The sequence below is a fragment of the Rattus norvegicus genome, chromosome 3 (assembly GCF_021556685.1).
Source record: "Rattus norvegicus strain SHRSP/BbbUtx chromosome 3, alternate assembly SHRSP_T2T, whole genome shotgun sequence".
In the NCBI taxonomy this organism is placed as follows: domain Eukaryota; kingdom Metazoa; phylum Chordata; class Mammalia; order Rodentia; family Muridae; genus Rattus; species Rattus norvegicus.
In genome coordinates, this window is record NC_141536.1 from 120,190,327 (window position 1) to 120,262,415 (window position 72,089).

Genomic DNA, 72,089 nt, shown 5'->3' on the forward strand with positions numbered 1-72,089 from the left:
TATTTTGGCTTTTACAGTCTTTTCACCTCTTCTTTTGTGATGTCCTCTGAGCCTTGGAGAGTGTGATAAAGCTATCACAGGTAGACCTGAGCAACTCGCTCTCTGCATTAACAGCTGCCTGATGAAGTAAGAAACTTCCTAATGAGGATGAGGGTTCAATCTATAGGTATAAATATGGCCTTTCAGAAGGCAGATTGACAACACATTCCTTAGCATAATAGCGATAGTGGGGTTCCCACTACAAACTCCCCAGACGCAGCTCTCGACAAAGTTTACAGAATCAGACATGAGTTCCTTCCTATGAAGTCAATCTCAAATGCAAGCAGAGAGTGACAACAGCCATGCCACTATTACACTAGAAAGTACACACTGACCTGGCTGATAATTGTAGATGCAGGATGCAAACCTGGGTAAGACTGTTGTCCCCTTCTCCTCCAACCCCTCAGCAGCCTGCATAATGTATTCTTTTACTACGAAGGCCAGCCAGCAAAGCCTCCAGCATGTCTCTATATTAATTTCTTTACATTCAGCAACCAAAGTGGGAAGTATCTTAGAAACAGAATTTGACCCTGCAGTGCTGGTAGGCCATGAAAGCAAAGGTAACAGCCTATATTGTTTTGGAGAATTTTAGAGCCTTTATGAGCAGTAATTGCTAGGGAGATACCCCACATCTGACACTGGTGTTTTTATATAATAAACACATAGGTTATGAAGGGATTATTATTCATTCATGAAGAGTATCTCCATTCAAACTCTTTTTAGACTTTTTAATAAGTTTAAAATATTACATTTCCATATGTTTTTATTTATCTTTAGTTTTAGCTACCCCCTTTATTTCTCTCCTGAGTATACTTTTCTGCTCCCCATATTTGTCTCCTGCGTTTTCATATCTGATGCATTGAACACATCTGTGTTCTACTAACTCTCCTTACTTAAGGCCTTCCCCTCATTCCTCAAATGGTTTTCTATTTGCATCTTACTAGCACTAAACACAGTACTCTAAAATTTCATATTCAGAATCCTCATAGAAGAAAGAACAGGCAGCGTTTGTCTTCCTGGGATCTGATAACTTTAATATTCTCCAGTTTCACCCATTCTTGCATTTATTTTTACAACTGAAAAAACATTGTGTATATATATCACACTCTCCTTATCTGTCTATCAACTGATGGGCATCTAGGCTGCTTTTGCTTCCCCACTATTGTGAATAGAGTTTCAAGGAACATGGGTATGCAGAAATCTCTGTTGTGAGGTCTCAGGCCTTTGAGTACATGTCAAGAAGTGGTATAGCAGGTCATATAGCAATTGTAGTTTTATGATTTTGAGAAACATCCATACAGATTTCCACAGGAACAGTAGCAGTCTACACTTTCACAACAGTGAATAGAGGCTCTCCTTACCCTACCTACTCATCAGCACATGCCATGGGCTTTCTGGATAATAGCCATTCCGGCTAGAGTAAAGAGAAATTTCAAAGTAGTTTTAATATATATTTCCCTGATGGCTAAGGATATGGAACACATTTGGAAGCATTTATTAGCTACTTATGTTTATTCTTTCGAGGACTCTTAGTTTCGTTCTACTTAATTATTTGTTAATTTGGTTGTATGTTTTCTTGATGTTTGTTTGTTTATGTACTTTTGGTCTCTATATATTGTTGGAGTAACCCTCTATAGGGCTGGCAAAGATTTTTCTCCCATGTTGTAGATTACATCTTCACTTGCTTAGTAAGTGCTTTTTATTTTGTTTTGCTTGTCTGTTTGCTGTTGTTGTTTTGCTTTGTTTTTGAGTACCGAAGCCTTTGATTTTAATGAAGTCTCACTTGTCAGATGTTGGCTTTATTTCCCCAGTGGCTAGAATCCTACTCAGGAAGTTCTTATCCGTGCTATATTCTTAGCGACGCTCCCCACTTTATCCTCTAGTGCTTTCAGTGTTTTAGGTCTAACATTGAAAGTCCTGGATCAAGGGTTATAGTAGACTGTAAAGAGTGGGGTAAAGATATGCACTCAGATGATGTAGAACATGCCATCACTCATCTGTCAGAAGACGAGCCATGGAGACTGCATAGATTGGGAGAGCCTATGTGTTACTGGAGATGGTAAAGAAAGATGATAAGATATAGGAAAAAATGATGGATGAATAATGCGGTGGCATGTTCAGCTACCATGGTAATGGCCAATGTATGTCAAAGCTCTACATGGCAGAAGGACTGAGTGCAAACTGAGTGTAGAGTCAGATTCTTAGATGATTCCTTGACCTCAGAGGGAGACCTCATCAGAAGGACAGAGTCTCAATGTACCCTCAAATTTGAAGTGATGATGGGCATCTGTGACCAAGCCTCAAGACATAATGGAACCTGTAGCAAATACAATTATTTTGTGAGCTTTCACTGTGAACTTCCACTTAAATGTTCAGATCTTCAAATAATTGGAATTCTGTCTTTCCCCTACTTTTTGCCATTTCATGACACTTTGAGGCCACCAAAAGAAGAGCCCATAATTGGCAGAGCTGGCAAGATGTGGGTATTCATCAGAATTACTGAGTTCTTTCTGTATTCCTATTGAGCAAGTACATATTTATTGAACACCATATTGTAAGGGCTTGGGGTATATATGCTATGAGTAAAAAGATATAAAGGGGGCTGTGCTGTCATGTATGATGGGGCTTGTTAAATTAGGGATTATAATTTTTTTAATTAATCTTTAATATGCATATGAAAAGTAGGCTTTATTCTGACATTTTCAAAGATATATATCATATACTTCCATTATTTCTCTCCATCTCCAAAATAGCCCTCTTATACTTTCACATATACTTTTAAATACCTAGATTGTATATATGAAGGACAGCTTACAATGTCTGTCCTTCTGTATCTGTCTGAAGTCACTTACTATGATGATCTTCAGTTCTAACTATCAGTTTCCTGTATATTAGATAATTGTATTTTTTATGGCTGACTAATATTTCATTGTGTGTATCTATAACATTTTACCCTTTTTTCTAGTTAGAAACATTTTATATTAATATTCCAGGGATTATAATTTTTTACATGACTCTTTAAAATACTAAACTAGTTGAGATGTAAACATGAAACTCAGTTTAGAATAAAATATTCCACCTAGCTGTTATTCAGTCTATACTGGAGAACATAACTTTATGTGACAACCATCTCACTTCCTAATGATGCTCATCATCCCACCTAGGACACACAGGTACTCCTGCTTCTGGTAGTGAGGTAGGAAGGTTGCTAGAAGTAACTGACCCTCTCCTTTATGGGAGTATACCCTCCATGATCCTCTCTTCTCTGTGAAAGTGCAACCCCAATGAGCAGCTCTTCTATGTGGGAATGCACCCTCAATGGACCATTCTTCTGGGTGGGAGTACATTTTCACATAGAATATGTGTAGGGTGGTTCTAGAAGGAAGATTCCAGAAGAGATCAAAGATTATTCTATATCCCTGATGAGATAAATTAGTTTGTTTCCATTCAGAAAGCTCAGAGTGAAATAGGAGATTCTCTGTGATATTTATACCAACCAGGGGTCAATGACCTATCTGCTGAAGTAAAAATGTAGAGGTGGGAGAAAGAGAACATCTGAAAAAGAACTACTAGCAATAGACTACAATACTCCATTTGGATGGACATCAACCTAGAACTCTTGGTGTGTTCACAGTGACCAGTCAGAAAGTCTTGATCGCTTTGTGGACTTGACTATGTTCTGACCAACTCTTTTTCATGCCAGGTTGAGAGCATTTTAATGGGTGCGATATATAACATTCATGGGACCCCTCTGGAGGACTGAACTGATGAATTAATTCGAGAATGAAGTTAACATGTGGTTAAATTCCAGAGAAGAGCCCTCTCCTTTAGTGCTGTGCAGTGGGCAAAGGCTTCCCACTTCAGTCTGGGTGTACTCAGACTGGAGAATGCAGTGGTAAAGAAGGATGTTCAGAGTCCCTGGAGTAAAAATCTGGAAGTTACAGCTCTCGAAAACAAATTCACAGTTTTGGTCATTACAGAATTCATTTGTAGAAATTCTTATAACCTGTATCTACAGATCTTAAATTTTTGGATATTTTTGGAAGTTCACCGTTTTCATATTTTATCAAAAAGCGTAAGAAAGATTCAGGGAGAGTAAAAGCATATGGAAGAAATAGTCTTGATATTTGCTGCCTGTGTAGCCACACTAAACTCTCATCATGCAAAACTCCATATTGAGAACCGGTCTCTACAGACCACACTTGAAACTAATTTCACAAACCTTTCAAACTGTACTTGTCAGAAATTAGCTGCTCTTTGAGCCCATGTGATAAAAAGTAAGTCAGAGTTAGTAAAGTCCACAGAGTGATAGATTCTTTGAGCTGTCCCTGGGAACATGCCAAGAGTTATGGATGGCATTCTAAGAGAGCACACCTCATCCTCTGCTCTCTCTAGGGATGTCCCAGTATTCACATCTAAAAAAACAGTAGCAGATCCTTGTGCTTTCCTACACAAGGTTACCAATAGCAAACTTCTCTCTAGGCTGCCTTTGGTGTCACTTCTTCGATTTTTGTCATGCCTTTCCACCTCTCCTAAAAATCACCTGACTCACTGGAGATCAAAGTAATTAGAGAGGGTTGCCCAGTAGTGTTGGCATTCTAGCAAATATTTGTAAAAAAAAAGGAACAAACAAACAAACAAACAAAAATTCCAACTAGTCAGCCAACCAACCAACTAAACAATGACTAATCAACCAACCAGTCAATTAACCAATTAACCAACCAACAAACCAACCAACCAACCAACCACCTACAAACCAACAAACCAACCAATCAACAAACCAACCAATAAACCAACCAACCAACCAACCAACGGAACAAACAAACAAAGCTGGGAGTTCCTTGTTGAAGCCACAGCTCATTGACTAGTGTCTGTGGAATGGAATTTTCTCATAAGCTTTGGGAATTTAATTGCCTGGGGGTGATCAGTGCATTCACATTACTTGTATGTTCCATGATCTTATCCTAACATTACAAAAGCCAGCCATCCGAAAAGGCCAATCACAGATAGTTGCCATGGGAACTTGAAGGCAGCAAACCTGTTCCTGTGGGATGGGCTTTGCACTGAGTTGTCATTGTAGACACACCCAGTTCAGTCAAAACCTCACTACTTCACTGTTCTATTGGCAGCTAAATAGGTCCCTAAAATTGTATCTCCTGGACTAGTGAGCAGGATCCCCAGATATTCTCTAATGTCTGTGGCTATATGTGATATATTCACAAGATGTAATATAAATTTAGGTCACAAATATGCTCTTAGAATTCTTAGGATTTCTCCTTAGAATTTTTGTAAAACCCAGGTATAAAATCTGTAATATTCTTGTAGCAGAACACTAATATTTGGCGCCAAATAGTATTTGCTGAATTGTACTAGCCATCAATCTTCTTTCTAGATATTTTGTTTGCCTTCTTGTTAGGTTTCATAAGAATGTTATGATAAAGTGTTTGTATTTTGCTGACAAAGAAACAGACTTAATAGGGCTCAATGCCTAAGGACTTAGTTCCTTTGGGATCCCCTAACAGAATACCTGAGATTTTCGTGAGTTATAAAGGACACGAGATGGCTTCTGACTATGTTAGAGTCTGTGAAGTTCAAGGTCAAGGGCCTGCATCTGGTCATGGCCTTCAAGCTGTGCCGTTTTATGAGAGAAGGGAGAGGGAAGAGAACATGAACTTACATGAATGCAAGACCCTGAACGCATAGCATCACATTAATGATTGACATTAATCCTTTTATGCAGGCAGGTCTTACTAGGTACTTAGACTTTCTTGCATGGGCAGGGGTAGGGCTTAAGTTTCTGCATGAACTTTGGGAAACACATTTAAATCATATAAAATCGTATTAAATCATATAAAATGTGTTGGAATAAAGAACAGAAAACTCTTTGTTACTTCTATCCTTCCACATGAACAGAACAGAGCCAGTCATAGCTCATTCAGTATTTATTCCTTTTTAGATAGAAATATTAATTGTCAGTTTGTCCTTCTATTACCTTGAGTCGATGATGGAATTAGAAGTGTAAATGCTGAATGGGATTAGTGAGATTTCTTTACTCTGCAGCATTGTGGCATTCTCTGGACTTTGAAGAGGTTGCCACGTGAAGAGTCTGTCTGCTTGTCATCCCACCTGTTTATTAAAGCTTTATTACCCAACCCCCATAATTGAATGACATTTAGACTCTAGAGACGAAGGTCCTCTGATCATGTTCTCACTTTTCCTTCTCCAGTTCTCATCACTCCTCAGAGGTTGCTGCCTATTCTGAATGTGTAGAATTCCTATTTCCTCTGCAGAAACTCATCCTGATGGGTCCTCTCTGTCTACCTGTGTCATTTTTATAGTTACAGGTCCAATCCAAGTCGTGTTTACTATAGGAGCCCCCCTTATAGATGCTCCTTTTCAGGTGTGTGGTTTCCAAACACTGTCCCTAGGAATGTGGCCTAGAAACTATGAAGGGCAGGTAAAGGGGCAACAGCCAAACTTCTGAAAATGCTCCATTTCCCATCCTTATAGAATCAAAGGCAGCACTATCAATGGGACCTTTGAGTGTCAAGTTTTAGATGACTGTGCTGACTTAGGCCAAGAATGTTCCATAGGTGATTGAGCTATAGAAATCAAAATGATGATAATTTATTAGTTTAGTATGGGAAATGTAGCATCAAGTGGACTGGAATCCTGTGTCATAGGTTGGGAATCTTACTCTTTAAGACCAAGATAAACTATCTGGGAAAGAAAAATGTCTCCTGCATGTTTGGAGACCACCAATGCAGAAATAGTTATTCTAGACATAGTAGCACACCCGAGACAAAGTAAATCCATACACACTCGGATGGTGGCTCTCAAAACAGTAGAATACAATGATTGTCTTGATTTTGGACCTTATTCTCCTTCCTGGTGTGTGTGTGTGTGTGTGTGTGTGTGTGTGTGTGTGTGTGTGTGTGTGTGTGCGTGTTTGTGTATATGAGAAGTAAGAATTGCATTTCTAGGAAACTCTAAGATGTGTTGACACTGTTGGTTTTGAGTTATTTTTAGAGGACATCTGTTCTCTAACATTGTAGGAAACATAGATAGAGCTTGTAAAACCTAATATGGTGCCCCTTTCCCTGGGGAGTCTTGATGGGTGCTGCCAAGACGTACTAACCTGCAACTCTATTGCCTTTTTCCAAACCATTTACAGGAAACAGTATAATGGATGAGATTCTCAACTATGTTACAATCCCACTTTACAGCTGCCTCTGGAATTCTATTCCCAGGCCACTCATCTTTTAAGAGTGTTGCATCCTCAAACCACTTTGTCATGCACATGTTGCTCTTCTTTTCTTCTGCCACTAGCTCTGCTCAGGCATCTATTGCTTCAAGGTTAAATCTCACACTATATGCATATTTTTATCAATCTCAGTGGGAAACTGTATGTATGAGTTATTTTTCTGTTGCTGCAATGAAACACCATGACAGAAGCAACTTATAGAAGAGAGAACTTATTTGGGCTCTTAGTTCCAGAGGAAGAAGTGTCTATCTCTGCAGTCAGGGCAGCAGCAGCAGGAAGCTGAGAGTTCACCTCTGGAACTGCAAAGGCAGAGCATGGAGTAAGCAGGAAGTGGTGCATGGCTTTTGATCTTACAGTGCACTGTCTAAGTCAGTGTTCTAAGGCTGTGTAGAGAAACACCATGACCATTGCTTTTTTACTGTCATTGTGATATGCTATAGTAAGTGATTAGAATCCCTGCACCCTCAGTTTCTTGTTAGTAAACAAGTCACCAAAAATCAGAGGCGGCAGTCCGGTAGCATCACAACAATGTCTTAGTTAAGATGTCCTGTGTACTGACTCTTGCTTCAAACCTGGACAGTTAATTATTACCTATGTTTTTTTTCCAATAATTTATTTATTTATTCATTTTACATCCTGATCAAAGCCCCCTCCTTCCTTCCCTCCCAGTCCCATCCTTACAAATCCCTTTCCCCATTACCCTTACCCCTTCTCCTCAGAAAAGTGGCAGCTCCTTTTGGGTATCAGCCTACCTTGGGACATCTAGTCCCAGTAGGACTAAGCATATCCTCTGTCACTAAGACCCACACAGGCAGTCCAGTTAGGGGGAGGAGAGATAGCCTCTGCTCCAACTATCAGGAGACACACATAAAAACCAAGCTTCACATCTGCTACATGGGGAGGGGGGTGCAAGGTCCAGTCTATCTAGGTCCAGTCCCTGCATGCTCTTTGGTTGGTGCTTCAGTCTCTGTGAGCCCCCATGGCCCTAGGTTAGTTGACTCTTTAGGTCTTCTTTTTTTTTTTTTTTTTTTGCATTTTCCAAAGTGTTTATTATTGTACACGGATGATATAACAGGCTTCAGGATGACATTTCACTCAGGTAGAGAATGCATTTTGATAACATTCCCCATTACCCTCTCTGGTCCCCCTCTCTTCCATCTACAGCTTTTGCTGTTCTTGTGGAACCATTGTGGGCTCATTCGGATGCACCCATGCATGGATGTCACCTCTCACCCCAGCAGCTACTGATAAGTCCTCGTGTTGGGTGGGGACTGGTGAGCTCCTCTTATCATCCATGATGAAATGTTGGTGAACTCCCACTTCTGTAGGTCGTATATATTTGGTTGTGAGCCTAGCCTTTAACGGCTGAGCCATCTCTCCAGCCCACTTCTGTAGGTCTTAGCAGGCCATTGCAGCGGCTGCGTGTTCCAGAGAGCAATAGCTGTGATGTGCCCGGATGGCAGTGTCCACTCCACTCCTTCCAGCTCTTACTCTACCTCCCCTTCCAGTGCCTTGTGAGCCTTGGAAGGGTGGTGTCCAGGTTCCTTTAGGTGTGGGTATTTAGCCGTTACTTTTCTTTTTTTTTTTTCAGTTACTACTGTACTTTATTGTGTTCAACCAAATCACCATGTTACAAAAATAGCAAGCTGCCATAATAAAAAAATAAGGCTCCTCTATCCAGCACCAGATAGCATCATTTTACTTTCAAGCCTAGAAATTGCACACTTGTGTATAAACCAACTGAAGATGAGGATTGAGAGTTCATCTTGGTGGATTTTTCCTTTGATGAATATGAAGTGTCCTTCCTTATCTTTTTTGATGACTTTTAATTGAAAATTGATTTTATTTGATATTAGAATGGCTACTCCAGCTTGCTTCTTCTGACCATTTGCTTGGAAAGTTGTTTTCCAGCCTTTCACTCTGAGGTAGTGTCTGTCTTTGTCTCTGAGGTGTGTTTCCTGTAGGCAGCAGGATGCAGGGTCCTCGTTCCATATCCAGTTTGTTAATCTATGTCTTTTTATTGGAGAGTTGAGGCCATTGATGTTGAGAGATATTAAGGAATAGTGATTATTGCTTCCTGTTATATTCATATTTGGATGTGAGGTTATGTTTCTGTGCTTTTCTTCTCTTTGTTTTGTTGCCAAGACGATTAGTTTCTTGCTTCTTCTAGGGTATAGCTTGCCTCCTTATGTTGGGCTTTACCATTTATTATCCTTTGTAGTGCTGGATTTGTAGAAAGATATTGTGTAAATTTGGTTTTTTCATGGAATATCTTGGTTTCTCCATCTATGTTAATTGAGAGTTTTGCAGGATACAGTAACCTGGGCTGGCATTTGTGTTCTCTTGGGGTCTGTATGACATCTGTCCAGGATCTTCTGGCCTTCATAGTTTCTGGCGAAAAGTCTGGTGTGATTCTGATAGGTCTGCCTTTATATGTTACTTGACCTTTTTCCCTTACTGCTTTTAATATTCTTTCTTTATTTTGTTCGTTTGGTGTTTTGACTATTATGTGACGGGAGGTGTTTCTTTTCTGGTCCAATCTATTTGGAGTTCTGTAGGCTTCTTGTATGCCTATGGGTATCTCTTTTTTTAGGTTAGGGAAGTTTTCTTCTATGATTTTGTTGAAGATATTTACTGGTCCTTTGAGCTGGGAGTCTTCACTCTCTTCTATACCTATTATCCTTAGGTTTGATCTTCTCATTGAGTCCTGGATTTCCTGTATATTTCGGACCAGTAGCTTTTTCTGCTTTACATTATCTTTGACAGTTGAGTCAATGATTTCTATGGAATCTTCTGCTCCCGAGATTCTCTCTTCCATCTCTTGTATTCTGTTGGTGAAGCTTTTATCTACAGCTCCTTGTCTTTTCTTTTGATTTTCTATGTCCAGGGTTGTTTCCATGTGTTCTTTCTTGATTGCTTCTATTTCCATTTTTAATTCCTTCAACTGTTTGATTGTGTTTTCCTGGAATTCTTTCAGGGATTTTTGTGTCTCCTCTCTATGGGTTTCTACTTGTTTATTTATGTTTTCCTGGAATTCTTTCAGGCATTTTTGCGATTCCTCTCTGTAGGCTTCTACTTGTTCTCTAAGGGAGTTCTCCACGTCTTTCTTGAAGTCCTCCAGCATCATGATCAAATACGATTTTGAAACTAGATCTTGCTTTTCTGGTGTGTTTGGATATTCCATGTTTATTTTGGTGGGAGAATTGGGCTCCGATGATGCCATGTAGTCTTGGTTTCTGTTGCTTGGGTTCCTGCGCTTGCCTCTCGCCATCAGGTTATCTCTAGTGTTACTTTGTTCTGCTATTTCTGACAGTGGCTAGACTGTCCTATAAGCCTGTGTGTCAGGAGTGCTGTAGACCTGTTTTCCTGTTTTCTTTCAGCCAGTTATGGGGACAGAGTGTTCTGCTTTCGGGCGTGTAGTTTTTCCTCTCTACAGGTCTTCAGCTGTTCCTGTGGGCCTGTGTCTTGAGTTCACCAGGCAGGTTTCTTGCAGGGGAAAAGTTGGTCCTACCTGTGGTTCCAAGGCTCAAGTTTGCTCGTGGGGTACTGCCTAAGTCCTCTCCGTGGCGGCAGCAACTGGGAAGATCTGCGCCGCTCTTTCCGGGAGCCTCCGTGCACCAGGGTTCCAGATGACGTTTGGTGTTTTCCTCTGGCGTCTGGATGTGCACAGATTGCAGTCTCTTCTGGTTTCCCAGGCGTGTCTGCCTCTCTGAAGGTTTAGTTCTCCCTCCCACGGGATTTGGGTGCAGAGAACTGTTTATCCAGTCTGTTTCCTTCAGGTTCTGGCAGTGTCTCAGGCGCAGGGGTCCTGCCGCTCCTGGGCCCTCCCCTACGGGAACCCAGAGGCCTTATACAGTTGCCTCTTGGGCCAGGGATGTGGGCAGGGGTGGGCAGTGTTGGTGGTCTCCTCCGCTCTGCAGCCTCAGGAGTGCCCACCTGACCAGGCGGTGAGGTCTCTCTCCCACGGGGTTTGGGAGCAGAGAGCTGCTGCGGGCCGGGATCCGCGGGTGTGGGGTATTACCTATGTTTATCCAGTTCTTTCTTCATGTTGTTGGAGTCAAGGGTTATTTCTTTCTTCTTGTTACTGACTCTGTGGTGAGATTCCCTCCTTCTCTCTTCTCATTGCACTTCATCCCAGTTTTCCTTCTTTCTCTCCTGCCTATCATGGAGAAGACAGCCAAGTGAAGCTAACTTGGTGGGTAGCAGGTGGTCACTGGAAATGAAGTTAGGTTGGAGTTGCATTTGAGTTGCACCAAGTTCGCTGGGTTGGAACTGCAGTCCCCAAAGGTACCTTCCTTGTACAGGTGTGGTTAAAATGGAGCACTGGAGGTGTTTGGTGAAGGATCTAGGCTGTGCATGTGCCTTGGAGTCATCTGTGCGGTACCAGGTATCTAGCATACTTTTCATTACCTGCCAGTGGTTATTATCAAGTTCATTCTATTAACTGGTGCTATGACGATCATCTGCCTGGTCCTCCTTTATCTGATGCACTTCCTATGCCAGGTAAAAGTCTTGTTTCATGATGGAAATACCCAGCCAGATACCCAAATACCAAGGGTGAGATCTTTTTCAAAGTGAAAGCGTTTGGTTCCAATCTGTTGTTGAAAATTCTTAATTGACCTTGGAGGTTCCAGTGTGTCCTTTCGCTCCTCATTTCACAACCACACCCTCCTGGGACACTTCTGTCAGGCTGGCCTTCTGCTAGAAACCTCCTCACTAAACACAGAGGGTATAGCCTCAAATAGGCTCCAGAGCCTAGCATGTTATATAGGGTTGTTTCTATGACAAATCCTATTTAGCTAGAACCTAATTGGGAGAGTTTTCCCAAGTCTGGAAGGACCCTCCAAAAAATGAAAGACTATCCTGAAATTGTCTAATGGTCTGCTACTTAATGTGTTGGTTTTTCCCCCCATGTTGCCCCTCATCATTTTGTGTTACAGCTTGTCTGTTTGGGGTTAGATAGTTAAGGTTCTTTTGGGTTTTTTCTTTTCAAATGCATATTACCTTCTTTCAATGGAGGTTTTTGAGTGTTAAGGAGAGAATAGTTGTATTGAAGTAACCTCTTTTTATATTAGACTAGTATTCAGGTCACTAGATTCTATCCACAGAGCTCCACTGCAAAGTGAGTACTGTCTTCAATGACAGTCTTTATCCAGCAATAACCTACTGTGAAAACAGAGTGTCATTTGACTACAAACAGCCACTTGTTAAGTACCAATTACTTCATGGAGTAAAGGGACCTTGATAGCACTGTTGTGTGCTGATGTTGGCTATTGGGAGGATAAGGTAGAAGTAGAGGAGGGGACCTACCTAGAAAAAGGCATGGGCAAAAGCCTAAAGGAAAGTTGGGAGAGATGTGGGAGTTTTACTTAAAGGAAGAGAGGTACACAATCAGATAAGTTAGAACCATCTTATCTCTCAGGAGGTTAAACCACAGAGACCCTGCAAGCCAGCCAGATCAGCCTATTGGGGGTGGGAGGAGATGTAAAAGACAGAGAAAAGAGTAAATAGAAGACCATTTCAGAGTGGGCTGGACAACTTCAGAGATGTTATCTCACCTATAATTTTTGTAAATCTTAAGTGGCTGGTATTGCTATTGTTAAAATTCTACTTGTCATTAAAATGGCTGAGGTGCAGAGATCTACCTGACTTGCTGCAAGTCTTTTCCCTGTTTTAGCTGAGTAACAGACTTGAGCTGGCAATGCAGCCTCCTGAGATCAAAGCCCGCAGACATGACACTAAAGTACTGCAGTCTTCCTTGCTTATTCAACAGCACCCCGTTACAGACCACATGCTGCTTCGGAATGTGATTATCTGGGCATCCAACTGTGAGAGTTAAATACTGTCAACTTAATTGGATCTGGGATCAACTAAGAGACCTGCTTTCTAATCAAGGAGGAGGAAGACCTTCCTTGAGTTTAGGCAGCATGTTCAAGCAGCAGCCCTGGTCTCCCTGGTCAAGAGACCTGAGGAAAGCTAGCCTTTGCTCCTTGCTGGTGTGCCAGTTTACTCTGTTTATGCTACTGCTGTAACAAGTCTTTGTTGATGTTAGAATCCTGCTTCTTTGGCCTTCCAATCAGGACCAGACTCTTCCAGGTCTTTAGTGACAGATTGGGCTGCTGAGACACCCATCACTGTGGACCGAGGTACTGGATTCTCTATGATGTAGGAATCCACTGATAGGCTACTGAACCCATATTGTGTAAGCCAATCTAACAATCTCTTCTCCACAGTGATACGATAATCATTGTATCAACTCTGTTTCTCCATAGTCTTGACTAATATAACACCTAAATTAGGAATTGAATATGAAAAGACATGAAATATAGGTTCTTGTATTTGAATATTTAGTCACCAGGGGGTGACACTATTTAAGAAGGATTAGAAGGATTGGGAGGTATGGTCTTGTTGGAGGAAGATCACTGGGGATGGGCTATGAAATTTCAAAAGCCCTCACCAGGCCCAGGTTCTATCTCTGCTTGTGAATCAGGATGGAGCTCTCAGCTACATCAGTAGCCTCATTCATGCATGCTGTTCTTTGCCGTGATGACAATGAACTCCATGGAAATGCTTTCTTGTATGAGTTCCTTGATCATGGTGTTTCTTCACAGCAATGGAACCACTAAGACAGGTTGAAAAGGCAGAAGAGATTGAAATTTCTTGAAATTCCCTCTAGACATGGAGACATATAGACCCTAAGGATAGTCACTGAGAACCAAAAGATGCTGGACAGAGGAGTTCCTTGACATGGGTGAGATAACAGTCTCAGTGAGTGTCCATGAATGAGAAATAGGACTTCACAGTGACAAAAGAGCACAATGTCTGAGCAGAGGAAATGACACATGACCAGAAAGCAATGAAGGAATGCTGGAAAATGTTGAGAAAATGTAAGGGCATTAGATTCTGTTTGCACAGGCAGTAGGCATGTAAGCAATCATGGGCAGCTTCTCATCTAAACCCCAAGTCCATCCGAACAGGGTCTTCCATAGACTGGTGCACTTTATAGCCTTCAGGTAGTTGCTGCAGCTTTTCAGAACAGTGCGTGAATTAAGAAGTGGTAGGAGGTAAGAGTGGCATTACACACCTGTAATCCTAGTGCTACACACCTATAATCTCAGAGCTACACACCTATAATCCTAGTACAACACACCTGTAATCCTAGTGCTACGGAGGCCACAACAGGAAGACTGTCAGTTTGTTGGCCTATCTAAGGAGGCAAGGTGGAGATATGGCTCAGTGGGTAAGAGCACCGACTGCTTTCCCAGAGGTCCTGAGTTCAAATCCCAGCAATTACATGGTGGCTTACAACCATCTGTAATGAGATCTGATGACCTCCCCTGATGTGTCTGAAGACAGCTACAGTTGTACTTGTATATAATAAATAAATAAAACTTAAAAAAGGCTTATAAAAAGCAATCAAAAGTGATTACCTCACTAATTTATTATCATTATTTTCTTCTATTTAGGACAGGTTCTTATGTATTCTAGGTGGGTCTTGAACATGCTATGTTGCCAAGTCTGGCCTTCTAATTGATAGTTTCCTCTACAGTACCAGGATTACAAGCAAGTGACCTCATGCCTAGCAAAGAGACAAATTCAAGCAGTATTTAAGGGTTGAGTAATTAGCAACTGAAGAATCTCAATGTGGGAACAAAAGGTTAGCATGCATGTGAAAATATTTTACAATTCTTTGCTTCACCTACAATTCCCATAATAGCTGTGACATATGGCTCCTATGAACACTGGTCATGCAGGATTCCATACTCAAAGCCCTAAACAATCAGGAGATGACAATCTGTGAAGAGGCCCTAGCTGCTTATCCCATGGGAAAATTTGGAGGCTTATGTCTTGTGGCTCCTCAGAAAATACTGGGTGGAATTGCAGCCCTGCGTCTCATAACAGGAGCTCATAAAGAGCATGTGGTACCCTCTTTTTATGGGGTCATTCTTGTTACCTGTCTCATGCTCCCTGATCTCACTCCAGCTTTCTTGGGTTTTTCCTTTTAGTTAAGTTCTTTGTAGTCTTTTCTCTATCTCTCCTCTTTTGTAGGAATCCATCAGAGGCGTAAGATTAATAGGTGACTCTAAGGGGCATGAGGTGCAGCATTTACGTAGCACTCACTTATGGGAGATGACAAAGGACAGCCGTAGGTGATAATAACTGGATTTCCTTCAGAACACATGGGGCTTGGGGTATGTGGGAAGAGCTACAGTGGAGGAAAGTGAAGCTTTGTAAGCCATCAGCATGAAGATAAAGGAAGAGAAAGAAAACAGTGCAGTGAATGGACGGTCTGGGGGAAAGATCTGAAGATGTCAGAGGTAGAGGGAATGGGCCAACATCACAATAGAGGCAGAGGCCAAAGCAACATTCTGTTTGCTCTAAGTTCCTTACCCTTGCTTGAGTGCCTGGCAGAAAGTGACATTCAGTGAACATCTGTTCAGGGACCACAGCAGAAAGAGGCTGAGGAGTGGGCACAAGCAGGAGAGCTGGGAAAGCTATTACCATGCAGGAGAGAACAGAAAATGTCAGTCAGTCCATCTGGGGTATTGACTGAGCTGGCTCACTGGCAATTTTCCTGACATCTTTGAGAAAAGCAGTGAGGACAAGTGTGAAGATCAAAGGGCAGGGAGCGGGGATGAATGTGCCGTGAAGTGACAAATACTGCTTTAAAAATAGGATTCTGAACGAATTCGAGCTTGTCGAAGAAATATGAGAAATGTTGATGGTATGATACACAATGAAAAATAATTACCAGTGAGAAGACACGGTCATCGTTTCCCTAAACATACACATTGTCCAACTGCCCTCTGAATATTTATGTTGATGCCCATAGAGTGGTGCTGCTTTCGGTCTGAGCAGAGAAGATTCTTTGGGCAGAGGGTGACAATGGAAACAAGAGACTTATGTTTGGCCAGGGTAAGGAGAATAAGAGACTGAGGAGCTCGAAGCCTCAAGCAGAACATCTGTGTCAACACCTCTTCCCCAAAGGTCTAGGGAACACTGTAGAAGAGAAGGTGAAAAGAATTTAAAAGCTGGGGTGTGTGGAAGTGTGTTCCAAAACATGCCATCCAGATATGACAGTTATTGGTGGACTAGGAAGGAAGAGAAAAGGGGTCCAAAAGAAAAGGGATGTAGTGCCAGGGGTGACAGATATGAATATAGCCAGAGACATTGCATACATGGATGAGACCATCAAAAGTAGAGAAGAATGACCATTTAAGTTCCCTCCATCCAGCTTATCCTTGGAGATAAGCCTAAATAGATGGCTACAGGTAAATGATTCTTCATATTAAAGCTGCTGGAATATTGACTATTTTCTGAGAATGAAGGGATAGCTCTGTGCAGATAGATAGCTACTCCCTCAAGAGGTAGGAAGTGGAGAAAGGGCCTTTAAAGAGGACGCTGGGGTCTGCAGAATTGAAACAAAGGTCTAAAGTTTTACAGTTTAACCAGAAACTTCTTTTCTCTAGAGTGAGAGTATCACCACATTTTTATGAGGCAAGAAGATAGGCTGATGATAGCGAGGAGACCTGGTTACCAGGGTTGCCAACGGAAGTTCTCTCTGTTGCTCGATGTTCTGTGTGTGCTTTCCTCCAGCTCTGGAAGCAACTGGGAGGTGGCAGGGCAGTAGACAGGGTGGGGACTTCAGGGTGGCAGTCCAGGGAAAATAGTTTCATCACTGTGGTCACAGGGACTCAGTGAAGCTTCCCCTCCAAGGCCTTGCCCTGTACATGAACTCAAACAGCTTGGTCAGGGAACAGGCTGGGGCTCTTGTCAGGGAAAGAATTGCATCTGTAAACAGTTTGCTTGAAGCGATGTGGGCCTCAACCTCAAGGTAGGAGGCAAGATGCCATCTGTTTATTTCTGGAGTGGATTTGGGGATCTAATCTGCAGAGAGCTGGACTGTTTGCCTCCCATCTGGAATTCCTTCAGAGCACCACCAAGCAGTCCACAGTAGAGCTGGTCTCCAGCCATCTCTGGGGCCACCAGGGCACAAGCATTTCAGTTCACCCACCTCTGATTTCCAATGGCACAAATATAAACAAAGGGTACATGGGAGGTGACGCTACAGGATTGATGTGTTTTCAAATTATAGGTGGAAAAGGAATGTCCCGAAGCTGTGTCATGTTATAAAAACCAACCCAAGCTCTGATCAGAAGGCTGACACCAATGGTACTGGTGAGCCTCAGGTAAAGTCTTTCTAGCCTTGGCTTGGCCCATGAAGAGGCATGAAATTGTATAGAAAATCCTTATGAGTTACAAAACTCAACTGAAATGGGTTAAATCCTGACAAAGCCCGGAATCTATGAAGCTACTAGGAGAAGGTGGGAAAATGCATTCAGCATTTTGCAACAGGCAAGGACATTTGGGATATGAGCCCTAAAAGCACAGAAAACAAACACCACCATGGGTGAAGGGTTGACATTAGACTAGAAGCTTCTGCACAGCAAAGGAAATGGTCAGTAGAGTGAAGAAGATACAGCATACACACACACACACACACACACACACACACACACACACACACACACACACACTAGGGAGAATGTTTGTAGATGGAAACTCTGTTAAGGAACTAAGGGAAGTAAAAATTACAATCATAAACAGAAATGACCTAATTTTAAAAACGGGCACTAGAGTTTAATAGATGCTTCCTCAAGAGGTTCTCTGGAATGGCCGGATGTTCACGGAGCATGCTCAGCAGTACCGATCACCGGGGCCACACTGACCCAAACCTAATGGAGACACCATCTCACTCTAGCAAGAATGACAATCATAACAGCAATAACAACAACGACGACGACAACAACAACAACAAAATAAAAATCAAACAAAACAAAACACATGAACAAACATCAACAACAACCACAACCACCACCAAAGTAAAGAAGGGCTTGCACGAGTGTGGAGCAAAGGGAAAATGTACACAATCGCTGGGAAGGCAGGTCAGAAGCAGTTTGGTATTTCCCCAAATTATCGAACATAGCACATGACCTCCAACCCGACTCCTGGGTATACATCCAAAGGAAGTGAAAGTAGTATGCCGAAGAGACCTTTAAATGCCTATGTTTATGTCACCAGGTCCACAATCTCCATTGAATGGAAAAATGCAACAGTTTGTCAACAGATTAATGTATTAAAAGTATGATACACACACACACACACACACACACACACATATAAACACACATATATCACACACTCACACAATGGAATACTATTAAGCTACTATTAAAATATTAATATTTAACACTTTACAAAGAATTAAATTATACCATCTGTGACAGCAGGTGAAATTGGACTCAGCATGTTACATGGAATAAGCCAAGGAAGAGAAGAACCACATGATCCTTCATGTGTGTGGAATATGAAGTCAGTCACATAGAAGCTGACACAGTCACATGGTAGTTGTCAGGGTTCAGCGGAAAGCAGTGCAGGGTGGAGGGAGGAGGAGGAGAAGTTGATTAATAGCTATTAGTTTACAGCCAGGTAGGAATCAGATGCCGTGGCGTATGCTGCATCGTAGGGCCTGTTGCTTGGTTACAGCCCTGCTGCATATTACAATGGAATCCTAAGAAGGATGTTTGATGCTGCATTTAATTAAACTCTGGCAGAAACTTTTCCATGCGGTCTGTTAAAGAACTTAGGTTAGGTTATAGAACTGCTTACTTGTTCTCTTACTCCCCAACACCCGTGCGGTGCGTGCATGCGTGCGTGTGTGTGTGTGGGTGTTTATTTCTGTGTGGGCTAAGCTGTGTATGTAGGTGTCAGTGTGTGCATATTGGACAGAGACCAATATGAATTACTCAACTGCTTCCACATGATTTGTTGAGGCAGATGTTCTCAATGAACCCAGAGCATGCAGCTTTAGCTAGACCAGCTGGCCACAAGCTCCCGAGAGCCTTCAGTCTCTGCTTCCCCCACACTGGGATTACACGTGTGTGCTATTGTGGCCATTGTTTTTATGTGGGTTCAAGGGATCAAACTCAAGCCTTCATGCCTAAGCAACAAGAATTTTACCGATAGAGCCACCCTCTTTGTTCCCTGTTCTTCATTTTTAGTGAGAGCCCCAGCAACTTGTTTTACAATGTCAGCTTTCAGTGTTGGTTGTCCTATCATTCTGCTTCCTTCTCTCTGAGCCGTTAGTACATCATGAGCTAACCTGAACTAACCTTACTGTGTCCCAGGCACCACCCTTATCTCCTCTCATATTTAGCAACATTGTTTGTTGGCCATTTTGCCTCTTTCTAACTCACCCAAGAGAATAACATGGTTCAGAGAAGTTAACAGATTTGTCCAGAGCCACCCACATAGGATAAGGTGAAACTACCTCGCATATAGACTATGTGATGCCCTTATCAGACTCTGTGAACACATCTGATTTATTCAAGATCCAGGAAAGAGGGTCAGTGCCTAAGGCCAGGCATCGAATAAACCTCATATAAGCACTGCATGCTTACAAACCCCAGGTTTGCTCTTATATCGTAGAACATTAGTTACACATATTTTCAACAATTCTGGGAGCAAGCATTTCCAAGACTTTGTTGGAAATTACAAATACATGATGCTTAAATATTCACAGGATGCATGGTGATTTAACTACCTGAAAAGACAAAGTAAACACAATTAGTTCCTCTTATCTGCCTAAATTATTGACATTCGAAGAAATACTGGTTCCAGCATTCTGGACAACCCACAGAAGAATATAATAAGGGCATATTGCTATTCTCAGAATTTCAGAATTTCATGTTTGAGCTGGCCCAGGAAAGAAAAATGAAAAGGTTTGAGCCTTGAATTGAAAAGTCTTCTTTTATCAATAGTGAAGGCCTTTTCCTTCCTCTACAGTTTTCTGCTTTGTGTTTGACAAAAGTCGAACTTACTCCAAAAGAACCATTGCTGTTTACCGTTTCCTTCATCCAGGATTAGCGAGGCGGTAGTAGCCGATGAAGTGGAGCACCTGTGTCTTAGGCCGCACGCTGCACTCCAAATTACTTAGCTATTCCCACCCGTCTCCTGTATTATATCAGAGGTTTTCAGTGGAGACTGTGGACTTGAGCAGGTTCAAGGATGAGAATAAAAGAAGTTCTGTGCAGTATCTGAAGTGTAGTTTGAAGGCAAAAGACTTTCCAGTGCTTACCATAAAATTTCAAACGTTACATGACCTGAAGAGATTAGGAACATTGGACTTGGGCAATCTTTCTTTGTAAGTCCTTCTCCTGAGAGTTTTTTTTTCTAATTATATTTTATTAGGAAACTCGTCTCCACTCATAAACTGAAGCATCTGGAGTCTTTAAAGATTGCAACAGGCCCTTTAAGAGTTGAGCTTGTAAACCATGGCAACAGGTGTGAAGCATGGTTGGGTGACCCATGACCTACCCTTCGGTTCTTGTCCTTCCTGGGTGCAAAGGCATGAGTCACCTGACTGGAGCATCCGAGAACCAGCCCAGGAGCTGGCTTTGAGAGACATCGTTGGTTGGTGTTAAATGCCCATTCCTGGGGTATAACTGGAAGCAGGACGCAAAGGCCATCTTCAATAATGGCCAAGTATCAAAAAGAGTTTTTTAAAAAATGGCCAATGGCCATAAGAACCAAGTACACAAATTAAAGCAAAACAAATGAAGGGAAGCCAAGGGTTGTCCTGCACCCCAGTCTTCTACTATCTGAGGCTGATATTGCCTTTTTCTTTGCTTTTCCAGTGTTCCAGAAGTCCTTCCCACAATCCGTCTGTCCCAAGGATAGGAACACTTGGTGACTCGTGGTGAGGAAGCATTCAGTTTGGGGGTGATATTTCTGAGGCCATGATTTCCCACAAGAAAACAAGTGCAGATTTATAAGAAGACCCCACCTTGCAGAGGTCTTGTAGCTATCCCACAGAAATGTATGCATAGGAAGGAAACAAGGGAAGGCCTGAGACAATGCGAGTTTTTCTGCCGAGTTTTCAGGTGTAGGAGCTGCCTGCAGCTACTACAGCCAACCAAGTTATACGCTTAGGCTCTTATGTAGTAATGGAATTCTTTTTGGAGATTCAGAAACAGCTATCAGAAATCCAAAAAGACGTCATCTTGTAGAAATGGCCAACTTCATGGCCAAGTGGCTGCAGGGTGATATTGAGGTGTGCGAGATTCTGACACCCTGGTTTGCAAACTCCATTGGGTGGGCTGCATTGCTTACGCCATGGTTATGAGGAGCTCCTGTACGTGACTTTGTCTCTCAGCCTCCTGAGCATGGTATTTAAAATATATTGATCAGGGTTAAGACTTCATGTTAGGAGTGATTATTGGGTAAGTTCACAGTATCCATGCAAATAAAGCATCGAAGTGCTAGACAAATCTCATCTTAGCCCTTCAGTCTCTCTACTGGTGTTATGATTGTCCCAGTCATACTCATGGATTGTTCCCGCCTGAAATGCTGAGAAATGTTAAGTGATGATCTTCTGCTTTATGTATTAACCTACCCACCAGAATTATTGGTTGTGTATGTGACCATGAGCTTACGATTCCAGTAGACAACAGTCAGGATGCACTTGTGCTGTATTTGTTTAAAGTTAAAGAGAAATGGAAGCTTGTACAGTCGGAAGAATGGCAGGCTTTGGAAACGATGGATCTTCGAGATGTAGCTGCTCTGGAATGGACTACATTTTCATCACCACTTCCAGGCAGGTTTTTGGAATATTCGGAGCTGGAATATTAGCACTCACAAGGCTGAGGCAGGAGAATTGTGAGTCTGAGGCCAACCTGGGTTACAGAGAAATGTCCAGGTGACCCCAGGGTGCTTCATGAAACTGTTGCAAAATGAAAAACCCAAACAAAGAGATTTTAAACTGAATAAAACAAGGATTTCTATATGGAAACTTTATCTGGCAGTGAAACATTCTGGAATGGATCACTTGTCTCCAGGAAGATTTAATATAGTAGATAGAGAAGAAATGTCCAATATTACGAGACTTTCTATTTTGACTCAGCACCATCACCATTTCAGTGGTCCATGTAGTAGCTGGTAGTCTGCACACCCATCCGGGGAAGTGAGGTCATTTGATGTCTGGATGCAAACTTCAGTTTTGTGAATGCACATATTCTCCAGATGTTATGTTGAGAGCAGAACAGAATTAGGATGACTGTGATGAAACTAATCTATTTTTATGTATGTTGAGAAGCTCATGAAAAACCTAGTATACCTGTGAAAGGTAGGCTGCCCTTTTCCATGTATGTGCATTGCTTGGAGAGGAGGGATGCAGAGTCTTAACTGGATGATGAAGTTGTTGTCAACCAGTGTCCAATGTTTGTATTCTGCATTCCTGGAACTAATTGTGTAAACTAACTTCAGTGATCCAGTGTTTCTAGTACTGAGATGTTTTTATTACATTGAAAGGGTGAGATAGAAACTAGTAAAGAGAATAAACTAACTTTGGCTTTCTTAACAAAACATGTTGTCTCTTGTATTGGTTCAGAATGTCCTATATTTAAAGTAGAGAACCATGTATTCTGAGCGCTTGGTTTTATATATGTTACTTAACATTGGATTGTGTATGAGGTGAACTTAAAATCGTAGAATTAAAAATTCTATGATTTCTTTGTTTCTTAGTTGGATGTATCTGTTAGCGATGTCCTAATTGATTTTTTGTCATTATGATAAAGACTATGACTAAAAGGTTTATTTCACTGTTCAATTCAGCATTGATGGAAGCCAAGATATGAAATGAAGGCAGGAGCATGAAGCAGAACCCATGGAAGAATGTTGCTTATTGGCTTCCTCCTCTAGTTTATTCGACTATCTTTCTTCTGTAAGCCAGAACCACTTGCCCAGGGGTAGAACCTGCCATAGTGGACCAAGACCCCCCCCCCTTACCAATTTATTAATCCAAAGGCTTCACAGTCATGCCGATAGGCTAATACGACAGCAGCGAGTCCACAACTGAGGTCCCTTCTTCCAAGGTTTGTCAAGTTGACCACCAAGATAAGCTGTCTCGAGTGTTTAGAAAAGATAAAAATAATAGAATGCCTGCTGGAAGTTTTGCTCGGATGGTTCTTACCAAGACTGTATGCCCCAAGGACCAGTACATCAATAGCATTACCTTACAGCTGATGGGGGTCGGAATCAGGACCTTTGGGAGATGAAGTGGTCCTTCCAGTATCCATATTCCTAATGCTTCTCCTTACCTCTTGGTTGGATTTTTGGAACTTAATCCTATAACTTTAAAGAAATAATAATAAAAATAAGTTTTAAGCAACATTTTTTCTCCCTTTTCCTCCTCGCTCCCCAGCTACAATACTGGCTATCAGCAAAGAATGTAAATCTCTGGCTTTGAGAAAGTTCCCTTATGGGATGTTAAGTCCCGTCAGTGCTTTGGATACTCTGATATTTTCTGGAAGCACCTTAGAGTTCAAGGGTTTGATATTTTATTTGTTTGCTTTTGCTTTTGTTTTTGTCTAGAGGCTGACTAAAGGCACAATGTTTGTATATCAGGAAGGATCTCATTTCTAAGAAGTGTCACTCATATGTGTTTGGAAGTGACGCAGTAAATTGGTGTCGCTGCTGCTTTGGCAATTGTATTATACCGGTATAACAAAGAACGAGATCTTACCAGAGAAATGATTGGAAGCTTGTGTACTTTGACACTAGAATGTTCTCAAATCATTCACAGAAGTCAGCATTCTTAGGATAATATTTAAGTGTTTGCTTGCATTTCTTACATTAAAAATGAAACATGAACAACAGAAACACAGATATAACTTTTTGTAAGAATAAAAGCAGCACAAAAACAGATTTTATATATCTTTACTTCGTGATTTTGAAATTCATTTTGAAAATTTTTTACCATGATAGACATATTCTGGAGTAGTTTTATATTGACTATATTAAGTGTTTCTTGGGAAGATTTATATAATTCTAAGAGATGCTTTTAAATAAAAATAATTATGAAACAGTTGTGTTTGCTTTTTACAGTATCAATCTATTAGTAAGCAAGATTATTAACTATTAACAAGTAAGACTATTAATCAGGGAGGAAGAAAACAAAGTACCTGATTTGTCATAGGAGAGAAATTACTTTATAATTATTTTTTGTGCAGCCAATCAGAACAGAAGAGCAACTGATCCAGTGACAGGCTTTGTGGGACAGTAAGAGGCCCAGGGAGCTCAAGCCCACACTTGCAGAAGAGCTTCGGCAAGGCAGCTAAGTCACTATTCAAGAAGCTAGAGCTCTTCAGTCCAGATAGTGAGATAAAAAGGAAGAGATGGAGCAGGAAGGAAAGACAGAAGCAATAGAATAAAATAATGATGCAATTGAGGAAGATGATGGCAAAAGTAGGCAAAGAAGCCAAAGAAATATAGCAAGGGGGGAGAACTGACTGCAGAAAGAGCAGAACTAATGAAGGATTGGGTAACGGATTGCATAGTGCTAACTCGTCATTGTCTCTGCTTTAATTCCTTGGTGTTGTAGAAGCAAGTTTTTCAGTGAAAACCAGAAAGAATTTTCTACAACTTCACCCTCTGCACAGGTTTACTGGACAAGAGGAGCCTGTTTTGCTGGTGAGCTGACCTGTATTTACCATACAGCATTAATTTTTATGTTGTACTTAGGTTTGGGATTCTTTGTAATGGATGTTTTCTTCCTGTGTTTAAAAGGCAATGTTAAAAATGGAGGAATAATAAAAAATAAAAATGCTTATTAATAATGACATCAGTCCTAAATGGGACAACCATATTACCTGCTCCAAGGCACACAGAACATCATGGATGGGAGGATAAAAGATTGTGAGAACCCAAGATTGTGTAAAGGAGTGCCGTGAAAGGTTGTATGTCTTTTCCCATATATATTTTATGTATAATTTTTTCACACAATATATTTTGATCTTATCACTTCCCAACTCTTCCCAGATCTTCTCCACCTTTCTACCAACTTTACTTCACACACACACTCTCTTTACTCCTTTTTCTTTCTCAAACAGCTTTCAAAATTAAAGAAATTAAGTGAAAAACAAAGCAGAAACAATAACAAAGGCAACAATAAGATGAAAATAACAAAAAAATAAAATGAAAAGCATACAAGAAACAAACATGGAGTTTATTTTGTGTTGGTCAACTTCACCTTGGCATGAGGCCTGCCCTGGAGTTTGGTTGATATGTCCAGTGGACACTCCATTGGAGAATACTGATTTTCTCTTTCCCAGTGGGTCTCAGTTGCAAAATAGCTCTATGGTTAGGGATGGGACTTTGTGTCTACTTCCCCTTCTCAGTGGTAGGATTTTGTATGGCTTCAACCTGTGCAGATCTTGTGAACATTGTCACTGTCTCTGTGAGTTCATATGAATCTGGATAATGCTGCTTCCTTGGAGTCATCTATCATCTCCAGCTCTTGAAATCTTTTCACTTCTTCTACTTAGATCCATGAACCTTGAGGGGAAGGATTTGATGAAGACATCCCATTTATAACTTAGTGCTCCAACGTCTGTCAATTTCTGCCCAGTGTTCAGTTGTGGAACTTTTTGTAAATTGTCATCTACTGCAAGAATAAGCTTCCTTGTCATAGGTTGAATGATGCGCTTCTCTATGGCTATAACCATATGCTATTTGGAATCATTTTATCACTGTGGTCCTCTAGCAGGACAGCAGTAGTAAGCCTAGAGTCCATGACCTGCTTAGTCTCAGGTTCCTAGAGGGGTGAGGTGGGAGTAGGTGGGTGGGGAAGCACCCTCTTAGAGGAAAAAGGAAAAGGGGATTTGATGGAGGATTTGTGGAGGGGAGACTGGGAAGGAGGACAATACTTGAAATGAAAACAAATAAAACAACGAATAAAATAATAAAATGAAGTGAAAAAAATTGTTGATTGTTCCTATGACATTTATGCTATCATTATACCAGTATGTCTTGCAGACAGGTCACTGTCATCAGTCATAAGGTTTGTAGCTGGGTAATATTGATGACTATTTTTCTTTTTCAGTAGCATGCAAAAATACCCATTCCAGCACCATGAATGCTAATAAGTAGGAGTGAAGCTTGCATACCAGCTCAATTTCTCTATGTTTAATAACATAAATAAATGGTGTCTTTAACAGCAGGGCCTTACCATCGGGCTAGAGAGAGTAATCCATAGCCTTGGTAATAGCCTGTTTGAGGAGAAGTCAACTGAACCTCTTTGACCAATGACTCAGTAAGATACAACACATTCTTGTCATACAAAATGCTATCTTCTAGACATGGCATGGCTTTTGCAGTCATGAACACACATATCACAGCCTCAGCTATCTGCTCAAGCTGCCGTATACACACACACACACACACACACACACAGTCATATACACACACTCATACACATACACATACACTCATACACACACATACACACACATTCATATACACACATACTCATACACACACATACACTCATACACACACACTCACACACATAAACACACTCACACACATATACACACACACACTCAAACACAACATAAACACACTCACATACACACACATACACACTCACACACACATACACACACTCATACACACGCACATACTACACAGCATGCGTGCATACACACATGTACACATGACAGGAGAGTAGGATAAGGACTAGTTGAGAAGAAGAGGGGGTTCAGCAGTGGAAGATGAATAAGAGAGGTTAGTAGAAGATGAATATGATCACAGTAAATTGAGGTTGTCAAAAAGAAAAGAAAAAAGTGAAATTTATGTGTGACTGTAATAGCTCCTTTCCCAATTGTTGAGCAAAATTAATTTTCTAAGAATGAAAGTGGCACTAAAAACTCAGAAGAGTAAAATAATAATTCTGAAGATTAAAACATCTAATAATAATTTTCAAATTTAAAGAAGAGAGCCCTTATTGTTCTTTGTGACTGGACAATCCTTTCTTGTGTATTTTCTGTTTTGTAGGGCATTTTGTCTCCTTGATTTTTACCCATTGAATGTCAGCCTCACTCACTCCACCCCAGACAAAGACAATAAAACATATCTCCATGTATTTCCAAATGTCCCCAGTGGAGAAATACTGCTTTACAGCCATTGTCTATAATTCACAAATCCACAAAAAGAAAGGGAGAGAAACATAGAAATGACTTGAATCAAACAGTTCATGACTTCACTGAGCTGAAACTTAATCCTCCAGGGGAACCCAGAGAATTTATTCTACTTGAGGGACAAAGGCCTGAGTCATTTAGATAATTCCTGGCCAGTCATTGATTGTGGGGCGGGGGTGATCCCTGGGTAAGGATGTAGTAGGAGGAATAATAAGTCTTCAGAGATATCTGCATTCTAATCTCAGGGGCATCAGATGTTCTCTTATGTTGACAAAGGAATTTTTATAGCAATAATTATGAACTTTGTTTGAGATTATCCTGGATTGTCTGGCTGGGTTTCAGCATATAATAGCATGTCTTATATGAGATCCCTTTTTTTTTGCAATGGAGTGAGGGTCAACAGATAAGTGACAGTGGTATGTGAGTTCCCACAAAGTAGCTTCAGAAATAAAATGGAGGTATGAGACAAGATGTGGGAGAATCAGTTTTTATGGTTTGAACCAGACAGAAATGTCCTCCAGAGGTTCATATCATGAACACTTGGTCCCCAACTAGTGACGCTAATTTAGCATGTTCTGAAAACTCTGGGAAGTAGCATCTAGATGGAGACAGCAGATATGAGAGGGCATGTCCTTGTGGAAATATTATCCTTAGCCACTCTAATCTTGTTTGCTGCTAAAATATGCATAGTTGCCCTCCACAACATGCTTCTATGATGCTACGCACAACAACATGCGACCAAGAAACCATCCTCTGAGATTATAAGCTAAGCCCTTCCTCCAGTACATTGCTTCTGTCTGATCCTTTGACCCACAAGTCTGATGTGTGGTGCCCCTCACTGGCCAAAACCAGGAACTACATAATGGATTTCCATAGACCACATGGCCAAGGAAGAATGTCTATGCTATAGATACCCCAAGCAACATGAATTTTATCCTAAAAGTCATTGAGTTTGTCATCTGTCAGAAAGAATCAAGAATTAAGCTAAGATGATTTGTTCTTTCTAAAAGTGAAGAAAGAAATGTTGTACAGTTTAACAGCATAAATGAATTGCTTTGGGGTAGGACCATATCACTGACTACATGGCAACACTTTAGATGATTTTATCCATGAATAATTGCTTTGCTAGTTTAAACAGCCATTATCTGTTTTCATAAGTAAACGTGTCCCCAGTTCTTGACAATCCTTATCTGTACTCCTTAAGACAAATGCAGACCTTTGGCCTTAAAAATACGCTCTGGATGCACTTTTTCCTACTCGCTTGCTTCAGCAAACCCAATCTGACCATACAGGGTTTTCTGGAGTCACATGTTTGTCTCCGGTGTGTCCATTGTGAACATGACAACAGCTATTACATAAGCAAACCGTAGAGGGTCTGATTTCTCACTTGATCTTGTATATTATTTCTCCTCCTTTGTGTTAGCTCTTCTGCACCTGTGTTTGAGTTAACTCTTGGCTCTGAGGATGTTTAGGGGATGATTAGAATATTTTTTAAAAAGCCATAGAGTAAATAGATCTCATAATTAGTCAGTTGCCTGTGTAGCTAGACAAGAGGTCCCTGTATTGTTCCAGGATCTCAAAGCACCCTCGCTCCCCCTATGAGAACACAAGGAACGTCCACCTCCTTAAGCTTGACCTTGTCCTTCAGTGTCAGGGACCTGGAGGTCATGCCCTGGACAGAAATCTCTCTCTAACACTTTTGTTGGAGGTATTTTGTTTTGTACAAGCAAGAATTAAGCTGAAGATTTACTCACTGAGAGAGGAGGATCTGAGGAATAGACTGGGCAGGATTGAGGAGGTGGCATTTTAATTTAATTGTGTATTGAGATATGAAGCCTTATGCTCCCACCAACTAAGAGAATGAGGAGGAGGAGTGGCAGAGTAAACTGAGAAGGTCGGTGAAAGATGCAGAAGCCCTGATAGCAATGGAGCTGAGAGGATAAACATCTGCCTTTATTCCATGAAATTTTCCCATTGTCATCTCCAATGACGTTTTCATTCTCTGAGGTTTCCCAGCCGTGCCTATCATATTAAATCCCTTGCTCTGAAAGTGCTTAATGCCCCGTATTCTCTGTGGAGGTCAGCACTTCCCACAGTGATGATGGGAATGTGCTCCACTTGCAGTCTGCCTACTGGTTACCTGAAGTGTAGTTAGCACAATGAAGGGTGAAATCTTAAACTTGATTTCATTTTAATTGATTAAAGTTTGAATAGTCACATGTGGATAGCTGTTGACATTTTGACCCCAGAGTTCAGGCTATAGCTCTGAGCTGAATGGGGAAAGAGGCCACATAGGTCACAGAGGCCCTCTTCGCACTTAAATAATAGCAGGCCATCCTGAAGTGTTTGTGGTGCATTGGAAGAAGGAATGGAGGGAAAGGAAGGATGGAGCATGAAGGAGGCTCACTAGTCTGGGAATTTGAAAGGATTCTGAACCCTGGCTGTGTGGACCGCAATGGCTCAGGGTTACTGAGGGTGGTTCGAGGAGAGCTTCAACCCCAGATACTTCAGATGAGAACTACAGAAGTTGGTTTCTTCTCCCTTACCAACCTGGTGCCATGAAGCCGGCTGCCCAACTATCAACCCTAGTAAGAATTTATTACCCTGACTGGTTTGACTGTATTAGGTCCCATCCCCCAACCCATAGCCCCTGAATATGCAGACAAAGCATCTTCCCACACCCCTGTCTGGGCCAATAGTACACAGCCACACAAAACTTGCCTCAGAAACTGACCACATCCCCAGAGACAATATCTTTTTCTCCCCTACTCCCCATTGAACTGAACTAGCTCTCTGAAGCTGTTTCCCTTTCTCTCCCCCCCCCCCGTGTGTGTTCTTCGCCTGTGCATGCAGCACCAACCAAAATCTGCCTGCACCCACCTGCACCTAGCTTTGCTTATCTCCTTGCAGTCCAGCCCTGGTTGCAAGGGGTCTGGCTACCCTGAGGGAAAAGTGGACACAGACCATATGGCTATCTTGTTCAGCTTTTCATTCCTGTGTAAGAAAACCTGACATTAAACACTTGAAAGGGAGAAAGTTTAAATCTTAGTTGGGTTCAGGGAGTTTAGTCTGTGATCTTGTGACCCTTTGTCTTTGAGCAGACCATCCTGGTGAAGATTGTGTGGAGGACCATCTTCCCTTGGTGGTAGATAGAAAGCATAGTGAGGAAGGGGTAGGGTAGCAGGGTAACCTTCAAAGTGTACTCCTTGGAACCTTCTGCCTCTACTCCAGCCCCAGCTCTCAAGGTTGCTACAACCCTGTAAACTACACTCCCACTTAGGGACCAAGCATTCAACATATGAGCCTGCTTGAGAACATTTCATGCTTAAAGCATAACCCTGGAACCGTGTGATGTTGAAGGAACATTACAGTCCATAACTCTGAGATGTTTGAAGTTCTTCCCAAAAGTCAGGTGGCTCATTCAATAGTGTACACACCAAACACCTGGGATGTGGAGGTGGCTCTGTTCCCTGGCTGGGTGGCATTAACTGCTTAAGCTCTTTGCATGTCAGTGTCGCCTTTGTAAGATCACAGGGTGAGCTAATTCCTAAACTCTCTTCTAATTCTGACCTTGTAAACATATATCAAAGTCCTGCTGACCTTTAAAAAAAGCAGAGGCATATAACCTTATTTATAAAATCTATTTGTTTAGCTGTCCATGCACTGCCTGAGGGATTTTCCAGTTTGGATCCACCTTAACATGAAGCATTACTAACAAACCCAGAGGCTGGCTTAAAGGTAATTACTTGAGAAAAGAATTCGTTACCACCAAAATTGAGTAGCAGATTTTTAAATAGAACAAAACCTATTTGAGAAGCAGTGACTTGACTATGTAGATCAACAATGACTCATTGATGTTATATAAGCACTGAATTCAATATTTACAATGCTACATTTAAAGTCATACAGAACTAATGTGTAGCCTTAAAGGAACATGGGGCATTTATTATCTTTAAAGAATGCTTTTAACATAAGAAAATTTCCTACCTAAAAATCAATACATTTCATACAATATTTTAGTATAAAATTGGGAAACATAAAGAACAGTCCTCTGGTTACTTTTCTCACCGAAACCATTTTAATGTGCTATAGTCTTTTTTTGTAACCTTCTCTTTATGCATCATAATTCTAGTTATGAAGTATGCATAACATTTATGTATTAAGTTTTCAATGATGAATCAACAAATGCTCCAGGCTGCTAGAAAAGTATAAAATAATATAGTGTATTTTGTACTTAAGAGTTATTGAATTTCTTATTCATCATGAGAATTTTTACATTCATCTATGTTAGCCCATGGATATCTAGTCTCCTATCTTCACCGTGCATGTAGAATTCTGTCCATAAATTACGTAGTCACCAAACCCATTTACTTATAATCACTTGGTTTTTATTAAAAATATTTTTTGTTATGATAATTTTGTAACTGATGTTCTTCAGACATTTATTTGTGAAGACAGGTTAGGATGCTTTAAGGTCCACCATTTTGGACCAAATTTAAAGCACACTTTATTAAATATAAAATACTGACCAAGAGATGGGCTTTAGTCAGGACCATTCTCATAAATTTCTCATCTGAGAATGGCCTCAAGCTTCATGTTGTGGCACCTTATAAGGACAAACCTGTAGGGCACCCTACTTTCCCATGAGGCTTTGTTATTTCCCAAGAACTGCAATCCCCAGCATTCCAGGAAATTACCTGGTTCTGGAGCAGGTTAATTTTGGGCATTACAGTAGAACATCTCTCCTAAGTAATTGAATTAATTTACACCCGTATAAGCAGCTCAGCATTCTCATTTTCCATTATTTGCACTAATAATTGATGCTTTCAGACTCTCAGTGTTGGTTAATTTGATAACTATGAAGGGGCAAACAATCTCTGTTTTATGACATCACAGAGCTTTGCTGAGTTTGAAAGCTCCTCATTTCTTTTGATGGTTTGGAGTTTTCTCTCCATGAACATCCTATAAATTATTTGTCCTTGGGTTATTTTTTTTCAAATACATGGGTTTATTGTAATTTTATGAATAATGGATGCTTGAAGCCAAGTACCTGTGTTTGTTGTAGTTTGGTTCAGGGAAGATTTGGCAAGTGGATGAAAATTTTATCAAAGCTGAGATACTTCTAGAGAAGCATTGGGGCACCACAGAATTATGACATAACAAGTTAAATGATCTGTCTAAGAAAGCAGTGTCCAAAGGTGCAGAGGTTTGTGACAAAAATCTTTTTCACATCTTATATACTTGAAGATCTTGCAACAGCATGGCTGGGTCTTAGAAACCAAGCTGGAATGTTAGGATGAAGAAAGAACAGACACACAGACACACAGACACCGATACAGAAATGCTGGAATCCAGTGGGCTATGCTGGCTCTGATGGCAGGTACCTACCACACAGAAACCAGGAGCCTGGGTGCCTTTATCTACACAGCACAGGAGACCCGGTAAGCTCTTCTCTGTAGGAGACCTCTGTAGGGGACAAGCAGTTTCAAGCTGTAAACATCCTGGAGGAGGAAGCTGTGGTCAGTGCTCTCTGCACACTGTCAACATTCCCACCAGGACCTTAGGCTTTGCCCCAGATCTGTAGCACTCGTCCTTGTCAGTAAAGCACATTGACTCAGGGATCCTTGGTTGCCTCTGCCCTCTCTTTTGTCCTCATCTGCTTCTTGACATTCCTTCTCCCTCAAAGCATCTGCTTTTCATCTGGCAGTTCTCACCAGAGCTTTCCTGGTTAGTTCTGGGAGGTGGGGCTTCCGGTGGTTGGAAGTAGGGTTGAGGTGAAGAATCTTGGTGCTTTTGGAGCCATTCAGTCTCATAGTGACTTTTCATTGGTCCCTGTGTTGGTTTTGTTACAGTTTCCTAACTTCTGTTTCTTCACGATGTAATGGTGGTAATGAGAATTGCCATCGATGTCATGAGCCTAGCACCTGACCAACAATATCTTACAGAATGTGTTACTGCGTTTGTTCTCGTAAAGAAATCAGTAGGGAACAGGGAACAGTGTGAATAGATTTCAGTGAAGATGTCTATGGAGACCAGAGGCCAGCGGAGACTGAAATCAAAAGGAAAGCTAAGATGGGTAAGCAAACCGAAAAGAACTCCATGGTGGTAAGAGAGTTGGCTCTGGTTTGTTTTCTATTGCTATGATGAACGTCATGATTAAAAGCAACTTGGGAGAGGGGCTTATTTCATTTTGAAGTATATAATCCATAATGAAGGAAGACAGGGCAGGAAACTGGAGGCAGGAACTGATGCGGAGGCCGTGGAGGAATGCAGCTTACTGGCTTGCTCTCCGTGGCTTGTTCAATATTAATATGCAATGTGTTTCATATATATATGTGTGTATATATAGTGTAATATATATAAAATAAATATGTAAGTTATATATAAATACATTTCTATATACATTTATTATATATGTTTAAAATTTATTTTTATTTTATGTGCACTGGTGTCTTGCTTGCACAGTTGTCTGTGTGAAGCTGTTGAATCCCCTGGAACTAGAGTTACAGACAGTTGTTAAACTGCCATGTGGGTGCTGGGAATTGGACCTGGGTCCTCTGAAAGAGCAATCAGTGCTCTTAACAGCTGAGCCATCTGTCCAGCTCCAGCTCAACCAGCTTTCTTATAGCACCCAGGACCACCTGTCCAAGGGTGACACCAACCCCAGTGGGCTGGGCTTTCTTACATCAATCATTAATCAAGAAAATGCCCCCACAGACTTGTCTACAGTCAGTCTCATCGAGATAGTTTCTCAATTGCGATTCCTTTTCCTAGATGACGTTAGCTTTTGTCAGGTTGATAAAGAAACTAATCGGACAGAAGCCACACATTTTTGTAGAAGGAAAAGCCTTCTCTGTTTGAGCAAGACTTAAGCTATAGCTACATCTCTGAGGAAGATACAGGGAGCAAACTATAGCTCAGATTCCACAAAGCATAGCATTATGGCTTTCTTGAAATTTATAAACAAGAAGAAAATGTTTATGAAACCAATCTTCTCATCACGATGCTGGGTAACTGAGATTTCATTATGTGGAAAGGTTTTACATTCAAAGAAAGCATCCTTTACAATAGTTGAATGTCACAAGCAGTTGAGCGTTTACTATGCTCAAGCATAAGCATCTTTCTAAAAGTTTTACGCATTATTTATAGAGGAATCATTCTAAAACAAATGCTTTATTATTCCATTGTTTGAAGCCAAGCACATGCAATTTATTCTTTTCCTCCTGAAGCAAGAGAATCATTATGAATTTTAGCTTTTATATCATGTCATGATGTAATGATACTCTTGGGATTGATGGACCCATATATGTATTCACTGGCCTGTTTGGGTCCCATGTCTGCCTTTAAAGCTTTACTCTGTTTTGTTTGCTTTTATTTGTCTTCTGATGTGCTGTCAAACATGTTGCCAATATTTATAAAACAAAAATAATCAGATTCTTAAAAAAATCCCAAGAAGCTATTCTTACAGTGCCAGCAACTTCAGTCAAAATATCTTGTATGTCCTCTATGTTATAAGCACTGGCCTGTGAGCTTAGTGTGTAGAGCTGAATGGATCCTTTATCCTTCAGAATCCATATGGTGATGAAATGCAACTTTCTTGTGGATAATAGGCCTATAATTTATCCTGTAAATGAAGAGACACCTGTGTTCATGATTTGTGCTTAATCCTGCTACTCAGCTATATTTTAGTACTTGGAATAGGAGAAAAATGAAGCTACCAACGGTGGATAAATTCCTTTTATCTAGTAAATAACTGCTGTGTAATATGGGCAGAGAGCGCACTGACAGATGTCAGTGGCCAAAGAGGGCTTCGAAGGACTCTTTTAAGGCTGTCTACTAGTGTAGTGTGTCATGTCTTACTTTTTTGACAGAGATTTTTGAATAGAATGGTTTTGTGAAACTTGACTTTATGTTCCGTTCAGAATGAGGTCATAATAGATGATATTTTAAATATTGGGAACATGTAGGTACCCTATGAGATAGAGAGTAAGTGATGGCCAGTGAGGGAGATTAGGAGCCAGGGAGTCTCCTAGGACGGAAAGAGATGTGTGGTCAGAGGGTTGACTCTTGAAATCGGTGGTTATAGAGCCAGCTTATGCTTTAGAAAGAATTTATGTTTGTATACAAAACTGAAGATTGTATGGAATTTCTGTCATGCAAAGGTCCTGAAGAAGCAAGATGAGTTCATGTACCCTGGGCTTCTTGCAAACATGCTGGGAAGTCTTAGACACAGTGATGGCCCACATGCAGGGAAAGCCCTGAGTTGTTAGAGAGAATGTAGACTTGGATGCACCATCCTTGAGACCTTAATGTAGGAAAAGTTAAAAGCACTAGCTAGAATGAGGGAAGTATACCAGGACAGACTTGTTTTAGATCACTCTCTACTTTTGCTCTGTGTGAGATAATTTCCAGTACCAGCATCCCACATTTCAAGAATAACATTGATTCTGGGAAAATCAGAATAAACTAAAAAACTACCATGTTAAAGCACATAAGAACAAGCATTACAGGAGTATCCGCGTGATTATCCTTGAGGAAATGCAAATGAGTGCTTATAATCATAGAAAGGGCACCATTTTCAGAAAGAGCGTAAAATCCACGCAAGTCTAGCGTAGTGAACCAGTGAGATTTCTGGCATGTGTGTGAAGACTTACTGGAGCATGAGGACACAGAAGCAGTGGATCACTGAAAAACCCACTGAGCATGCGTGATGATTCATAAAAGTTTTATCCCTTGAATGCTCTGAACATTTGCTCTGTGGTCTGAGTCTCTCCATACTCTTCAATTGCTGGTGCTTACATAACCTTATTAATCTGTTAAGTTTCGGAAGCTCCTTGAGACTTGTGAGTTGTTTGCTTTTTTTGAGCCTTGTAAATTTTGCTTAATCCCATGCCTTAAGGCCCAAATGAGGAATGGATATGCAGCAAAAGGGCAGCTGATAAGATCAACAATCTGAGCAGAAAGTAACCCCTGACAACTGTCAAATGATTTTTTTTTTTTTCAGAGCTGGGGATCGAACCCAGGGCCTTGCGCTTCCTAGGCAAGCGCTCTACCACTGAGCTAAATCCCCAGCCTCAAATGATTTTTTTATTCACAATAAATATATTTAAGGAAAACAGGAAGCATAAAACAACATTCAGTTATGTGTTAAGGCAGATGGGTTCAGAGAAAAGTCAGTAAGAAAAACTGGATATTAAAGAAATATATGCTATTGAAATCTAAAAATAATCTGGCTACTTATCCGTGGTAAAAATAAAATTTGTGGCTAAAATTGTATTAATGATGAATTAACTCAATAATACTGCAAAAACTTGGTTAAGACAATAAAGATGTTAGAAAAGGAATTAGGATATGAAAAATAAAGAGGGTTGGGGATTTGGCTCAGTGGTAGAGCACTTGCCTAGGAGGCGCAAGGCCCTGGGTTCGGTCCCCAGCTCCGAAAAATAGAACCAAAAAAAAAAAAAGAAAAATAAAGAGAAAGGCAATATAAATACATAAAGTATAATTACATCTATTGATAGATCTACAATTGGTAAGCAGATGAGAGGGATGAGCTCCTTCAACTCGTTCTTTTTTTTTTTTTTTATTAACTTGAGTATTTCTTATATACATTTCGAGTGTTATTCTCTTTCCCGGTTTCCAGGCAAACATCCCCCTCCCACCTCCCCTTTCTTATCAGTGTTCCCCTCCCCATCCGCCCCCCCCATTGCCGCCCTCCCCCCAACAATCTAGTTCACTGGGGGTTCAGTCTTAGCAGGACCCAGGGCTTCCCCTTCCACTGGTGCTCTTACTAGGATATTCATTGCTACCTATGAGGTCAGAGTCCAGGGTCAGTCCATGTTGTAGATATACTGTTTTTATATCTCGTGGTATTTATTTCATCAAATTGAGTGCATCATTTTGTTTTTGTTTTTTTTTTCAAACTGATGAAATCCTTTTACTTTATCGAGTGTTATTCCCTTTCCCGATTTCCGGGCAAACATTCCCCTAATCCCTCCCCCTCCCCTTCTTTATGGGTGTTCCCCTTCCCATCCTCCCCCCATTGCCGCCCTCCCCCCAACAATCTAGTTCACTGGGGGTTCAGTCTTAGCAGGACCAAGGGCTTCCCCTTCCACTGGTGCTCTTACTAGGATATTCATTGCTACCTATGAGGTCAGAGTCCAGGATCAGTCCATGTATAGTCTTTAGGTAGTGGCTTAGTCCCTGGAAGCTCTGGTTGCTTGGCATTGTTGTACATATGGGGTCTCGAGCCCCTTCAAGCTCTTCCAGTTCTTTCTCTGATTCCTTCAACGGGGATCCTATTCTCAGTTCAGTGGTTTGCTGCTGGCATTCACCTCTGTGTTTGCTGTATTCTGGCTGTGTCTCTCAGGAGAGACCTACATCCGGTTCCTGTCGGCCTGCCCTTCTTTGCTTCATCCATCTTGTCTAATTGGATGGCTGTATATGCATGGGCCACATGTGGGGCAGGCTCTGAATGGGTGTTCCTTCTGTGTTTGTTTTAATCTTTGCCTCTCTATTCCCTGCCAAGGGTATTCTTGTTCCCCTTTTAAAGAAGGAGTGAAGCATTCACATTTTGATCATCCGTCTTGAGTTTCATTTGTTCTAGGCATCTAGGGTAATTGAAGCATTTGGGCTAATAGCCACTTATCAATGAGTGCATATCATGTGTGTTTTTCGGTGATTGGGTTAGCTCACTCAGGATGATATTTTCCAGTTCCAACCATTTGCCTACGAATTTCATAAACTCGTTGTTTTTGATAGCTGAGTAATATTCCATTGTGTAGATGTACTATATTTTCTGTATCCATTCCTCTGTTGAAGGGCATCTGGGTTCTTTCCAGCTTCTGGCTATTATAAATAAGGCTGCGATGAACATAGTGGAGCACGTGTCTTTTTTATATGTTGGGGCATCTTTTGGGTATATGCCCAAGAGAGGTATAGCTGGATCCTCAGGCAGTTCAATGTCCAATTTTCTGAGGAACCTCCAGACTGATTTCCAGAATGGTTTTACCAGTCTGCAATACCACCAACAATGGAGGAGTGTTCCTCTTTCTACACATCCTCGCCAGCATCTGTTGTCCCCTGAGTTTTTGATCTTAGCCATTCTCACTGGTGTGAGGTGAAATCTCAGGGTTGTTTTGATTTGCATTTCCCTTATGACTAAAGATGTTAAACATTTCTTTAGGTTTTTCTCAGCCATTCGGAATTCCTCAGCTGTGAATTCTTTGTTTAGCTCTGAACCCCATTTTATAATAGGGTTATTTGTCTCCCTGCGGTCTAACTTCTTGAGTTCTTTGTATATTTTGGATATAAGGCCTCTATCTGTTGTAGGATTGGTAAAGATCTTTTCCCAATCTGTTGGTTGCCGTTTTGTCCTAACCACAGTGTCCTTTGCCTTACAGAAGCTTTGCAGTTTTATGAGATCCCATTTGTCGATTCTTGATCTTAGAGCATAAGCAATTGGTGTTTTGTTCAGGAAATTTTTTCCAGTGCCCATGTGTTCCAGATGCGGCCCTAGTTTTTCTTCTATTAGTTTGAGTGTATCTGGTTTGATGTGAAGGTCCTTGATCCACTTGGACTTAAGCTTTGTACAGGGTGATAAGCATGGATCGATCTGCATTCTTCTACATGTTGACCTCCAGTTGAACCAGCACCATTTGCTGAAAATGCTATCTTTTTTCCATTGGATGGTTTTGGATCCTTTGTCAAAAATCAAGTGACCATAGGTGTGTGGGTTCATTTCTGGGTCTTCAATTCTGTTCCATTGGTCTATCTGTCTGTCTCTGTACCAATACCATGCAGTTTTTATCACTATTGCTCTGTAATACTGCTTGAGTTCAGGGATAGTGATTCCCCCTGAAGTCCTTTTATTGTTGAAGATAGTTTTAGCTATCCTGGGTTTTTTGTTATTCCAGATGAATTTGCAAATTGTTCTGTCTAACTCTTTGAAGAATTGGATTGGTATTTTGATGGGGATTGCATTGAATCTGTAGATCGCTTTTGGTAAAATGGCCATTTTAACTATATTAATCCTGCCAATCCATGAGCATGGGAGATCTTTCCATCTTCCGAGGTCTTCTTCAATTTCTTTCTTCAGAGTCTTGAAGTTCTTATTGTACAGATCTTTTACTTGCTTGGTTAAAGTCACACCGAGGTACTTTATATTATTTGGGTCTATTATGAAGGGTGTTGTTTCCCTAATTTCTTTCTCGGCTTGTTTCTCTTTTGTGTAGAGGAAGGCTACTGATTTATTTGAGTTAATTTTATACCCAGCCACTTTGCTGAAGGTGTTTATCAGCTTTAGTAGTTCTCTGGTGGAACTTTTGGGATCACTTAAATATACTATCATATCATCTGCAAATAGTGATATTTTGACTTCTTCTTTCCGATCTGTATCCCCTTGAACTCCTTTTGTTGTCTGATTTCTCTGGCTAGAACTTCAAGAACTATATTGAATAAGTAGGGAGAGAGTGGGCAGCCTTGTCTAGTCCCTGATTTTAGTGGGATTGCTTTAAGTTTCTCTCCATTTAGTTTAATGTTAGCAACTGGTTTGCTGTATATGGCTTTTACTATGTTTAGGTATGGACCTTGAATTCCTATTCTTTCCAGGACTTTAATCATGAAGGGGTGTTGAATTTTGTCAAATGCTTTCTCAGCATCTAATGAAATGATCTTGTGGTTTTGTTCTTTCAGTTTGTTTCTATAATGGATCACGTTGATGGTTTTCCGTATATTAAACCATCCCTGCATGCCTGGGATGAAGCCTACTTGATCATGGTGGATGATTGTTTTGATGTACTCTTGGATTCGGTTTGCCAGAATTTTATTGAGTATTTTTGCGTCGATATTCATAAGGGAAATTGGTCTGAAGTTCTCTTTCTTTGTTGTGTCTTTGTGTGGTTTAGGTATAAGAGTAATTGTGGCTTCATAGAAGGAATTCGGTAGTGCTCCATCTGTTTCAATTTTGTGGAATAGTTTGGATAATATTGGTATGAGGTCTTCTATGAAGGTCTGATAGAATTCTGCACTAAACCCGTCTGGACCTGGGCTCTTTTTGGTTGGGAGACCTTTAATGACTGCTTCTATTTCCTTAGGAGTTATGGGATTGTTTAACTGGTTTATCTGTTCCTGATTTAACTTCGGTACCTGGTATCTGTCTAGGAAAATGTCCATTTCCTGTAGATTTTCAAGTTTTGTTGAATATAGGCTTTTATAGTAAGATCTGATGATTTTTTGAATTTCCTCTGAATCTGTAGGTATGTCTCCCTTTTCATTTCTGATTTTGTTAATTTGGACACACTCTATGTGTCCTCTCATTAGTCTGGCTAAGGGTTTATCTATCTTGTTGATTTTCTCAAAGAACCAACTTTTGGTTCTGTTGATTCTTTCTATGGTCCTTTTTGTCTCTACTTGGTTGATTTCAGCTCTGTGTTTGATTATTTCCTGCCTTCTACTCCTCCTGGGTGTATTTGCTTCTTTTTGTTCTAGAGCTTTTAGGTGTGCTGTCAAGCTGGTGACATATGCTCTTTCCTGTTTCTTTCTGCAGGCACTCAGCACTATGAGTTTTCTTCTTATCACAGCTTTCATTGTGTCCCATAAGTTTGGGTATGTTGTACCTTCATTTTCATTAAATTCTAAAAAGTCTTTAATTTCTTTCTTTATTTCTTCCTTTACCAGGTTATCATTGAGTAGAGCATTGTTCAATTTCCACGTATATGTGGGCATTCTTCCCTTATTGTTATTGAAGACCAGTTTTAGGCCGTGGTGGTCCGATAGCATGCATGGGATTATTTCTATCTTTCTGTACCTGTTGAGGCCTGTTTTTTGACCAATTATATGGTCAATTTTGGAGCAAGTACCATGAGGAGCTGAGAAGAAGGTATATCCTTTTGCTTTAGGATAGAATGTTCTATAAATATCTGTTAAGTCCATTTGGATCATGACTTCTCTTAGTCTGTCTACGTCTCTGTTTAATTTCTGTTTCCATGATCTGTCCATTGATGAGAGTGGGGTGTTGAAATCTCCTACTATTATTGTGTGAGGTGCAATGTGTGTTTTGAGCTTTAGTAAGGTTTCTTTTACCTATGTAGGTGCCCTTGTATTTGGGGCATAGATATTTAGGATTGAGAGTTCATCTTGGTGGATTTTTCCTTTGATGAATATGAAGTGTCCTTCCTTATCTTTTTTGATGACTTTTAGTTGAAAATTGATTTTATTTGATATTAGAATGGCTACTCCAGCTTGCTTCTTCTGACCATTTGCTTGGAAAGTTGTTTTCCAGCCTTTCACTCTGAGGTAGTGTCTGTCTTTGTCTCTGAGGTGTGTTTCCTGTAGGCAGCAGAATGCAGGGTCCTCGTTGCGTATCCAGTTCGTTAATCTCTGTCTTTTTATTGGGGAGTTGAGGCCATTGATGTTGAGAGATATTAATGAATAGTGATTATTGCTTCCTGTTATATTCATATTTGGATATGAGGTTATGTTTGTGTGCTTTTCTTCTCTTTGTTTTGTTGCCAAGACGATTAGTTTCTTGCTTCTTCTAGGGTATAGCTTGCCTCCTTATGTTGGGCTTTACCATTTATTATCCTTTGTAGTGCTGGATTTGTAGAAAGATATTGTGTAAATTTGGTTTTGTCATGGAATATCTTGGTTTCTCCATCTATGTTAATTGAGAGTTTTGCAGTATACAGTAACCTCGGCTGGCATTTGTGTTCTCTTAGGGTCTGTATGACATCTGTCCAGGATCTTCTGGCTTTCATAGTTTCTGGCGAAAAGTCTGGTGTGATTCTGATAGGTCTGCATTTATATGTTACTTGACCTTTTTCCTTACTGCTTTTAATATTCTTTCTTTATTTTGTGCGTTTGGTGTTTTGACAATTATGTGACGGGAGGTGTTTCTTTTCTGGTCCAATCTATTTGGAGTTCTGTAGGCTTCTTGTATGCTTATGGGTATCTCTTTTTTTAGGTTAGGGAAGTTTTCTTCTATGATTTTGTTGAAGATATTTACTGGTCCTTTGAGCTGGGAGTCTTCACTCTCTTCTATACCTATTATCCTTAGGTTTGATCTTCTCATTGAGTCCTGGATTTCCTGTATGTTTTGGACCAGTAGTTTTTTCCGCTTTACATTATCTTTGACAGTTGAGTCAATGATTTCTATGAACTCTTCTGCTCCTGAGAGTCTCTCTTCCATCTCTTGTATTCTGTTGGTGAAGCTCGTATCTACAGCTCCTTGTCTCTTCTTTTAATTTTCTATATCCAGGGTTGTTTCCATGTATTCTTTCTTGATTGCTTCTATTTCTATTTTTAATTCCTTCAACTGTTCGATTGTGTTTTCCTGGAATTCTTTCAGGAATTTTTGTGACTCCTCTCTATGGGCTTCTACTTGTTTATTTATGTTTTCCTGGAATTCTTTCAGGGATTTTTGCGATTCCTCTCTGTAGGCTTCTACTTGTTTATTAATGTTTTCCTGTGTTTCTCTAAGGGAGTTCTTCACGTCTTTCTTGAAGTCCTCTAGCATCATGATCAAATATGATTTTAAATCTAGGTCTTGCTTTTCTGGTGTGTTTGGATATTCAGTGTTTGGTTTGGTGGGAGAATTGGGCTCCGATGATGCCATGTAGTCTTTCTTTCTGTTGCTTGGGTTCCTGTGCTTGCCTCTCGCCATCAGATTATCTCTAGTGTTACTTTGTTCTGCTATTTCTGACAGTGGCTAGACTGTCCTATAAGCTTGTGTGTCAGGAGTGCTGTAGACCTGTTTTCCTGTTTTCTTTCAGCCAGTTATGGGGACAGTGTTCTGCTTTCGGGCGTGTAGTTTTTCCTATCTACAGGTCTTCAGCTGTTCCTGTGGGCCTGTGTCTGGAGTTCACCAGGCAGCTCACTTGCAGCAGAAAAGTTGGTCTTACCTGTGGTCCCGAGGCTCAAGTTTGCTCGTGGGGTGTTGCTTAAGAGCTCTCCGAGGCAGCAGCAACCAGGAAGATCTGTGCCGCCCTTTACGGGAACTTCCGTGCACCAGGTTTCCAGATGGCATTTGGTGTTTTCCTCTGGCGTCAGAGATGTGTGCAGAGTGCCGTCTCTTCTGGTTTCCCAGGCGTGTCTGCCTCTCTGAAGGTTTAGCTCTCCCTCCCACGTGATTTGGGTGCAGAGAACTGTTTATTCGGTAGATCCCTTCAGGTTCTGGCGGTGTCTCAGATGCAGCGATCCTGCTGCTCTTGGGCCCTCCTCTACGGGAACCCAGATGCCTTATACAGTTTCCTCTTGGGCCAGGGATCTGGGTAGGGGTGGGTAGTGTTGGTGGTCTCTTCCACTCTGCAGCCTCAGGAGTGCCCACCTGACCAGGTGGTGAGGTCTCTCTCCCACGGGGTTTGGGAGCAGAGAGCTGCTGCGGGCTGGGATTCGTGGGTTTGGGACTCCCGGTAAACACAGGAAGTGCCTGGTCCTAGAGGAATTTTGCCTTTGTGTGTCCTGAGTTCACCAGGCAGGTCTCTTGCAGCAGAAAAGTTGGTCTTACCTGTGGTCCCGAGGCTCAAGTTTGCTCGTGGGGTGCTGCCTATGAGCTCTCTGCTGTGGCAGCAACCAGGAAGCCCTTCAACTCTTTCAATACTTCCTCTAATTTCCCCCAAGGAGTTCCTGTTCTCAGTTCAGTGGTTTGCTGCTAGCATTGACCTCTGTATTGGACATGCTCTGGATGTGTCTCTCAGGAGAGATCTATATCCAGTCCCTTTCAGCATGCATTTTTTAGCTTCATCAATAAGTTGGCTTTGCCAGAGTATTTTAGTACACCAACAAAAGAGGAACTGGGGCAAAATTTCTTAAGAGGAAGTAGAGCCTAAATTGTGTGGGTGCATCCCTGCATGTCTTCAATCCCTGCTCTCTTAAGGCAGAGGCAGGAGGCTCTCTGCATTAGAGACCAGCCTGGCCTACATACGGAGTTCTATGCCTTTCTGGGCTATATAATAAGACTGTCTAAAAACAGAAAAAAAAAAGGCTGTTGCTAGATAAATTCCAGACACTGTAGATCTCAGGCTGTTAGAGTTTTGTTTTGCTTTGCTTGTTTTGTTTTCTAGGAGGAATGTAGATCAAGTTAGACCATTGGAGTAGAAAAGTCCTTCAAGACAGTAAAGATAACTTACTCGTGGGAACTTAGAAGACATGTAAGTTGAGATATGGAAAGTAAGGAAGGTGTGCGGGACGGTTGGAGTCCCTGCAGTGAGGCCTTTAAAGGCTATTGTGTGAATCTGTAAAGGTGAAGGCAGATTAGAGTGCAGCCCCTGAAATGTTGGTGCTAACAGGGCTGTGGGACATCTGCCAAAGAGAGATGTGAGCATGGTAGTGGAGCCAGCCCAAGAGAATGCCTATGTGTCCTGCAGATGCCAGAGATTAGGGTGTGTGTGTGCGTGTGCACTTTGGAACTCAGTCGATTTTCTCACTAATGCAAGAAGCCATACTCAAAGATATAGGATTTGCTATTTTCACTGCCGGATTTTGATCTGATTACATCTTATTATATGTCCCGATCCTTCCACTTTTGGATGGAAGGATGGAAGTGTGGATGAAACCTTTCCTTAGGTAAGGAGCCCAGAACTATGTGAGACAAGAGAAAGGTAGGTGAAAGCTAATTGATAAACAGGCACAATGATGGGTGCCTCAGATCCTCTTGATTCTCCAGTGTGAATGAGGTGTGACTGGCTGTTTGAGCTCCTGCCTTGACTTCTCATCAACAATTGGCTGAAATGTGAATCTGTAGGCAGACACAAATCCTTTCCTCCCAAATGTTGCTCTCTTGACTTCATACTTGTGTTTGAAACTGTGAGCTCTCAGCTTCCTATTCCTGCTGCCACGTTTTCTGTTTGCTGCTCTGCCTCCCCACCATGATAATATCATCCCTCTGGAATGGTTAAGTCCAATTAATGTTTTTCTTCTCTCAGTTGTCTTGCTCATGATATTTTACCATAGCAACATAAAAGACACCAATACAGTGTTTTTCCAAGAAAGAGAAATGCAAGCAGGATAGTGTTCATTTGTTGAGTTAAGAAGCGTAATGGCCATGGGCTAGTTGTTCTCGCATCTTGTCAATGTGAGCCACAGTGGCGGCAGTAGAGTCAAGGTGCCCACACAAAGTAAAGGCACTCAAATAAAGGCATCCCATTGTGGGTTGAATGAAGTTGAATAATTGTAAAACAACCTCAGAAAATTATAACGGGTCTTCCATTGATCTATACATTTACGTGGAAATATAATAGTGTGCTCTATTACTCTGGCTCTAAAGTATAGCTTGAAACCAGGTATGGCAATGCCATATATCATTCATTTTACTTGGGGTTACCTTGGATATCTATAGACATTTGTGCCTCCATATAAATTTTAATAGAAGAGTATACCTATATGTAATTTATATAATTACCGCCATCTGATTTTTGGCAAACTTATACAAGAAATTACACAAAAGAAAAGATAGCATCCCACAAAAAATGATGCCTTGAGAACTGGGTATGTATATGTAGAAGAAGAAACTATATCTGGATCTTTTACTCAGCAAAAAAAGCAACTCCAAATGATTAAGGATCTCAGTGTAAGACTTGGAACTCTGAATTGGTCAGAGGGAAAAGTAATGACTGCGCAACAAGATATAGGCATAGGTATAGGCTTTCTCAATATGACCTCAGTTGCTTAGGATATGAAGTGAACAACTGACCAATAGAAACTCATAAAATTAAAATGCTTTGCACAGCGAGAGAAATGCTCGATTAAAGAGACAGTTTAGAGAATGGAGGAAAACCTTTTTCTAGTTGTATGCCCAACAGAGGATTAATGTCCAGAAAACACAAAGAATTCCAGAAACTAAACATCAAGAAAACAACCCAAATTTATTTAAAGAGTAGGCAGTGGAATTGAGCAGAGAATTCAAAAAAAAAAAAAAAAAGAAAGAAAGAAAGGAAGAAAGAAAGAAATGTCAATGGCCATAAATCCTTTTCCAAATGTTCAACATCTTCAGCCATTGGTGAAGTGAAAATCAAAACTACATTAAGAGTCCATCTCACTTCAGTGTGAAACAAATGACAGCAAATTGTGGCAAGATTGTGGGAAAGGGGAACACTTATACACGGTTGGTAATTGTAAGCTGATGCAGGCACTATGGAAATCAGTGTGGGGGTTTCTCACAAAGCTGAAAAGAGATCTACTGTAGACAGAGATCAGCAATGCCATTCCCAGGCATATACCAAGGACTCCAAACCCCATGACAGGTACCTGCACATCTATGTTCATTGCTGTTCCATTCATGATAGTGAGGAACTTGAATCAACCTCGATGTCTACTAACTGTTGGGTGTAACAACCCACACTATCACCGGCTACTCTCCGAGCCATGCAATGAAATCAGAGCCAATTGATATTGGTACAAGCACCCACCTAGATTGGACAAATTGCCCTATTTTATTCAACACTCTTCTATGATATTCATAGCTACCTGTGGCTATTTTAAGCCATGTGGATCTGTTTCAACTTCTTCCTCTATCTTCTTTGTCCTTCTATCTGTTTGTCCTCTGTCTTCTTTCTCTAAAACTCTTAACCCCATCCGCCTTCCTTTTTCATTGCCCAATCAGAGACTCTAGTCTTATATTTCACCTGCCCTCACCTGCATATCAAGAGTGACCCACGACTAACTCTAACTAAGTAATAGTTGATGAAAACCTGATCCATTTGCAGAAGGAATTTTATTCAGCTGTAAAAAATAATTAAATTATAAAAATAAATGGAACTAGGAAACCGAATACTGAGCGAAATAAGCATATAAGAATAAGAAAGACAAATGCCATGTTCTCTTTCACGTGAGCCTTATATTGCAAGTTTTAGATTGCTCTGATTGGTTGGAGAGTGTGTCTGTAGAAGCCAGAGTGGAAGAGCCATGAGGTGGAGGGGTAAGGGTAGAGGAATGTGTGTAGTGGCAATTCTGGTAGAAAGGTTTCAATAGAGCTGCAAGTGTCAGGGGATGGGAGAAGGTAAGGCATGGTGGATGAGTCACCTGAAAGTAAGTGTTAGAAAAAGCCATATAGGAATGTGCCACTTTATACATTAACTTAAAAATGTTGTTTTTATGTTTTTTTTTGTCTTGTTTTTTAAGGGGGATCTTAAAGGGAGCCTTCCTGCATGGACAGATAATGATAATGCTGTTCCCAGCAGTCATGGCTTTATAAATGAGATCCCAGTGTTAAGAGGAATGATGCTTCTGTGTGAAGTGTTGACCAGGGACTATGCACTGGCCCCCTGGACAATTCAAGCTATTGCCATTGTTCTTGCTTTCCCATCTGTGCTAGATGGTAGCAAGACTAGTTTGAAGACATCATAGGCTATGGTAATCGGACGCAGGAACCGAGATGGAATGGAACTGAAGCTTCCTCACTGCTGGTTAACTTTTATACTCCAAGTAGGTGTTTTCAGGCTTTTAAAGGAGAAAAGCCAACAGCACTCTAATCCATCTTCAGATCTTATATGTCAGTCAACTTGTCAGCCAAGACAGTCCCACTGGTGGTATGAATGTTGGAGTAATAACCAACTACTTCCTGATTGAATTCAAGGCTATTCCTTTGGAAGGAATAATGCTGAGTACTGTAAAGGTGGCCAGAGCTTGGAGGTCATATGCTCTAGTGGAATCTACTATTGATGCTTGGCTAAATGCAAATATACTGTCTTCTAACTGTGTCTAGATCTGTAGACCAGTGAAGCTCTCTGCTTTCATCACAGAAGCTTCTTACAGTGGTTGATGATCAGTGCAGACTCACAACTGGTCAGACTTCTGTAAACATCTGTATCGCCCACACTCTAAAACCACATGAAAGACACAGTAGAAACACTGGAAGAACTGGGGGATGGGGAGGGATACTGTAGAAATGCTATCTTCTGGATATGACACAGCCATTGTAGTTATAAATACACAGCTGCTGTGATCATCACACACACACACACACACACACACACACACACACACACACACACACACACACACAGAGCATGAAAGTAGGAAAGAGACTAAGGAACTAGCTGAGAAGTGTGTCAGAAGAGAAGGGAAGAGGACAGGAGAAAGTAATGGGTGGAGGTAAATCATAATACATTGCATATAAGTATAAAATTATCAAAACTTAAAAACTGTTAATTTTAAAATAAAATTAAAATGGCATTTTGTCTCATGTTTGGCTAGTGGGAAGTGGGGACAGTCTCCATGTAAAGAACACTCACTCCCCCTTTACTGTGAATGGAATTAGCTGAGAAGCACAAAGGTACCCATGTTTCTAGCAGAGTTCTTTATTTTTTGTTTTTAACATGTTTTTCATTTGTATGTCTGTATGGGCAGATGTGATGTGCACGTGGGTACTAGTGAAGAGGGCAGATGTGATGTGCACGTGGGTACTAGTGGAGAGAGTGGATGTGATGTGCACGTGGGTACTAGTGGAGAGGGCGGATGTGATGTGCACGTGGGTACTAGTGGAGAGGGCGGATGTGATGTGCACGTGGGTACTAGTGGAGAGGGCGGATGTGATGTGCACGTGGGTACTAGTGGAGAGGGCGGATGTGATGTGCACGTGGGTACTAGTGGAGAGCACTTGAGGGAGTTAGATGTTCTGGAGCTGTAGTTACAGGCAGTTGTGAGCAGCTCAATATGGGTGCTGGGAACGGAAGTCAGGTTCCTGGAAAGAACAGCAAACACGCTCATCTACTGAGCCATTTCTCCAGACCCCAGAGACTATTCTTGGTAAGAGAAACAAACTCTTTGGGGGGCATACGTGATTTGTATTTATCATAGAGAGGGAGAATGACTTATCATCTCCCTTGACTTACACATCTTGACTTATCAAATGTGGTTTGCATGGATGATTTGTTCTAAATTACATGTTTGCAAATATGCTACACAGATTCAATAATTTCTTTTTTCTCCATTCAGACATGGAATTTCCGAGCATGGCATTAAATAGTTGTTCACAGTTTATGTTGCTTCTGTAATAAACTTACCTGCTTAGCTTGACAATTAATGTTATTTGTCAACTTGATAGAATCTAGAATAATCTGGGAGATGGACCTCTGGGCATGCTTGTGGAGAATCACTTTGATTACAGTAATTGATGTGGCAAGAGCCACCCACTGTCGGTAGCACCATTCCCTGGCTGAGATCCTGGACTGTACACACAGTGAAAGGGAAAGGAATAGAGTGTATGTATTCATTGCTTTCTTCTGACTGCAGATATGATGTGATCAGCTGCTTCAAGCGCGTGCTGCCTTAACTTCCCAGACACAATGGACCTTGAAATGTGAGATTCAATAAAGTGAATTACCCTTTAAGTTGCTTTTGTCAGGATATTTTATCACAGCAACAAAAGAGAAATTGATATTCAGTTTGGGGCTGTTTCTGTATAAAATAAGCATGAATATATAGTTCCTAGGCTCAAGGAACTGTTATGTGGCTGGAGTATAGAAGAGTTTGGGACTGCTTAAGAAGTCATAGCATGCTGAAAATAGAAATTAGTGGATCTTCCTGTTGGAAACTTGGAAGTCAAGAGTGCTGAGAGAAATGTGAACAGTTAGAGGTCTGGCTCCTAAGGTTGCAGAGAGGAACACAAATACTGAGGAACTGGGCTAAGGATCATTCATGTGATATTTTAGCCAGGAATCTGCCCATGTACAGGGAACTTGAGTGAGGCTGAATTTAAAAATAATAGACCAACTTATTTGGCAGAAGAATTTCAAGTGTGTGTGTGTGTGTGTGTGTGTGTGTGTGTGTGTGTGTGTGTGTGTGTAGAACATCAGCCTGGGGCTGAAAAAAACAATTGTAATTGTTCAGAGATCAGCATCACTGAAGGGAAAGCTGTGCCGGGTTGAGATAACAGTGAAGATGCTCTGAGGATAAAACCCTGATGATATGATAGTATATTTAAGTGATCCCAAAGGTTCCACCAGAGAACTACTAAAGCTGATAAACACCTTCAGCAAAGTGGCTGGGTATAAAATTAACTCAAATAAATCAGTAGCCTTCCTCTACACAAAAGAGAAACAAGCCAAGAAAGAAATTATGGAAATGACACCCTTCATAATAGTTCCAAATAATATAAAATACCTCAGTGTGACTTTAACCAAGCAGGTGAAAGATCTGTATGATAAGAACTTCAAGACTCTGAAGAAAGAAATTGAAGATCTCAGAAGATGGAAAGATCTCCCATGCTCATGGATTGGCAGGATTAATATAGTTAAAAATGGCCATTTTACCAAAAGCAATCTATAGATTCAATGCAATCCCCATCAAAATACCAATCCAATTCTTCAGAGAGTTAGACAGAACAATTTGCAAATTCATCTGGAACAACAAAAAACTCAGGATAGCTAAAACTATTTTCAACAATAAAAGGACTTCTGGGGGAATCACTATCCCTGAACTCAAGCAGTATTACAGAGCAATAGTGATAAAAACTGTATGGTATTGGTACAGAGATAGGCAGATAGACCAGTGGAATAGAATTGAAGACCCAGAAATTAACCCACACACCTATGGTCACTTGATTTTTGACAAAGGATCCAAAACCATCCAATGGAAAAAAGATAGCATTTTCAGCAAATGGTGCTGGTTCAACTGGAGGTCAACATGCAGAAGAATGCAGATCGATCCATGCTTATCACCCTGTACAAAGCTTAAGTCCAAGTGGATCAAGGACCTCCACATCAAACCAGACACACTCAAACTAATAGAAGAAAAACTAGGGAAGCATCTGGAACACATGGGCACTGGAGAAAATTTCCTGAACAAAACACCAATGGCTTATGCTCTAAGTTCAAGAATTGACAAATGGGATCTCATAAAACTGCAAAGCTTCTGTAAGGCAAAGGACACTGTTGTTCGAACAAAACGGCAACCAACAGATTGGGAAAAGATCTTTACCAAGCTTACAACTGATCCAAAATATACAAAGAACTCATGAACTTAGACTGCAGGGAGACAAATAACCCTATTAAAAATGGGGTTCAGAGCTAAACAAAGAATTCACAGCTGAGGAATGCCGTATGGGTGAGAAGCACCTAAAGAAATGTTCAACATCTTTAGTCATAAGGGAAATGCAAATCAAAACAACCCTGAGATTTCACCTCACACCAGTGAGAATGGCTAAAATCAAACTCCGGCGACAGCAGATGCTGGTGAGGATGTGGAGAAAGAGGAACACTCCTCTCTTGTTGGTGGGATTGCAGACTGGTACAACCATTCTGGAAATCAGTCTGGAGGTTCCTCAGAAATATTGGACATTGAACTACCTGAGCATATACCCAAAAGATGCCCCAACATAAACCAAAACACATGCTCCACCATGTTCATAGCAGCCTTATTTATAATAGCCAGAAGCTGGAAAGAACCCAGATGCCCTTCAACAGAGGAATGGATACAGAAAATGTGGTACATCTACACAATGGAATATTACTCAGCTATCAAAAACAATGCCTTTATGAAATTCATAGACAAATGGTTGGAACTGGAAAATATCATCCTGAGTGAGGTAACCCAATCACAGAAAAACACACATGGTATGTACTCATTGATAAGTGGATATTAGCCCAAATGTTCGAATTACCCTAGATGCACAGAACACATGAAACTCAAGAAGGATGACCAAAATGAGAACGCTTTCCTCCTTCTTTAAAAGGGGAACAAAAATACCCTTGGAAGGGAATAGGGAGGCAAAGTTTAGAACAGAGGCTGAAGGAACGCCCATTCAGAGCCTGCCTGCCCCACATGTGGCCCATACGTATACAGCCACCAAACTAGATAAGATGGATGAAGCAAAGAAGCGCAGGCTGACAGGAACCGGATGTATATCTCTCCTGAGAGTCAGCCAGAATATGGTAAATGCATAGGCGAATGCCAGCAGCAAACCACCGAACTGAGACCAGGACCCCTGTTGAAGGAATCAGAGAAAGGACTGAAAGAGCTTGAAGGGGCTTGAGACTCCATATGAACAACAATGCCAACCAACCAGAGCTTCCAGGGACTAAGCCACTACCTAAAGACTATACATGGACTGACCCTGGGCTCCAACTGCCTAGATAGCAATGAATAGCCTAGAAGGGCACCAGTTGAAGGGGAAGCCCTTGGTCCTGCCAAGACTGAACTCCTGGTGAATGTGATTGTAGCAGGGAGGGCGGTAATGGGAGGAGATGGGGAGGGGAACACCCATATAGAAGAGGAGGGGAAGGGGTTGAGGGATGTTTACCTGGAAACCTGGAAAGGTAATAACAATTGGAATGTAAATAAGAAATACCCAATTTAATAAAGATGGAGAGAAAAAAAAAACCCTGCTCCTTAGAAACTCCAGCTTGTGATGATCTAAATTAATCTAATGTAGAAAGCTTAAGGTTGTCCAAAGCAACTGCCTAAGGAAGTGTTTTCTAGGACAGGCAAGCAAAACACAAAGCAGCTGTGGTCAGGGTGGGCTAGCCTCCTTCTTCTGCTGTCAGTAAGCTTGGCTGCATTCTTCACATGTACTGGTTCTGGAAGATGTAAGACTGAGGAGTCCCAGAGAGCAGCTGAGGCAGCCAATGGGTGATGGATCCAAGTCCCTGGAGAGAGGCTGAGAGTCTGTTGAGTGAAGCTGTGAGAGTGAAACCTAAGTCACAATAGGGACCTCAGAATGCTGCAGAGGACAGGACTAAAGAACTGATGCCCAGGATGGCTTTAGACATGGAGTGGATTCAGGCCTGGACAGAATTTGTGTGCTACAGGCAACAGAGATGAAGGCCTACCTAAGTATTTTGTAGCCTTGATAATTACATTTTAAGCCCTAGATAAGGGGGGACAGTATTTGTTGTCCACGTTGCTGGATTTTTGTTGCTTTGCTATGATTGTTTCTAGATGTGCCTAAGTTTTTCCCCTTTTAATGGTGATGCATACTTTCTGCCACTCTATGTTGGACGTATGAACTTGAGTTTGATTTTATAGCTCTCTGCTAGAACTTTTGACTTTTAGAGACTTTCCCCTGGGATTGTTAAAGACTACATGGATATTTTAACAGGCGGGGTATACTTTTCACTGTAAGATAAACACACGATTTAGGGCTAGAATGTAGAAGGCTATGGCTTCATAGCGATGTGTTTGAGTGTCAAGTAAACAAGGAGTGGTGTGTGGTGGTTACTGTGAGTTGTCATCTTGATAGAGTCTAGAAGAATCTGGGAGATGGGCCTCTGGGCAGTCCTCTGAGAGACTATCTTAATTACATTAATTCATGTGGAAAGACCCACCCATTGTGGGTGACATCATTCCCTGGCTGGCATCCTGGACTGTATACGTGGGGAAAGGGAACTGAATAGCGCATACGTATTTATTACTTTCTACTTTTCAGTGTGGATGTAATGTAATGACTGCCTCAACTGTGTTGACTTCCCCACAATGATGGACTGGACCTTGAACTGTGAGCTAAAATACATCCCGTCCGTCTTAATTTTCTTTTGTCAGAATAATTTTAATCACAACAACAGGAGAGAAACGATGACAGCCAGTGTCTATGCCATGGGAAATTGGAGAATTTCTTCCAGAGGATCAAGAGTATACTTCTCCTCTCTGTTGTTGTAAGGCTTGGCCATGTGACTTGTTTTGATAAAGAACCCAGAGCCAAGTGATAGGAACAAAGGGTATAAGTGTCTGCATCATTTAGCTTGGCCTCCTATAGCTTGGCCTCATATAATTTCTGTTTTTCTCCATGAAGAGAGCCTGTCTCCATGAAGAGTGCTACACCTGTCTGGTGTAACTACTGGTTAATGACCAGATGGAAACTTTAACCCGACTGGCAGCCACAAGCTAAATGTTGTTAGTTCAAGATGAGATTAGGCCAACTCCAGCTATTCTACAGATGTGACAGAGAAACAAAAGAAGTACTGATCAGCCACCAAGTTCCTTGGATTATTTGTTATAAAGCATAATTACAACAGAAACATGGCTAATATAGAGGGATGGACTCTATCTTTACTGGTTTTTTTTTTTTTTTTTTATTAACTTGAGTATTTCTTATATACATTTCGAGTGTTATTCCCTTTCCCGGTTTTCGGGCAAACATCCCCCTCCCCCCTCCCCTTCCTTATGGGTGTTCCCCTCCCAACCCTCCCCCCATTGCCGCCCTCCCCCCATAGACTAGTTCACTGGGGGTTCAGTCTTAGCAGGACCCAGGGCTTCCCCTTCCACTGGTGCTCTTACTAGGATATTCATTGCTACCTATGAGGTCAGAGTCCAGGGTCAGTCCATGTATAGTCTTTAGGTAGTGGCTTAGTCCCTGGAAGCTCTGGTTGCTTGGCATTGTTGTACTTTTGGGGTCTCGAGCCCCTTCAAGCTCTTCCAGTTCTTTCTCTGATTCATTCAATAGGGGACCTATTCTCAGTTCAGTGATTTGCTGCTGGCATTCGCCTCTATATTTGCTGTATTCTGGCTGTGTCTCTCAGGAGCGATCTACATCCGGCTCCTGTCGGTCTGCACTTCTTTGCTTCATCCATCTTGTCTAATTGGGTGGCTGTATATGTATGGGCCACATGTGGGGCAGGCTCTGAATGGGTGTTCCTTCAGTCTCTGTTTTAATCTTTGCCTCTCCCTTCCCTGCCAAGGGTATTCTTTTTCCTCATTTAAAGAAGGAGTGAAGCATTCACATTTTGATCATCCGTCTTGAGTTTCGTTTGTTCTAGGGATCTAGGGTAATTCAAGCATTTGGGCTAATAGCCACTTATCAATGAGTGCATACCATGTATGTCTTTCTGTGATTGGGTTAGCTCACTCAGGATGATATTTTCCAGTTCCAACCATTTGCCTACGAATTTCATAAACTCGTTGTTTTTGATAGCTAAGTAATATTCCATTGTGTAGATGTACCACATTTTCTGTATCCATTCCTCTGTTGAAGGGCATCTGGGTTCTTTCCAGCTTCTGGCTATTATAAATAAGGCTGCGATGAACATAGTGGAGCACGTGTCTCTTTTATATGTTGAGGCATCTTTTGGGTATATGCCCAAGAGAGGTATAGCTGGATCCTCAGGCAGTTCAATGTCCAATTTTCTGAGGAACCTCCAGACTGATTTCCAGAATGGTTTTACCAGTCTGCAATCCCACCAACAATGGAGGAGTGTTCCTCTTTCTCCACATCCTCGCCAGCATCTGCTGTCACCTGAGTTTTTGATCTTAGCCAATCGCACTGGTGTGAGGTGAAATCTCAGGGTTGTTTTGATTTGCATTTCCCTTATGACTAAAGATGTTGAACATTTCTTTAGGTGTTTCTCAGCCATTCGGCATTCCTCAGCTGTGAATTCTTTGTTTAGCTCTGAACCCCATTTTTTAATAGGGTTATTTGTTTCCCTGCGGTCTAACTTCTTGAGTTCTTTGTATATTTTGGAAATAAGGCCTCTATCTGTTGTAGGATTGGTAAAGATCTTTTCCCAATCTGTTGGTTGCCGTTTTGTCCTAACCACAGTGTCCTTTGCCTTACAGAAGCTTTGCAGTTTTATGAGATCCCATTTGTCGATTCTTGATCTTAGAGCATAAGCCATTGGTGTTTTGTTCAGGAAATTTTTTCCAGTGCCCATGTGTTCCAGATGCTTCCCTAGTTTTTCTTCTATTAGTTTGAGTGTGTCTGGTTTGATGTGGAGGTCCTTGATCCACTTGGACTTAAGCTTTGTACAGGGTGATAAGGATGGATCGATCTGCATTCTTCTACATGTTGCCCTCCAGTTGAACCAGCACCATTTGCTGAAAATACTATCTTTTTTCCATTGGATGGTTTTGGCTCCTTTGTCAAAAATCAAGTGACCATAGGTGTGTGGGTTCATTTCTGGGTCTTCAATTCTATTCCATTGGTCTATCTGTCTGTCTCTGTACCAATACCATGCAGTTTTTATCACTATTGCTCTGTAATACTGCTTGAGTTCAGGGATAGTGATTCCCCCTGAAGTCCTTTTATTGTTGAGGATAGCTTTAGCTATCCTGGGTTTTTTGTTATTCCAGATGAATTTGCAAATTGTTCTGTCTAACTCTTCGAAGAATTGGATTGGTATTTTGATGGGGATTGCATTGAATCTGTAGATTGTTTTGGTAAAATGGCCATTTTTACCATATTAATCCTGCCAATCCATGAGCATGGGAGATCTTTCCATCTTCTGAGGTCTTCTTCAATTTCTTTCTTCAGTGTCTTGAAGTTCTTATTGTACAGATCTTTTACTTGCTTGGTTAAAGTCACACCGAGGTACTTTATATTATTTGGGTCTATTATGAAGGGTGTCGTTTCCCTAATTTCTTTCTCGGCTTGTTTCTCTTTTGTATAGAGGAAGGCAACTGATTTATTTGAGTTAATTTTATACCCAGCCACTTTGCTGAAGTTGTTTATCAGCTTTAGTAGCTCTCTGGTGGAACTTTTGGGATCACTTAAATATACTATCATGTCATCTGCAAATAGTGATATTTTGACCTCTTCTTTTCCGATCTGTATCCCTTTGATCTCCTTTTGTTGTCTGATTGCTCTGGCTAGAACTTCAAGAACTATATTGAATAAGTAGGGAGAGAGTGGGCAGCCTTGTCTAGTCCCTGATTTTAGTGGGATTGCTTCAAGTTTCTCTCCATTTAGTTTAATGTTAGCAACTGGTTTGCTGTATATGGCTTTTACTATGTTTAGGTATGGGCCTTGAATTCCTATTCTTTCCAGGACTTTTATCATGAAGGGGTGTTGAATTTTGTCAAATGCTTTCTCAGCATCTAATGAAATGATCATGTGGTTCTGTTCTTTCAGTTTGTTTATATAATGGATCACGTTGATGGTTTTCCGTATATTAAACCATCCCTGCATGCCTGGGATGAAGCCTACTTGATCATGGTGGATGATTGTTTTGATGTGCTCTTGAATTCGGTTTGCCAGAATTTTATTGAGTATTTTTGCGTCGATATTCATAAGGGAAATTGGTCTGAAGTTCTCTTTCTTTGTTGTGTCTTTGTGTGGTTTAGGTATAAGAGTAATTGTGGCTTCGTAGAAGGAATTCGGTAGGGCTCCATCTGTTTCAATTTTGTGGAATAGTTTGGATAATATTGGTATGAGGTCTTCTATGAAGGTTTGATAGAATTCTGCACTAAACCCGTCTGGACCTGGGCTCTTTTTGGTTGGGAGACCTTTAATGACTGCTTCTATTTCCTTAGGAGTTATGGGGTTGTTTAACTGGTTTATCTGTTCCTGATTTAACTTCGATACCTGGTATCTGTCTAGGAAATTGTCCATTTCCTGAAGATTTTCAAATTTTGTTGAATATAGGTTTTTATAGTAAGATCTGATGATTTTTTGAATTTCCTCCGAATCTGTAGTTATGTCTCCCTTTTCATTTCTGATTTTGTTAATTTGGACACACTCTCTGTGTCCTCTCGTTAGTCTGGCTAAGGGTTTATCTATCTTGTTGATTTTCTCAAAGAACCAACTTTTGGTTCTGTTGATTCTTTCTATGGTCCTTTTTGTTTCTACTTGGTTGATTTCAGCTCTGAGTTTGATTATTTCCTGCCTTCTACTCCTCCTGGGTGTATTTGCTTCTTTTTGTTCTAGAGCTTTTAGGTGTGCTGTCAAGCTGCTGACATATGCTCTTTCCTGTTTCTTTCTGCAGGCACTCAGCGCTATGAGTTTTCCTCTTAGCACAGCTTTCATTGTGTCCCATAAGTTTGAGTATGTTGTATCTTCATTTTCATTAAATTCTAAAAAGTTTTTAATTTCTTTCTTTATTTCTTCCTTGACCAGGTTATCATTGAGTAGAGCATTGTTCAATTTCCACGTATGTGTGGGCATTCTTCCCTTATTGTTATTGAAGACCAGTTTTAGGCCGTGGTGGTCCGATAGCACGCATGGGATTATTTCTATCTTTCTGTACCTGTTGAGGCCCGTTTTTTGACCAATTATATGGTCAATTTTGGAGAAAGTACCATGAGGAGCTGAGAAGAAGGTATATCCTTTTGCTTTAGGATAGAATGTTCTATAAATATCCGTTAAGTCCATTTGGCTCATGACTTCTCTTAGTCTGTCTACATCACTGTTTAATTTCTGTTTCCCTGATCTGTCCATTGATGAGAGTGGGGTGTTGAAATCTCCCACTATTATTGTGTGAGGTGCAATGTGTGTTTTGAGCTTTAGTAAGGTTTCTTTTACATATGTAGGTGCCCTTGTATTTGGGGCATAGATATTTAGGATTGAGAGTTCATCTTGGTTGATTTTTCCTTTGATGAATATGAAGTGTCCTTCCTTATCTTTTTTGATGACTTTTAGTTGGAAATTGATTTTATTTGATATTAGAATGGCTACTCCAGCTTGCTTCTTCTGACCATTTGCTTGGAAAGTTGTTTTCCAGCCTTTCACTCTGAGGTAGTGTCTGTCTTTGTCTCTGAGGTGTGTTTCCTGTAGGCAGCAGAATGCAGGGTCCTCGTTGCGTATCCAGTTTGTTAATCTATGTCTTTTTATTGGGGAGTTGAGGCCATTGATATTGAGAGATATTAAGGAATAGTGATTATTGCTTCCCGTTATATTCATATTTGATGTGAGGTTATGTTTGTGTGCTTTCATTCTCTTTGTTTTGTTGCCAAGACGATTAGTTTCTTGCTTCTTCTAGGGTATAGCTTGCCTCCTTATGTTGGGCTTTACCATTTATTATCCTTTGTAGTGCTGGATTTGTAGAAAGATATTGTGTAAATTTGGTTTTGTCATGGAATATCTTGGTTTCTCCATCAATGTTAATTGAGAGTTTTGCTGGATACAGTAATCTGGGCTGGCATTTGTGTTCTCTTAGGGTCTGTATAACATCAGTCCAGGATCTTCTGGCCTTCATAGTTTCTGGCGAGAAGTCTGGTGTGATTCTGATAGGTCTCCCTTTATATGTTACTTGACCTTTTTCCCTTACTGCTTTTAATATTCTTTCTTTATTTTGTGCGTTTGGTGTTTTGACAATTATGTGACGGGAGGTGTTTCTTTTCTGGTCCAATCTATTTGGAGTTCTGTAGGCTTCCTGTATGTCTATGGGTATCTCTTTTTTTAGGTTAGGGAAGTTTTCTTCTATGATTTTGTTGAAGATATTTACTGGTCCTTTGAGCTGGGAGTCTTCACTCTCTTCTATACCTATTATCCTTAGGTTTGATCTTCTCATTGAGTCCTGGATTTCCTGTATGTTTTGGACCAGTAGGTTTTTCCGCTTTACATTATCTTTGACAGTTGAGTCAATGATTTCTATGGAATCTTCTGCTCCTGAGATTCTCTCTTCCATCTCTTGTATTCTGTTGGTGAAGCTTGTATCTACAGCTCCTTGTCTCTTCTTTTGGTTTTCTATATCCAGGGTTGTTTCCATGTGTTCTTTCTTGATTGCTTCTATTTCCATTTTTAATTCCTTCAACTGTTTGATTGTGTTTTCCTGGAATTCTTTCAGGGATTTTTGCGATTCCTCTCTGTAGGCTTTTACTTGTTTATTAATGTTTTCCTGTGCTTCCCTAAGTGTGTTCAGGTCTTTCCTGAAGTCCTCCAGCATCATGATCAAATATGATTTTGAAACTAGATCTTGCTTTTCTGGTGTGTTTGGATATTCCATGTTTGTTTTGGTGGGAGAATTGGGCTCCGATGATGGCATGTAGTCTTGGTTTCTGTTGCTTGGGTTCCTGCGCTTGCCTCTCGCCATCAGATTATCTCTATTGTTACTTTGTTCTGCTATTTCTGACAGTGGCTAGACTGTCTTATAAGCCTGTGTGTCAGGAGTGCTGTAGACCTGTTTTCCTCTCTTTCAGTCAGTTATGGGGACAGAGTGTTCTGCTTTCGGGCGTGTAGTTTTTCCTCTCTACAGGTCTTCAGCTGTTCCTGTGGGCCTGTGTCTTGAGTTCACCAGGCAGCTTTCTTGCAGCAGAAAATTTGGTCTTACCTGTGGTCCCGAGGCTCAGGTTTGCTCGTGGGGTGCTGTTCAGGGGCTCTCTGCAGCGGCAGCAACCAGGAAGACCTGTGCCGCCCCTTCCGGGAGCTTCAGTGCACCAGGGTTCCAGATGGTCTTTGGCTTTTTCCTCTGGCGTCCGAGATGTGTGTGCAGGGAGCAGTCTCTTCTGGTTTCCCAGGCCTGTCTGCCTCTCTGAAGGTTTAGCTCTCCCTCCCACGGGATTTGGGTGCAGAGAACTGTTTATCCGGTCTGTTTCCTTCAGGGTCCGGCGGTGTCTCCGGCAGGGGTCCTGCCGCTCCTGGGCCCTCCCCCACGGGAGCCCAGAGGCCTTATACAGTTTCCTCTTGGGCCAGGGATGTGGGCAGGGGTGAGCAGTGTTGGTGGTCTCTTCCGCTCTGCAGCCTCAGGAGTGCCCACCTGACCAGGCGGTTGGGTCTCTCTCTCACCGGGTCTGGGAGCAGAGAGCTGCTGCGGGCCGGGATCCGCGGGTGTGGGACTTCCGGTAAACACAGAACGTGCCCGGTTCTAGAGAAATTCTGCTTCCGTGTGTCCCAAGCTCACCAGGCAGCTTTCTTGCAGCAGAAAATTTGGTCTTACCTGTGGTCCCGAGGCTCAAGTTCGCTCGTGGGGTGCTGCCCAGGGGCTCTCTGCAGCGGCAGCAACCAGGAAACTCTTTACTGGTTTAATAGCTAATTATATTCCAAATTATTCTCACTGAGTAATTTAAAAGTTTTACTCATTTATTTTTATTGTTAAAAAGATTGGGAATATAACTGACTGGATTTTGAGGGTCAGTTAAAGCAGAGAATATTTCACACCTGTTAGTTTGTTTAGGTGGGTGCTATCATTTAAATGAGGAATATATATTACAGGTCAATATGTTAAAGTCTTGGTCCCAAAGGTGGTGCTATTAGAAAACACTATGGGCTTTAGTGAGGTCAGTCCTTATGGAAGGTATTCCTATGGTCATTCACGATGCACTCTCCCAAGGAATTGTGGGTCCTTAGTGTTAGTCTCTCTCTTCTTCTTGGCTTACAATACAACCAGTTTGCTCTGTCATTTGTTTCCAATCATGATATGATTTTTGCATAAGAGACACAAAACAATGGGTTATCTGATCTCAGACTAGAAACTCAAGAACCATGAACTAACTAAAACTTCTCTCTCTTTGTAAATTTGTCCAGGTATTTTGTTATAGCGATCTGAAGTAGGTTTAATTATTAGCTTTGATAATTTCTCTGATTTAATTATTGTTAATTATTGATTTGTGTATAAAAAAGAGGGTAGAAAATTAGCGACATCTTTCTCTCATCCCATATGTGTTCTTGAACATTTAACAAGGCCAGGGATATATGGGGAGAATACAAGAACTGCAGCTTTTTCTCAAACAGATCTCACAGGTTAATAGGCTAAAGGGACAAGTAACTCAATCATTAAGATAAAGATGAGAGAGAGGGATGAATATTGTCAAAATACCTAATAAACTTGGAAGAGAATATCTCTGTGAAGCATATGACTGTCAGCTACAACAAATGTTCAATCATAAGAAAAAAGAAAAAATGAAGAGCGAGGACAACAGCGGCTTGTGAGGGCTTTGGGCATCATCACCCGAAAGGGATTTCTTCTCTTAAATAAACTATTGTGATGTAATGGTTCATGATACATATCAGTAATAATGTTTTTCCTGCACACAATTTAGAACCTTACTGGAGCTTCCAGAATCACCAAAGCCTGGGCTTTCATCTCTCTACTCACACAGACACTTATTTTTAAGGTCAGAGGTAACTGTAGTTGATGCTTATTAATTGTCCTGCCATAGTGTCCTTGATTCAAATCTTTCTTTCCTGACAAAGAAATGTAGAACCCCATCTTCTTCAATTACAAGGCATAGTATTCTGATATGTGTTTTGTATATGGCTATTTCTTGAGTTTTCTGTGGCACAACCATTCTCTTTCATAGAGAAATTCTGAGGCTCTGTTAATTTTTCCTCTGTAAGCCTTTCGTAGACTATACCTCAGGGTTTAGGAGTTTGTGTAAAGAATTTTTTAGAATCATAAACCTCTACAAACCCTTTAAACCTTGACATAAATTCTGCTGAAAGGAAGTGAAATAAAAACCCAGTAATATCCGTTCAAGCTGCTTGCTAATGATGGACGAGGGGAAATATAGGAGTCAAAGTTTTCTTGACTATTTTTAGGTTTTGACAAGATCCCCTCAGGGGAATTCTGTCATCTTATTACTTACAGAATTGGATTTAGATCTATAGAAATCATAAGAAATATTGTCTGTTTCTCTTGCCTTCTTGAGTCTTTACAGGACAAATGTTAGACACAAATGGGCTCCAGAGGTGAGAACAGCCTAAAGCTCTTGCAGGCACCGTTCAGGAAGATGTTGCTTTGCTTCCTAATTTGACAATCTCTAGCTTAGCTCGCCCACATAGAAAGGGACTTTGAAGGTCATTGCACTAAAACATACTGTCTGCGCGTTTCTAGTTTCTGGTTTGCTCTCCCACTTTCCCCTCTTTCTCAGGTAAATCGAGCATTTCAATCTATTTTATTGATTTATTGTTTATACTCTCTTTAACTGGCTTTGATGGCTTCCCTGAAGCTTGCTTCATTTTATTTATTAGTGTGTGCATGTATTATTTCTTAGCTTCCTTCTTTGAGCTCCTCCTAAATTTTTAAAAAATTATTGTATATAATCACTATATGTGATATTGAGTCATATAAGCCTGTTGTCATAAAAGTATATGTTACACATTGAGCATATATGTCACCGTATTCCCCACTTCACCTCTCTGCTCCCGCCACAGTCCTTTAATTTCCTTTGTCTTCCTATGCCTTTCATGGCATATATTTGTACATTAGTTTATGAATATGTATAGCATCTAGGGATCACATAGGAAAGAAAATATGATACTCATCTTTGAGAGACCGGCTAAAGTCATTTCCACTGAGTGGTATTAATTTTTCTTCCAAACAACATAACCTCATTCTTTATGGCTGAGAAATTTCTATATGTATTGACCTTTTTTCCTCACCCATTCTTCTGATGGTGAACCTCTCCTGGTTCCACACTTTCAGTTTGTGAATAGTGTGCAGTAAACATAGCTGTGCAAACAGCTTCGAGACGTCATTGTGGAATCCTGCAGGCCAATAGCTGGGGCTAGCTCAATTGGTTGATCTAGTTTGAGTTGTGCTGAGAAACCTTCATGTTGGTTTCCAGAGTGGTTGGGCTATGCCCATCCACCAATACTGTATCAGGGTTCCTTTTTCCATGCTTCAACAGCATTTCTTGATATTTGTTTTGATAATCACTCTCATTCTAACTAGAGTGAGGCAGAATCTCATTCTTTTTTTAATTTGCATTTCTCTAATGAACAGTGGAGTTGCAATTTCTCATATGTTCATTGTTCCTCTTTATAGTATTATTCATTAGTCTGTTTATTCACTGAGTTTGATTTTTTTAACTTGAGTTAGTTGTATATTGTAGTTGCTAATCTTTTGTGTAATGTATGGCTGCTGGATCTTCTCCCATTCTGTCTTGCCATTCAGTTAACTCTTGGTTTGCTGTGCAGAAACTTTTTGACTTTCGTAAAGTCCCTTTGCCAGTTGTTGGCACTATTTCCTGAATGACTCAAGCCTCACCCTTTCTGAATTCTGTCTTTGCCTATACCTGTAGCTTACCATTTTATTTCCCTTAGACTATTTCAGAGCTGTGCTTCTTATAATAAGGTCTTTGCTTAGCTTTGAATTAATTTTCCTGTAGGGCAAGAGATAAAAATCTAGTTTCAGCTTTAAATGGGAATATCCAGCTTTCTCAGCACCACTGTTGGAAAAGTATGTTTTTTTTGTTCATCCAGTTTATTCTTTCTCTGTGAAACATCAGGTGGCTATAACTGCATACGTCCATATCTGTATTTACATCATTCCATTAACCTGTAAGGCATGTTTTTGTGCGAGCACTATGCTGTTTCTCTAACCAGGTTCTGTATTATAACTTGAAATTGGATGTGGTGAAGCTCCAGCATTAGACCCTTTAACGAGGATCACCTTGGCTATTCAGGATCTTTAGTGCTTCCTTAAGAATTTTCATTTTCTTCTGTTTATGTGTAGAATAAAATTGAATCTTTAAATCAACCTTGTTCATTCACAAATACATACACGACTATAATACATTCTGTTTGATTAGTTCTCATCTCTCTTCTATTCCTATTAGTGCTTCCCTTTTCCAGATACATATGACTTTTGTTTTGTTTGCTTGGTTGCCCTAGTGGTTTAACTAAGGCCATTTGTGTGAGTTTTAATGGAGATGTACTGAATGTGTAGATTGCTTTCAAAAACCTGTCCACTTACAGAATAGTAATTCATCCAATCCATGAGCATGGAAGGGTTTTCTGTTTATTGTGTCCTCTTTATTCTTCAGTATTTTAGTTCTCTTTGCACAGATCTTTTGCCATTATAAAGTTGATTCCAGAATTCTATTTTCTTTTACAGGTAATTGTGATTGCAATAGTTTTATATCTATCTATCTATCTATCTATCTATCTATCTATCTATCTATCTATCTATCTATCTATCTATCCATCCATCCATCCATCCATCCATCCATCCATCCATCCATCTATCTATCTATCTATCTATCTATCTATCTATCTATCTATCTATCTATCTATCTATCTATCAGCACTAAGAGAGTTCTCATTGAATGTTTAGAGTCTCACATAAAAAACCATTATCTGCACATAAAGATTTCTTTTCTTATTTTTATCCTCTTGTCTACAGTGTTACTTAAGACTTAAAGCACTGTATTAAGTAAAAGCAAAAAAAAAAATGTGAGCCAGGCATAGTGGCATTTGCCTTTAATTCTAGTTCTTGAAAGGCAGAGGCAGGCAGACCTCTCTGAGTTTCAGGATAACCTGGTGTCACAGGACGACCCTGTGTCAATAACAACAATAACAACAGCAAAGAGTAAAAACTGGCACTTTTATTTTATTTCTGTTTTGGGGAGACGTTTTGACTTGTTCTCATTTAGGATTTCTAGATTTATCAGACATAAGAAGTCTTCATTATGTTGAGATATGTTCCTTCTACTTTTGCTCTCCTTAGGATTTTTATTATTAAATTTCTTATACTTTTTCAAAAGAAATTCATAGGTTGATATGAGCATTTGTTTTTCTGTCCATTGGTCCCTTTATATGATGTATTGTATTTATTAGTTGTATGTTGAACTATCTCTGTATTTCTTGAGTGAATCCAACCTTATCATGATGACTAATTGTTTTTACATATTGGGTTCTTGAAATCTATTTGATGTAATTTATTGGGAAATTTTAAGTCTATATTCACCAGGGAGATTAGGTTATAGAACTTCTGTTTCCTTTTTATCTGGGATTGCTATCAGAGTAACAGTGTTTTACTGAAAAGGCCTTGGAAGCATTCATTACATTTCTCTTCTTTGGGATAGTTTAGCAAACAGTGGTGTTAATTCTCCAAAGATCTGTTAGAATTCAACAGGAAACCAATTTGAGCCAAAACAGATTTTAAGTTGAGGGATACTTTTTGTTGTTGCTGTAGTAACTATTTCAAAATTACAGTTTATTACAGGACCACTTGAATTATTTATGCAACTTTGGTTTAATTTTGGTGGGTTGTCTGCATTTAGAATCTCATCCATTTCTTTTAGATATTCTATGCTAGTGGAATATAGGATTTTAGATATGTTGTATGACTTTCTGAAATTTGCTAATATCTGTCATAATGTCTTCCCTTTAATCTCTAGTTTTATTAATTTGGATCTAAGGGTTTGTCAATCTTGTTTTTTTGTTTTTAAGAATACCTGTTTTATTAATCATTTGTATTTTCCATTTATATTTAATTAATTTCTTCCCATGTTTTAATTCTTTTTTCTTTTCTAATTTTATGTTTGACTTGTTCTTGTTCATCCAGAGTTTTAGTTTTGTTTGACTCAGGGTTTTGCTATGTAGCCCTGGCTATGTTGGAATTTCCTATGCAGACCAAGTTGACTTTGAACTCACAAGGATCTGATTGCCTTTGCCTATTGAATGCTAGGATTAAAGATGTGCGTAGCCATGCCCAGACATTTTCCAAGGCATTGAGGTATATTCTAAGATTATTTCTTTGGGATTTCTCTAATTATTAACATAGGTATTCATAGCTATAAACTTACCTCTTAAGGCAGTTTTCATTGTATCCTAGGTTTGAATATGCTGTGCTTTCATTTTCATTTGTTTATAAAATTTATTCTTGAAACAGGATGTCTTTGTGCACTTCTGGCTGTCACTCTATAGACCAGGCTGGCTTTGAACTCACTCACATAGAGTTGCCTGTCTCTGTCTCTGCCTCTGCCTCTTGAGGGTGCTAAGGTGTGCACCTCCACCACCACCCGGCATGATTATAGGAGTTTTAAGGCTTCTTCATATTTTAAATGACCTATTCATCCATCGATATTAGGCTGTCAAATATCAGTGAGTTTGTGTACATTATGTATCTTGCTGATGAAATTTAGTTTTATTCCATTGTGGTTGAAAGGAAATGTGAAATTTTGTCAATGTTCGTACATAAGTTTAAACCTACTTTGTGTTCTATTGTATGATCTGTACTAGAGAAAGCCCCATAGGCTGCTGAGCTGAGTGTCTATTCTGCAAGTCTTGGATGGAATGTTCTGCAGGGGACTATTAGGTCCATTTGATTTGTGATATCACTGAACTCCGATATTTCTTTTGAAAATTTTTTTGGTCAAAATGCCATGTTTACTTGCAACACAATAGTATTGATGGCATTTACTGTTACTGCGTTGTAGATATACTGTTTTTATATCTCGTGGTATTTATTTCATCAAATTGAGTGCATCATTTTGTTTTTGTTTTTTTTTTTCAAACTGATGAAATCCTTTTACTTTATCGAGTGTTATTCCCTTTCCCGGTTTCCGGGCAAACATTCCCCTAATCCCTCCCCCTCCCCTTCTTTATGGGTGTTCCCCTTCCCATCCTCCCCCCATTGCCACCCTCCCCCCAACAATCTAGTTCACTGGGGGTTCAGTCTTAGCAGGACCAAGGGCTTCCCCTTCCACTGGTGCTCTTACTAGGATATTCATTGCTACCTATGAGGTCAGAGTCCAGGGTCAGTCCATGTATAGTCTTTAGGTAGTGGCTTAGTCCCTGGAAGCTCTGGTTGCTTGGCATTGTTGTACATATGGGGTCTCGAGCCCCTTCAAGCTCTTCCAGTTCTTTCTCTGATTCCTTCAACGGGGATCCTATTCTCAGTTCAGTGGTTTGCTGCTGGCATTCACCTCTGTGTTTGCTGTATTCTGGCTGTGTCTGTCAGGAGAGACCTACATCCGGTTCCTGTCGGCCTGCCCTTCTTTGCTTCATCCATCTTGTCTAATTGGATGGCTGTATATGCATGGGCCACATGTGGGGCAGGCTCTGAATGGGTGTTCCTTCTGTGTTTGTTTTAATCTTTGCCTCTCTATTCCCTGCCAAGGGTATTCTTGTTCCCCTTTTAAAGAAGGAGTGAAGCATTCACATTTTGATCATCTGTCTTGAGTTTCATTTGTTCTAGGCATCTAGGGTAATTCAAGCATTTGGGCTAATAGCCACTTATCAATGAGTGCATATCATGTGTGTTTTTCTGTGATTGGGTTACCTCACTCAGGATGATATTTTCCAGTTCCAACCATTTGCCTATGAATTTCATAAAGTCATTGTTTTTGATAGCTGAGTAATATTCCATTGTGTAGATGTACCACATTTTCTGTATCCATTCCTCTGTTGAAGGGCATCTAGGTTCTTTCCAGTTTCTGGCTATTATAAATAAGGCTGCGATGAACATAGTGGAGCATGTGTCTTTTTTATATGTTGGAGCATCTTTTGGGTATATGCCCAAGAGAGGTATAGCTGGATCCTCAGGCAGTTCAATGTCCAATTTTCTGACGAACCTCCAGACTGATTTCCAGAATGGTTGTACCAGTCTGCAATCCCACCAACAATGGAGGAGTGTTCCTCTTAGAGACAGGAAACTTTGAAGGATGCCATTGAGTTTGTTTTCTGTTGGCCATCTACTGCTGGGAATGCTGTTTCCCCTTAAGAGTAGTTTGTTTCCCCAGTGATAGTACTTGGAAGACCAAGGCAAATGATAGAGGAAAGAGTTTATTAGGAGCTTACAGTCTCAGAGGGTGAGTCCATGACCATGGCAGGTTGGCAGGCAGGCAGACAGGCTTCACACTGGGACAGTAGTTGAAAGTTCACATCTTGAGACACAATTATGAGGCAGAGAGAGCAAACTGGGAGTAGTGTGGGCTTTTGAAACCACAAGTCCACATCCAGTGACACACCCCCTCCAATAAGGCCACACCTCCAGCAAGGCCACATCTCCAGCAAGGCCACACCTCCAGGTGACTAATAGAGTGATGAACAGCAGGAAGCCATTCCCGAACTGCACAAGGATCTGGAGGATAAATGTGGTCATTATACACTGAGTTGTATAAAACTTAAGTTTCCTTATTACTAATGCTAAAGCAATCACTAAAAGAAAAGCAGAAAAATAAAAATTAATATTCAGAAGACAAATAAGAAAGTGAGTCAAGGAGAGGAAAGGAATCATAAATATCCAAATTAGGGTGATAGTGAATCTAAGCAGGTCGACAGTTACATAGGTGGATTTAGCCACTTTAAAATAATAGATTAGAAGCTATAGAATCTAGTAATATATTGTTTATCTGCAGCAATGAAAATGTAAGGACATAGAGGGTTAAAAGAAAAATGGCTAGGAAAAGATATATTAGACAAATAGTGAATAAAAACATCTATGTGAACATGGTAATAGAAGGAAATGTGTCTCTCCTAATCGGAGAAAAAAAAAACCTGTTGTTAGCCTCAGATGTGATTATTGTGCACAAAGGAATCAAAAGAACTGATGGGAAAAATAAAAATGAATGAGCTTAAAAAGAGCTTTGATGTCAAATTTATTATATATATAAATATATATAGTGATATACATTTATAAAGGTAGAAAATATAACATGAAATTCAATACATGATTTTTAATCATTGTTACTTATGAGTACATGGGTATGTATATTTCAATACTGTCTATCCATTATCTATTTATGTTTCAGATTATTTATGTTTCAGTTAAAATGGAATTACACCCATTCTTTTCTTCATTTCCTCCCTCCAGCCCCTCCCTTTCATCAAATACCTCCCTTATATTCCTTCTCAAATTGATAACCTCTTTTTTTAACTTTTATTTTTCTTGGATATTATATCTATTTACTGTTCAAATGTTATCACCTTTCCCCCTCTCCCGCCCCCCTCTCCCCCTGATTCCATGGGGATGCTTCCACTCCCATCCACCCGCTCCCACCTCAATGCCCTGGCGTTCCCCTACATTGGGGAAACAAGACTTCATAGGACCAGGGGCTTTTCCTCTTATTAATGCTGGGGTGTTTCTACAGAGAGTCATGGTAGGAAAGCCCTAAATAGAGAAACTGGTAGAAACGACAGAAAGCAATAAGCTTACTGAGCAATCCAGCAGTCATCTGAGCTATCAGAATCAAATGCATGTGATGGTTTCCATTCTCTAGAGATGCCAACAGTCTGAAGAATCTTTCTTTTTTGGAGAGAACTCACATGATAACATTGATGTTTCAACAAGTGGAATCTATGAAGCCTTGTAAGATTCAGGTGACCTGAACCTAAATTACCCACAGAACTCTCTATAATTTACTGGCTTGGACATGATGCATAGATTCAAAGTCCTCTGATGTCATTCTTCTCACAGGTATTTTCTGGGGTCAGAGGTATAGTTTTCATTTTTGGCTTGGTTGCTGAATGCAAATGGCATTTTTTCTATTTGTATCTTTGTTGCACTGCCTATCGAGGGGCTCCCCCTGGTTAGAGGACACCATGTATGATGGAAAGAGAAGTAGGCAATTCTGAGATGGCAAATACCCTAAGGGAGGGAAGACCACAACCTGACCCCACCACCATTGGACACATCCTGCACTGAGTTCTACCTGGCTGGAGTAGATTTTAAATGGACTAGACAAGAGCCAAGTAATAAACACAGTGCCTTGTCTTTTGGGAAAATAAAATAACATTCATAAAAATGAAGTATATGACACATTCCAAAAGCTCTGAGCAGTTTTCCATGTAAGCCTCATGGAAACATGACTTTTCAACAACACAACTATGAGGCCTTTCTGCCTCAGCTCTGGGGAACCATGGGAAGTGGGACTCGTGATCAGAAGCCCAACTCTCACAGCTGGGTCAGTGAAGGATGTACCCATACCTCTTTCTGGCGTATACGTGATGCGATCTCAGTATTCTGTCAAAAGTTTGGTCTTGGGTATCTGAGACAGATTTAATCTTCTCATTCTGCAAAAGAGTGAAACAATTGTTCCCAATCCCAGCGCACTGAATCCCATGTTGGCCTGTGATGATGTGTCATTGTCTTTGTTGCATGTTAGCATCTTATGACTGCTTTGCTTTCTCTCCCCAGGCTTCCAGCTGACTCCACTGTCTGTGGCATTCCTTTAAAAGTGACCTTCGAGATGCTAGAGAGATAGTTGAGGAGTTAAAAGTGTTTGCCACCAAGCAAACCTGGCGACCTTTGTTTGATCCCCCAGAACCTACATAGTGGAATGAGAGAAATAACTCCTGCAAATTATCCTCTGTTTGCACACATGCACACAATAAATACATGTAAAAATAAATAAATAAATAGATAGATAGAAATGAATGCTCCCAAAAGTGACCCCAATAGAGTGTTTGTGGATAGTCTCTGAAAGTAGCATGTTTGAGGGGAGCTCCCCAGGGCTTTATGCACCCCACAGAGTCACCCCGTTCCAACTTCATGTGGACCAGCATAACCTTAAATACTAGGTTTAAGGCAACTTGAAGATAAGTAGCAACTACCACACAAAGCGTCTTCAGGCTCACCTTTCTTGGTGGTTTATGTTTTAGCTCGTTTTAGATAAAAAAAAAAGGGTGCATCATTATGTTAAACAGAATAGTCTGAGGTCTGGCATAAGATGGTCGACTGGGTCACTCCTTGGATGTATCCCAGGCTGCTCTGATTCTTTCAAAGTGTCAGTGAAAGGCAAAGGCACTATGCTCATAATGCCACTGAGAGTGGATGCCAGGAGACGTGAGCAAATCAAAGATCCTCTTAAATTCAGGAAGACTAAACGGTCTGTATCTGTTTTCTATTGCTGTGGAACAGAGTCTCTCAAATGTAAGTGATTTACCAAACAATAAATGTTTATTATCCCAACTAATTCCTGTGGGTCAGGAATTTGAAGGCAGCTCATTTAGAGATTTGGGCTTAGGGTGTCTTGTAAGTTTACAATAAAGACGTCTCTTGGCAATTAGTGGGAACTGGAAGATCTACATCCTGGTTAGTGTTTTGTCAACTTGACATGAGTTAGAGTTATCTGGCAAGAGAAAACTTCAATTAAGAAAATGCTTCTATTAGATTAGCCTGCAAGCAAGATATGTGGGACATTTTTGACTAATGATTAATGTCAGGGCAGCCTGTTGCAATTGCTGTCACCCCTAGGCAGGTGCTGTTGGGTTCTATAAACAAGCAATCTGAGTGAGCTGAGGGGAGCAAGCCAGTTGGTAGCGTTTCTCCAGGGTTTCTGCTTCCGTCACTGACTCCACACTTCTGTCCTGGCTTCTCTCATGATGGGCTATGCTCAGGATGTGTAAGCTAAATAAAGCCTTTCATTCCCAAGATCTGTTTGGTCATGATAGTTATCACAGCAGGAGAAAGCAAGCTTGTACTCTCTGTTTTCATAATATCTTG